The sequence below is a fragment of the Amblyomma maculatum genome, chromosome 11, assembly GCF_055883805.1.
Source record: "Amblyomma maculatum isolate TAMU_Amacu chromosome 11, ASM5588380v1, whole genome shotgun sequence".
NCBI classification, from domain to species: domain Eukaryota; kingdom Metazoa; phylum Arthropoda; class Arachnida; order Ixodida; family Ixodidae; genus Amblyomma; species Amblyomma maculatum.
Window position 1 is genome coordinate 114,617,983 of NC_139354.1, and position 72,089 is coordinate 114,690,071.

The 72,089-nt window shown below is 46.4% G+C and overlaps 1 protein-coding gene and 2 pseudogenes across 1 annotated transcript; 1 reads left to right on the forward strand and 2 right to left on the reverse strand.

Moving 5' to 3' along the window:
• The first annotated feature begins 32,143 nt into the window (after positions 1 to 32,143).
• LOC146174722 (complement C1q tumor necrosis factor-related protein 4-like) lies at positions 32,144 to 33,997 on the forward strand. Its single transcript, XM_084585619.1, has 2 exons — positions 32,144 to 32,356; positions 33,367 to 33,997. Exons 1-2 carry the CDS (start codon positions 32,154 to 32,156, stop codon positions 33,770 to 33,772), a joined length of 609 nt encoding a protein of 202 aa, XP_084441745.1. The 5' UTR covers positions 32,144 to 32,153; the 3' UTR covers positions 33,773 to 33,997.
• A 10,257-nt stretch (positions 33,998 to 44,254) lies between these two features.
• Positions 44,255 to 46,077, reverse strand: LOC146174723 (uncharacterized; annotated as a pseudogene).
• Positions 46,078 to 57,228: 11,151 nt separating this feature from the next.
• On the reverse strand, positions 57,229 to 59,181 carry LOC146174724 (uncharacterized; annotated as a pseudogene).
• Between the last annotated feature and the right edge of the window lie 12,908 nt (positions 59,182 to 72,089).

Below are 72,089 nucleotides of genomic sequence, written 5' to 3' on the forward strand. Positions count from 1 at the left end.
GATGACTCCATTGGCGTCTTCATCTGTAACACATAAGACACTAGTCCCGAACAGGAAGTCAGCACAGCCTCTAACCATCGTGAGCCTTCTCTAGAGTTTCTGACAAACACTTTGTCACCCTCGGCGAAGGTTCTCCGAAATTTCCTTCGCCTACGCGTCTGTTGGAACTGCTTTTGCGCGACTACTGAACGAGCGTTAGGCTTCAGTAAATCGAGCCGAGTTCGAGGGGGTCACACTAATAAAAGCGAAGCAGGAGATTGCTGAGTGGTTGCGTTTGGAGTGTTCCTGTACACTAGGAGGAAACTGGCCAGTCTCTGTTCAATGAATCTGCATTTCAAATCTTTGCGGAGGGCTTCTTTTATTGTGCGCACAAATCGTTCAGCCGGACCGTTAGTGGATGAATGGTATGGAGCTGAACGAACATGTTTTATTCCATTGATCTTGAGGAATAGCTCAAATTCTTCGCTGCAAAACTGCGGCCCGTTATCGGATACGATGACTTCTGGTAACCCAAAACGGCTGAAGAGGTCAGTCAGCTTACTGATAGTAGCTTCTGCCGAAGACGAGGGCATAAAAAAACATCTGGCCACTTTCAATGGGCGTCTACTACCACCAAAAAAGGGCGCTGGAGAAACTGGCCAGCAAAGTCGAGGGGGAGCCGGGCCCACGGCCTTGTAGGCCAAAACCACGGATGAAGGGGAGCTTAGGTAGGCAGCGCTCGTTGCTGCTGGCACGCTGCGCACGTTCGGGCGGTGCTCTCCAGGTCGGGGTCAATTCCTGGCCACCAGGCGTAGCTTCTGGCTACCTCCTTCATCCGCACCACGCCTGGATGCCCCTCGTCTAGTTCGTCCATGATGGTCTTCTGTAACGAGCGAGGAATCGCAATGCGCATACCCCAGAATAAACATCCGCAGTTCACTGACATGCCCCGCCGGGGTGGTGCAGTGGTAAGACGCCCGACTACTGTGCCGGAGTTCCCGGGATCGAATCCCGACTATGGCGGCTGCGTTTCGATGGAGGCGAAACGAAGTGGCGTCCGTGTGCTGTGCGATGTCAGCGCACGTTAAAGAACCCCAGGTGGTCGAAATTTCCGGAGTCCTCCACTACGGCGTCTCTCATAGCCTGAGTTGCTTTGGGACGTTAAACCCCACAAACCAAACCAAACCAAAGCAGTTCACTGACAGCTTCAGCTTTTCCAGACAAATGGTTTTATGTCTTCATCTGTCTCCGGCTTGAACCATTGCCGCGTAACCGCGTGAAGCACTCGGCGTAGGGTAGGGTCTCGCGACGTTTCTCGCGCAACGTCCGAGCTTATGGTCGGAAAAGTTTCCCATCGAAGTGCATAGCAAGCGGTTACTTCATCGTCGTCTTCTTTCTCTCCGCTATCGGGCAGTGGTAGACGTGACAAACAGTCTGCATCTATGTTACTTTCTCCTGAGCGATACTCTAGGTCGTAACAATAAGCAGACAGCGTGGTGGCCCACCTCTGCAAACGGGCAGACGCAATGCTCGGTATTCCATTCTTTGGGCCAAGGATCGCCTGTAAAGGCTTGCGATCAGTTACCAAGCTGAATTGTCTGCCATAAATGCAATAGTCAAACTTTTTTATGCCGAAGACTAAAGCCAAGGCTTCGCGCTTTAGCTGGCTGTAGTTCCACTCACTTGGAGATAACGTGCGTGACGCAAACATGATCGGCTGTCTGGAACCCTCTTGTTCCACCTTGTGCTAAAAGAGCGCCTAGTCCATAGGATGAAGCGTCACACACTACCTGAAGCTGGGGCCAGATCCCGCGACGGTTCCGTTCGGGAACTGGTTCCTTTCGCCGCTCCTAATTGGTTGCTGCGTCACGTCCGGCGTGACCTCCAAAACTTCCGGAGGCGGCTCCACGTTTTTCGCCTACGTCACGGAGCGGCACGGGGCGGGGCCACCGCTCCGAAAGGAACCGTTTTGCCGGCCGGCGCAGGAACCGCGACGAGTTGGTCTGCTTCGAGATGGAACCGCTCTGCGCTCGCTGTGGCGCCTCATGGCCGTAGTCGAGCGACGGCGCGCGCCGCGCAGCTGCTTGAGTACGGCCGTGGTATCCTTTTTTTTTGTGTGTTTTTTTTTTGGGCAGCGCTTTGCGGGTTTAGTAAACTGACGCAGTAAAAAAAAAAAAGAAGAACGAGACAACGCCTTTTACATGTTTCAGGAGGTTTTGCGGCAACACTGGCTAAGGCTGCGTGCCGATCGCGAAGCGAAGTGGGGACGAAGGGGTATGCCGGGCTGCCGTCAGAAGCAAAGGTGCTCTACGCGCTTCGATCGCTACTTTGCGATCGGGAGCTCTCGGCCAACAGCAGTGCGACCATTTGAATCCGGCAGTCGTAGAGACAAATAATTCGCGTCCGTAAGTGCGGGCTGAGTTTTCCCTCCTTCTACATCAGCGGAAGGGGAGCAGACGGTGGCTGACTGGGTCGAGTGCAGTCGGATTCCAAGTGTCATCGGCTGCGTCCTACATTGACAGCTATTCACGGAAAGGTCTCGCATACTCACGACGCTTGAGCGGCCGATAAGGCTACGGACGCTGTCCCGCTACATAGGCAGGCGCGGACGCGCCGGCGCGGTGCCGGTATCAAGCAGCTCGTTCGTACTCGCAACGGCGGCAGCAACTCCTCCGTCAAAGAGCTAGCGTGATTCGGACTGCATACTACGGGCGTTGTAGACATCGTTATTAGGATATTTGCCACTCTGTGCGAAAGGCAGAACTTACAAAAACTTCACAGCGAGCGAGAAAGCAGACGACGCCGCCGCGCGCGCAACACCATCTAGCGGCGAAGAAAGGTACTCATGAGCCAAGATAATTGCTTGGCAGTTGTTAACAGGATGCTTCTAAGAATATTTCAGTCTATTATTCACTAGTTTGCATTACTATGTAATTATTAGGTTTGTTTCGTGCTTAACACCACTTTGGTACAAGTATTTGGTACCAGAAAAAGCCACATGCTCGTGGACACGCCTACGATCTGTGGCCATCGCTGATTGGCCGCTGTCTTTCCCGTCTTCGCCGTGAGGTGGCGCCCGCTGTCTTGCTGACGTCAAATTGACGTCATCTTGAAAGAGAACGGTTCCCGAAAGGAACCTCCGCTGGATACGGCCCCTGGGCTTCTGGATCGTAGTGTGCTAACAGCGGTGCTTTTGCTAGTAACGCTTTTACATTTTTGAATGCAATGTCACACTGTTCACGCCATACCCACGGCGCATTCTTACAGAGCAGCTGATTCAAGGGAAATATAACTGTTGACAACTCTGGCAGAAATTTTCCGTAGTCTTTACCATACCGGTTAACGTTCTCAGTTGCTTTTCATCAGCGGGGATAGGAATTCTATGATAGTCTTCACTTTCTGCGGTGTTGCAGAAATTCCCGCTTTAGTGATCACGTGGCCCAGAAACTGCAATTGTGGTTTCAAAAATTCGCACTTCTCTGCCTTAATCCGCACTCCCCTTTCTTGTAACCAGGATAGGAGTAATTCTATGTCCTCAAGGTGTTCGTTTTAGTTTCGGCCCATCACGAGAATATCATCCAGGTAGCATATTACCCTTTCAGTCCTTTTAACATCTTGTACCTCATCTTTTGAAAATGGCCGGCACCGATGCAACGCCGAACGCTAGGCGATTTAATGCGAACAACGTTTTGTGCGTATTCAGGGTGAGGTACTCGCGGGAGTCCTTGTCCATTACAACTTGCTGGTACGCTCGATTCAAGTCAATATTTGAGAAAACGTGACCTCCCGCAAGAGTGGCGAAGATGTCTTCAATCCTTGGTAACAGATAGTTGTCGATGTTGAAGCATGGGTTCAACAATGCCTTGTAATCTCCGCATATGCGTACGCTGCGATCGTTCTTTACCACTTGCACAATTGGTGAGGCGAAATGACCGTCAGAAATTTGCTCAATTACGCCAAGGCCCACCAACTTTTTCAGTTCTTTCTCCACTGCTGCTTTCAGTGCGACCAGAATGCTCCTAGCTTTACAAAACTTTGGCTGTACATCTGGCTTGATGGAGAGTTGAGTTTGCTCACCTGATTTCTCCAAGTTCATCGACGAATAACGGGGGGTGCTGTTCCAAGACTTCCGTCAGGGCGCAGCGATCTTGCGCATCATGCGATTGACGCTATTCCAGTCGAGGCTGAGCTGATGCATCCAGTCCCTTCATATGAGAGCAGGTCCCTCCTGGCGTAGAATGTGCAGATGCAGCTGGAGGCTGACTCTGACGCTTTACATTCACTGTTACCTCTGGACGCACGCACTCTCCTGTGTACGTACGCAGCACTATCGAAGCCAGACGTAACTTCATCAGCGGGAAACAGGAGCGAAAAAGCCGATACGGAATCACCGATACTGCTACCCATGTCTAGTTCCATTTTGAGCGTCACCCCTTGAACAAACATTGTAAAGCATATTCGGTTCTTGCCGCGGTCTGTCCACCATTGCCTGAACTAGTGGTTCTACATCCTCCTCTGTCTCGAACACGCTGAAGCTGTGCCTCCTGCAGTTTTTCGTAGCGCATTTTGTCCGGTCGTTCGGAAATGGCCTACACGGTGGCATTGGAAACACGTCGCTGTTCGGAAATGGCAGTTACGATTGCGATGACGCGAGCCCCATCGAGAGCATTGCGAGTCTTCTCGTGCGTGGCTGCCCTCTGCAGCAAAATTTTGGAGGCCCTCTTGGGATCTTTCAGTCGGCCGGCACTCAGCTACAATCTTCAAAGCCGCCTCTACTGATAACGCAATCTCGACTGCCTTTTTGAACGTCATTGATGCATCCTCAACAAAAAGCCTTTTTTTTGTATATCGGCCCGGGCCAAGCCACACACGAACCTGTCCCTGAGAGTTTCTTCTAGGTTCGCTCCGAAGTCGCATATGTCTGCAGATTCCTTGAGGTCTGCCACGAACTTCGCAATGCTGACAGTCTCTAATTGTGTTTTCCAGAGAAACTTCGCTCTTTCTGCAATAACTGACAGCCTGGGTTAAAGATGCCCTCGTAAAGCTTTCTGAAGTTCGCAAAAAGATAGACTAGCTGGCGTATTAGGTGCGATTAAACTCTTCAATAATTTATGCGTCTTCGGACCCACAATACTCTGAAAGGTGTCTAGCTTGCTGCTGTCTGGAATGTTATTCACACGCGGGAATGCATTAATCCTCTCTTCGTATGTTTCCCAATCTGACTGAGATGCATCGAATGGTTCCACTTGCCCGATTGCCGCCATCCTGAATGCGTCCGGGTCGCTCAGCGGTGGCTTCTTTACGCTGGCTGGAACTTCGATTTTCACGGCCCCTGCGGAGGCAGTCATTCGTCCGCTGGGGATCCCATCCTCGTCGCCAGGAAGATTCTGTGTCTTGGAAGAAGCACGCCACGGCAGCCAAGCAGTAACCGATAGAGGTTTGTTGGAATCCGGCCAATCGTCCCGCTGGCCATCGATTGCTTGCGGCATACACAGTGCAGTGCGCTTTTATCGAGATACAAAGCGGTGACAAGGGGGCGGATACAAGGGTGCGGCACCCCAGCACCGACACGTGCCCGTGAGCTGGCTGTTTTCTTATCAGCCAAACACTACAAACAGACACCCCAATTTGTGTCTGCACAGCAAATATTCCTGACAGCGACCCGTATAATTTCCGCTATGCAAGGGCCTGCCTGAAAACACAGGTAGCTCCGATAAATATTGCACTAACACCGGAGGAGTGGGAAGCTGAGCTGTCCTGCTCGACGCGTGGGGACCAACGGATCGCCAGAGCGTTATAGACGGCAATGGCCACTGGGCCCTGGACTAAATGCCCCAACCATCTGAGAGAATCCTTTTGCCGAAATAGTGTATTATACTTCTGTCACACGAGCAAGTCTTAACGCCTTCGAACTTCTTTTCCGTAAAGTACCACACAGGGAGTTCAGCCCCCAAATGAGTTGTCGCCGTGTAACGCGGCTAAGAACGAGTTTCTCAGCGACTCCGTCGGGTTCCCATTAGGCGCTGTTCGTTTTGTGTATGCACATAAAACATCAAGTTAAAAACGTAAAATAATTTTTAGCTGTTTTCTGTTCAACAGTTAGAATTGAATTTAAAATATAAATATACCTTCAATCATATGAAAGGAATGCGCTGTTACTTTTACTAACATAGCGGGTTTGTCCTTTCTGCTGGCCACAGTGTGCTTGCAAAATTTTTGTCTGTATGGTTGGATATGTGCGCATGTACTTTTTCCATGCTTTACGTTGTGCTACAGTATTTGAATTAGTTACAAATGTAAAATAATGCATAAGTGTCTCTTTTAAAAACTGCACTGAAGCTCATGGGGAACCAGAGTAATCCCTTTACCTGCTCGAGGGAAATGATTGGGACTCCTTACGCTAGGAACTTCGTTAAACTTCATTTCCTAAAGGACTGCCGTGCGACATGGTGCGTATATTCATTGAGATAAAGGCTACCTTGGTTGAAGGGAGTTAAAAGGAGTTCCGCCGTGCCCGTGTGACAGCAGTATCACACACTCAAGCGACCGAAAGAGCTTTAAACTCGCCTCGTAATAATATGGTACGAATTGACGTGTGCATTTTCTCCGACACTTCCTCTATTTCCACTTACGGCGACGCCATTCGCACCGTATCTTTCACGCCATATTTAGAAAGAAGCCCTCGGCAAAATGATCACTAAGTTCAAGACCATACATAAGGCCATCGCATATTGCGTACACTTCATAACTTCAAATTTAATTCAATTCAATTTATTTTCAACTCGAGGTTGAAGGCCCTAAGGCGAAAAAAGCTGTTCTAGAACAGCTTTTTTCGCCTGAGGGCCCATACATGGCAGCAGTTGTCCCACAGTAAATTACAGTGTAGACTCACATCAATTTAACATCAGTTCAAACAAAATCTACCAAAAATTCAAAGTAAAGTAGTTAACAAAACAGTAGTTATTCACGGAAATTATAAGAAATTTGCGTTATGCCTCAATTCACAATGAAACTTATAAAGTCCTACGGAATTCTAACATGTCAGTACAACTCTAATCACAAAGTGAGCATGGTTATTGAAACATAAGTAGTTCATTTGGTTACAAAATAATGTCGCAATCTTTTTTTATTGAATGTCTCGAAATGTATTGCCCTCTTTTCATAGTCATTGAGAAGAAGTGGAAGTTGGTATTGTAAGGACTGACAGAGATATTAGGTACGCCGATGCGGAACAAACCACTTGTCACAGCTGCGGGTGCGGTCGTCGCTTTTTTTGTTTGCTTAAACTTGCGGAGCTCTTTAAAAGCGTTTGAAGATCATTGTTTGCAAAAAAGAAAGTATATATTAAGCGATATTGTAGGTAATATTGTGCTTTTATTACATGATACTTGAGAAACAGTGCTTCTGTCGGATGGTAATACGATACATTAGCAATATTACGAAGAGGTTTTTTCTGTAAAAGAAAAATTGCGTTAATGTTGCCGATCGTTGTTGTTCCCCAAACAAGCGAACAATAGTTTAAATGTGATGTGAATAATGCGTGGTAAATGTGAACTTTTATTTTTTCAGGCAGATAATAACGACATCTGGCAAGTGCTCCCACAGCTGATGACAGTGTTTTGCTCAAACAATCAATGTGGTGCGACCATGTCAGGTCAGCCGAAAATGTCACTCCTAAAATCCTATGTTGGTTAACAACTTCAATAGTAGCTGTACCGTGCGCTAAAGGACGATCTATTGCAGCCTATTTGTTTCTCGGTTTAAAAATTATGGCTTTAGATTTATTTGCGTTGATCTTAAGACCATTAGCGTTGGACCAATTGATTATCTTAGACATGTCACTTTCCGCTTTTGCAACTACTTCCTGTATATCATGACCAGAAACAAACATACTGGTATCATCGGCATAAAGAACATAACAGGCATCAGAATTTGGTTGAACAATATCGTTTACATATACATTGAAAAGCAGTGGCCCTAGTAGACTGCCTTGTGGCACACCAGAAGAAATACTCTTAAAAAATGAGGAGTGGTCGCCAATACTCACACACTGCTTCCGATCACTCAAGTACGATTCAAACAACACAAGCGATGCACCGCGGATACCGTAAGCACTCAGCTTTTTCAACAAAAGCTTGTGGTTCAGGAAATCAAAGGCCTTGCTAAAATCCACAAAAATACCCAAAGTAAGCATTTTGCATTCAATGTTTTTTATGATAAGTTCTTTCATCGTTAACAGTGCTGTTCCAGTCGATTTTCCTCGACGGAAACCATGCTGATGCTCTCGTAGTATATTATGTTTAGTGAAGAATTTTTCTATGCGTACCAACAAGATTTTTTCTAAGCCCTTTGAAAATACTGGCAGTATAGACACCGGCCTGTAGTTCGTAACGTCATTTTCTTTGCCGCCTTTAAAGACGACTGATACTTTTGCTTCTTTCATGCGACTTGGGAAGCAGCCAGTTGTGAGGACCAGGTTGAAAATATATACTATAGGTGAGGCGAGATAACGTCAATTACGAACTTGACATCATCATCATCATCATCATCATCATCAGCCTGATTATACCCACTGCAGGGCGAAGGCCTCTCCCATATCTCTCCACTTAACCCGGTTCTGTGCTAGCTGCATCCACTTGACCCCTGCGAACTTCTTAATCTCATCCGCCCACCTAACTTTCTGCCGCCCCCTGCTACGCTTTCCTTCCCTTGGAATCCAGTTTGTTACCCTCAGCGACCATCGGTTATCCTCTCTTCTCACTACATGTCCTGCCCATGTCCATTTCTTCTTCTTAATTTCCACTAGAATGTCGTTAACTTGAGTTATTTCTCTGACCCACTCTGCACGCTTTCTATCTCTTAATGTTACCCCTACCATTTTTCGTTCCATAGCCCTCTGGGTTGTCCTCAACTTAAGTAGAACTCTCTTGGTTAGCCTCCACGTTTCAGCCCCATAGGTGAGTACAGGCAAGATGCAACTGTTGTATACTTTCCTCTTGAGCGATACCGGTAAGCTGCTAGTCATAATCTGCGAGTGCTTGCCAAATGCGCTCCATCCCAATCTTATTCTTACGAACTTGACAGGCTTGATCTGAATATTGTCGACATCAGTTGAGCTGGTATTTTTCAGGTTAAGGAAAGTGCTACAAATTTTCTTTTCGTTCGTTGGCTCGATGAATACGGTTAGATTTAGTTTGTACCTAGTCGATTATCCTGTTACATCGCAGGTTGGTCTCATCATGTTTACAAAATGGGGATTGAAATGTTCGGCTAAATCGACACCCGAAATACATTTGCCATCTTTTGACATTTCAAGAGGGCTGCACTTGCGATGTTGTCTTTGAAGAATTTCGTTAATGACCTTCCACACTTTCTGAGGACCATTTCTTGACGCATCAGATAGGATGTTATTATAGTAAGCAAACTTTGCTTTTCTTAACTCTGCAGTCAATTTATTTCGATACTTCTTGAAGTTTGTTAGTGCTGTCGTTTCTCTGGTACGCAAGAAGTCTTGGAACAGTTTTTGTTTCTCCTTAATCATCTTCAAATGATCGGGTGTTATCCACGGCTTTCTTATTTTATTCTTTAGTTTTGCTTTCCTATATGGAAAACTTCGCTAGTGGTTCCGTTTATACTATATTTCTTAGCTTCCAGCGCTAAAACAAAGATAGGAAAAAATCCTGAGAAACCGATCATTCTAAGCTTTTACTTCGGTTATGCTGCAAGGTACTCAGCAGTATTTCGCAATGCATTACCAAGACATATGAAGAATTCTGATATCATGCCTTTAATTATGATTGGACTGCTTCTGTGCACAGAGCGACGACTTAAGAGAAAACATGAGGACGTGCGAGTGCTTTATGAGGACCTCTGTCATGATTACGCCCTCGCCATCACTTCAGCAGCCGAAGCAAGACATTCGACACAGGTTAGATAAAAACAGACGAGAGATTCGAGTAAAGCCGTTTTATAACAAGTGGCCCTGACGTGTTGCCTGATGACATGAAAGACATGCGATACCGAAAAGATGCAACTTGGGAGCCTTAATGGAGCTGAGGCAGAATTAAACAATTCCGCCGCAGTAGTGTAGTGGTTACTGGACCCCAGGAATGCGGAATCAAATTCCGGCCGCAGTGGCCGCTTTTCAATGGAGGTGAAAAGCAAGGCTGTGCAATGTAGGTGCATTTTAAAGACCCGTAGATGGTCTCAATGCCGACGTCGCTTTGGTACGTTAAACCCAATACACCAGAACTTGAGATTGCCCTACACCAAAATTTTCTTCCATGCTTAGCGTATATTAAACTACTGCGGCGAGAAAACACAAGAGGGCTTGCATCTGTCGGCCCGAAATGAGGCCATCGAACACGGTAAGGTGAGTCCAAACCATGATAAAGCTCTCCGGTGGCCACGGTAGCTGCAATAAGAGATACCGCGGCAGTTATCAGACTGAGACCCAGTTTAGACTTGCGCAAATACAGATTGAAAATATGGAAAGCTGCTCCGTTCTATGCACAAGTTGCATCGCGGCTTCAGATAAGAAACGAGGTCAATATCCCGTCCAGCTTCGAACATAATATCATCGTAATACGAAAAAAACAAAAAACTGCGAGGCAATAGGATTATTCTTCGGCGTGCTGGCGACACTGTTGGACGGTGGCTGGTATGAGAACTGTGCGTGTATCAGAATACTGAATAACACCTGTAGAGAAGTTCTCTTCCGTATCAATGTGCACGATAGGAAAAAGAGGAAATCTGGATAAATATATAAGAAAGTGGGCAAGAAAACCTGGCTGTAAGAAATTCGGAAACAAAATTTGACGATCGATTTCTCGGGTTACAATGTTAGCCTTGACGTCTACTGCAGCAGAGAGGAAACGCCGTGCCCCCTTTAAAATAAAAGGACAAATGCCTTTTAAGAGTGTGGTGAGGTTGGCCAAAGGAAAGACGTTTGCCCCAACCACACAGCCCGAGATGAGATGTGAACTGCGCCAGGCATGGAATCCTGAATAGCGAAACGATTCCGTTGTGCCATGTTCAGTGCGTTGTGAAGAACCCGAAATAAACTCGAAGCTTTGTGAACGGGCGGTCAAGACTCCATATATTATAAAAAATAGGGAGGGGAAAAAGGCATGACCTCGAAGCTGCACCAGACGTTTAAGCTAGGCCAGGACAAGGTTTGAGGAAGGAACGGATTGTAGCCAACGACCGAGCCACCCAATCGCGGTCGTTCATCTGGGAGTCAGGGAATAGAAGCAGAGGGGGACCAACGAACCGATGGAAAAGCGGGAATAAAATAGCGCAAAGGTAAGCTGTGCAGTAAAAGGTTCCTCAGGTCACAAGCTGTTCAGAGGTAATAATAAAAATGAATGGCTGAAAAACGAACTTGGGTTTAAGAAAGCAAGTGGTAAATTTAAGGAAAGTGCAGTATAACCCCCGACAAAGAGCGATGCTGCAAATAAATTTTGCCTTCAATAGTATGTCTCCAAATTTCCCGTCAGTTCAGCTTAGGAAGTAATGGAACAAATTTCTCGCCAAAGCGAACCATTTTTTGAGGCTCGTTTCCTTTTCAACGAGATTTCTGTTTTACAAATGTATCTTACTCTCCCGTTCACAAGCGCGCACGCACGCACGCACGCACGCACGCACGCACACACACACACACACACACACACACACACACACACACACACACACACACACACACACACACACACACACACACACACACACACACACACACACACACACACACACACACACACACGCACGCACGCACGCACGCACGCACGCACGCACGCACGCACGCACGCACGCACGCACGCACGCACGCACGCACGCACGCACGCACGCACGCACGCACGCACACACACACACACACACACACACACACACACACACACACACACACACACACACACACACACACACACACACACACACACACACACACACACACACACACACACACACACACAAGCTTGCGCGCACGTGCATGAAGGTCGCCAGGGGTTGGTGGTGATTATAACTGGGCTGGCTATGTTAAGCTAGAGCGCATATATAGGTATATGTTCCTGTTTTCTTCTGAGGCAGAACCGCAATCAGTTCGTATGACAAACTTTCACTGGCATCCACATACCCACCCATTCCCACAAATGAAGACCGCCATTGCTTGACAATTGATGGAGACTGGGCTTGCTGTGTTGACACGAGGAGCCCGTGCAGTTCCCGTTTTCTTAAAAGCCACAGCCGCAATCAGTACGTATCTTTTAACACCAGCACCTGCAGTAGCACTGCCATCTGCACTAACTGTGCTGGAAATTTCATGCGGTCCAAAGTTTCATTTGTGTCCGCAACGAAGGCATTCCGATGTAGCTGCTCACTGAGTGGGTAATTGTACCGCGCCACTCATGCCAAATTAATAAGGGCAGAAGCAGTTGACTGACCTCCTTATAAATAATTGTTTTAGGTTGTGCTGTCCAATGTTTCCTCAATATCTTGAGGCCTATTTCGGCAGAATTAAATTTTGCGTGAATGACAAAGTTTACGCACCCGACAACTTCGTTTTAACGACTTTCAACTGTAAAGGAATTAACCTGCATCATGGAATTCGATAGTGCTGAGGCTGCCTCCAATAAGCTAGATATCCGAAAATATCTTGGAAAAGGATTAGATGACCGCAAGGCACTCCTTCTCGGTGGTCGAGTAATTCACTTCGGCTTTCGAGAGGGACCTGCTAGCGTAGGCGATTACTTTCTCCTGTCCTGCATTCTTCTCAATGAGAACTGTGCCTAGGCCTAGACTGCTCGCGTCGGTTTGTATCTCAGTCTCGTCGTTCTCATCGAAGTGGCCTAGCACAGAAGGTGACTATAGGCGGCGCTTAGGTTCCTCGAAGGCTTCCGCTTGCGGTGCTTCCCATTGAAATGGCACGTCTGCCTTTGTAAGCTGCGTCAAAGGTTCGGCGAGGCGCGAAAAGTTCTTGACGAATCGTCGGTAATATGCGCACAGTCCAGGAATCGGCGCACAGCTTTCTTGTCACCTGGATTTGGAAACTGCGCGATCGCAGCTGTTTTCTGTGGGTCGGGGCGAACTCCTTCTATGCTGGCAATATGACCAAGAAACAACATCTCGTTGTAAGCGAAGTGACATTTCTCTGCTTTAAACGTTAAACTTGAGGACTTCATTGCGTCAAGTACTGTTCGAAGCCTTCTAAGATGGTCTTCAAAGTTTGACGAGAACACAACAACGTGGTCCAAGTATACCAAACAAATCTGCTATTTTAAGCCCGCCAGGACAGTGTCCATTACCCTTTGAAATGTGGCTGGTGCGGAGCACAAGCCAAATGCATTGCCTTGAATTCGAAAAAGCCATCCGGTGTTATGAGTGCCGTCTTCTCGCGGTCTCTTTCGTCGACCTCAATTTGCCAGTATCTGCTCTTCAGGTCCATCGACGAGAAGTACTTAGCGTTACAGAGCCGGCCTAGAGTGTCGTCAGTGCGGGGAAGCGGGCAGACATCCTTCTTAGTTATGCCATTCAAGTGGCGGTAATCAATACAGAAACGAAGTATGCCGTCTTTCTTCTTCACCAAAACGACTTGTGCCGCCCACGGACTGTTGGATGGCTGGATCACGTCATCACGCAGCATTTTCTCAACTTGATCCCGTATGGCCTGGCGTTCTCGCGGCGATTCATGGTAGGGGCTTTGATGTAGCGGTCGAGCGTTTTCGTCCCTTATGATGCGATGCTTTGCCGACGGAGGTTGCTGCACCTTCGTTGCCGAAGAAAAGCACTCGCTGTAGTTTTCAAGAAGAGTGCGAATCCGGTCTTGTCTGTTTCGGGGGAGCGCTGGGTTAATGTCGAAATTGGGCTGCTTGGCTCGGTTGGGTGAATCGTCTTCAAGTTGGCTGGGGAGGACGAAGACTTCTCGGGTGTCCGCTAGCTCGTCAAGGAAAGTAATCGTCATGCTCTTGTTCAGGTGTCGGTATTCGTCGGTGAAGTTTGTGACGAGCACATCAGCTTGTCCATGACAGAAAGAGACGATGCCTCTGCGATGCCTAGTCCTCTATCCAGAAACAACTGAGTGTTTCCTTCGACAACCCCTTCCGTGATTTCGACTTCTGTTGTAATCACAGGGACGATTACACTTGATCGGGGCGGTACGGTCAATTCTCCGTCGAGGACGTTGAGAGCGACGTCATGCGTCAAAGTTCTCGCGTTGCAGCCGGTATGGCTGTGTCTGTCGAGAGCTTGATGAGTTTGGATCGGAGGTCGATGATAGCTGGAGATTCGTTCCGAAAATCTATGCCCAGAATCACATCGCGGGAACAGTGCTGTAGGACAACGAAGCTGGTAGGGTATGTACGTCCATTTACCGTAACCCTTGCGGTGCATCGTCCCGACGACGTAACAAGGTTACCACCAGCGGTGCGCATTAGCGGGCCGTCCCAAGTGGTCTTCACTTTCTTGAGCTGGGCGGCGAAAGCTCCATTTCTGATGACAGAGTAGTCGGCACCGGTGTCCACTAGGGCGATAACCATGCTTCCGTCGACAGCAACCTCAAGGTCGTTTGTTCGCTTCCTAATATTACATGTTGGCTTCGGTGTTCGATTTCTGCTTCGTCTTGTGCTGAGGTCGCGGCCGGGGTACACCGTCGTAACGTCGCTGGGCGGCGATGTCAACTTGAAGTCTGGTCGTGATCTCGTCGACGTTGTCGTCTTGTGGATCGGCGATATAATGGCTGCGTCGTCGTCACTGATCGTCAACGATGCAGGATCTTCATGATTTAGCCTTCAATCAACCTCACCTCCAAATGTTTCCCTGTTTAGTTTCCCCTGCGCGGGCTTGGGGACCTTCCGCGCACTCTCATTGTAGTTACGGCTTGGCTACGCAAAGCGGGCCCAAATACGGCAATAGAGATTTGAACCGACGGCTTAGTGGCGCAATCTCACAGCTACGCAGATAGTGGTCGATTTCTTGCGGTCATTCACCTGGGCGTGGTCGTGGAGCGTCGACTGTAAATCCGCGGAGACCGATTCGTCGGTACGGGCAGTTGCGCAGAATGCGGCCGGCTTCACCGCAGGGAAAGCATAATTTATTTATTTATTTACAGGATACTGCCGGCCTCAGTTTGAGGCCTTAGGCAGGAGTGGGCATATCAATAATACATCAAGAAAACAAACATAGAGAAAAACATCGCATGAATTTAAGTGAGAAGAAGAGACGAAATCCCGCAATAATAATAGTAACGAAAAGTAAAGCGCGACAAAAACAACAAGGCGCGTACACAGCAGCATGACACAACCACGCATGCTCAGTCACTTGAGCAAGAAACTAAATGTACAAACAATGAAAACAATAATGCATATTGGCCGGTTGTTCGCTGTCCTCCAGGTGTCGCAGTTCCTGGGGCTTGGGGGTTGTTGGTAGGCTTGGCGGGTGGGGGCCAAGAGGCGGCTTTGAGGAACAGGACGGTAGTGGCGAGGGCTTGGAAAGTCATCACGTCAGGGCGCAGGGCGACGTAATGCAGCAGCGTAGTTCATGGCTGTTGCCTCTTGTGCTGGAACAGTCGCAGCCGTCGCTTGAGGAACGCCCAGCGCTGCTGGACGTCTTCACGGACGACATCCGCGAGCGTCGCCACTTGGGGTTCTTGCGATGAAGGCATCAGTCGCTGGAGCTCCTCTCGCACGGTCTCCCGGATGAGGTCCCGAAGGTTCTCTCCGCTTGCAGATGCGCTGGAGTAGTGGTTTGAGTAGTCTGGTTGAAGTGGTCTCTCGTAGTGGCGCATCCGGGTGTACAACTTCTTCTCGGTGGTCGATGCTTCACTTTAAAATTCGTCCACCGTTTTCGGCGGTTTCCGGACAAGCCCTGCAAGAAGCGACTCTTTAACGCCTAGCATTAAAAACGTCACTCTCTCCCCTTCGGTCATGTTAGGGTCGGCGCGGCGAAACAGGCGCTTCATCTCCTCTACGTAGACCAGGACGACTCATTTCGGAGTTGAATTCTTGATTGGAGGAGGGCCTGAGCTCTTTCTTTTAGGACATAACTTGCAAAGGCCATCAAAAACTGTGCTTTGATTATCTCCCAATCCTTTAAAGAAGTCTCGTGATTTTCGAACCAAACTCAGGCATGTCCTTGAGGAACAAAGTAGACTTGCCTGAGTTTCGCAGCGTCGTTCCAGCCGTTGAATTCTGCCACACGGTCTAAAAGGTCCATCCATCCCAGTCGCAAAAAACTACAGAAACTTTTCTGATGTTACAACAGAATTTCTGTGCGGTTTTTGACGGGAAACCTGTTGTGACAACAGAACATTCTGTAGTAACATCAGAAATATCTGTAGTTACAACAGAAAAGTGCCAAAGAACTACAGACAACAGAAATATACTACAGAAAAACTACAGAACTACAGAAAAGTACTACAGAACTACAGAAAAATCTGATGGTTACGACAGAACTACAGGATATTTTGTCGTATTTTTGACACAGTTCTGTAGTTTTTTTCGACTGGGATTCTTCCGCATTTCCATCCGGTCGTCCATGAAAGCAGTGCGGCTCAAGGGTTGGACGAAAACAACCGGTGCTGTAGGCTGGGCTGTTGCCAGCGTCGATGCCTTCCGAGATCGGATGGGGTCCGGCAGCAGGCCCTTTTCAGTTTGGAGCCCTTGAAGCCGGCAACTGGTTCGGTGGCCTATTGGCTGGTCCTTCAGGGTAACAGGAACAAGGCTGGGGTCTTCGCTTGAAGGATCAAAGGCAGCACCTCCACGAGATGTCACGTAGTGGTGACAAGGCCGTAGACACCAGAAGAAGACACAGGCTTAATGCTAATGAAATTAACTCTTTATTGGGTTGACTTGCACCGGCAAAAAAAACTAAGTAACTCGGCGGCGGCGATAGCAACAAAGAAAAATTTATTTAAAACAGATTGTACACGAACAACATATTAACGGAGACAAGCTTGTCTGTAAAATACATACTGTTGAAATCCATACTGCACAAACAGGGATGCTCTTCAACACATAATAAAAACCAGAAATAATATATACTTCAGCCAATTGCTATGCAAGTCTATTTTCCTCCGAACACTTTTCTCTTTGTAAAATTATGGGGCACGGCGCGTTGTTAGGGCTCAGTGCTACGCTTATATGCGCATACTAAGTTTTAAAGGGTGTTTCGGCTAGCCCATGTAGCACCCCAGGTATCTCCAGCTATTCTGCAATAACAAAGCCTGCTGGGAGGTGCTTCGCTGGCCCATTACGCCGTATGAACAATGACAATCGCAGTCACTTCTGCGAAGGAAAGAAAAAAACGGGGGAGGGGGGATGTTGGTGAGAAGGGGCTCAAGAAAAGGTTCAAGTGCGCTTCTGCGCGCATGTTGTCATGAGAATACAACTTCAAATACCACCGTCCCATTGAATACATGTATGTGGCGAGAGGACCATTTCAGCAGGAAAGCCTGTTCACCCAGCATGAAAAGCTCAGTATCTAAAGCGTTCCCCAGCAACACTGTCAGTCGTTTAAAATGGGGTATATTTGTCGATGCGGTCACCTAAAGTAGGTGGCCGCGTTTCGGTTTTTCCAGAGTATGAAGCCAATTGACTTCACAACTAGTCACTAAAAAGCTCGGCGTGGTCATCTTGTGCGCGAGACTGGGATAGAAAATGCCCGAGTCGCTAACCGGAGAAATGTGCGCCCCACTACGCAGTCGTTTAATGCATGCTGCTGGGACCACAATTGACACACTTGTCTGGCACAATCCCAAACCGGAGAAGCCGTTCCTTCGTCGGTAAGACTCCCCAGTCGACTCGCCAGCGGAAATCCTTTACGATATCGGGTAGGTCGGGGCTGTGAGCGTCCTTCCATTTAGTGTCGCGCATTGTGCTTGCAGTACCCGGTGGCAGCCCTGCAAGACACAGTGTCTCACACAATTGCGAGGGGGCCATTTCAGTACAGTCCTCACCGGCAAACGCTTCCTCAAGGTGTATGCACATGAGCGCTGCCGCTGCGTAGTATGGGAAAGGTGTGGCTGCTGATGGCGCACTGTTTCCAAGGGCGCGGGCACCAAGGAACGGCGATGGCTTCCAAGCCAGTACAGGAACAAAGGCCTTCCTACATAATCTGCCTCGCCTACAAGACTCTTCACCTATTTAGCGCATATTGCTCTGCAGAACGTTACCAAGCATGGCACGCGCCATCCACCGCAGTCGCGCGCAAGACGAAGCTGGACTCGCGAGATTAGTTCAGTTTTGCCCTCCTAGAACCAACCAAACAACAAAGTGTGTAGTTAGCGCACTACAGGAGAATGAGGAAGCGTGACGCGTGCAGCAAACCATAGCTTACTGCACAAAACGCTTTCACAAATTATGCCCTCTCTCTCATGGGCAAGGAGTAAGCTACGACGGTAGCCACTTGCTTCTGTATTGCTGTGACAATTTTCTGCCAAATGCGTGAAGAGACTTCGCTTGCCCTAAATGTGACTCCTAAAATTGGGACATGCTCGGAGCGCGTTAGCATGTCCGGAAGAGCATCAGCAGAACGTCCCAGACATAGCACCTGACTTTTACTTTCATTCAACGTTCCGCCAGAGAGAGAGGCGTACTCAGTGTACAGCCGAGAAAAGCTCTCCAGGCTGTCTGAGTCATGTAAGAGCAACGTTACGTCATCCGCGTATGCCGTAACCTTCACCCTTGAGACGCCAGGCAGGGCCAGGCCACACACCGAAGCCGAACCCTCCACAGGTCGCACCAGAGGGTCTATAGCGAGCACAAAGAGCACTGGCGATAGCGGGCAACCCTGCCTAACCCGCTGGTTACAGCAAAGGGCGGTGTAGCAACTCCATTCAAAAGTACATCAGAAGTCATGTTGCTGTACAGCAGTCGAATGAGTGCAGTGAAGGCTTCCAGAAGATTGTAACAGCGTAGGGTCCCATTTAGGCACGAGGGTTCCAGACGAGCGAACGCCTTTTCCTGATCCAGGCTAACTACAATCCCGCTAGCTTCACGAGAATGAGTAAACTCAATGATGTCCCGAAGTAGTGTTAATGACGTGAAAATACTACGTCCGGGAATCGAGCAAGACTGCTGGGGGCTAATTAGCGGAGGAAGAAGAGGGTTAATGCTCTTAACATTGATAGCTGTCAAGATTTTGTAATCAGTATTTAGCAGCGTAATGGGGCGTCAGCTAGATGGCTGTTGCCTGTCCCTGTCGGGTTTAGGGAGCAACACCATCCGACCTTTTCGGAATGAACGCGGAACGAAGTCCCGAGAAAGTGCATCGTTTAGATTCTTGATTATAATAGGGATCTTTTCTGCCCAGAACGTGAGGTAAAAATCAATTGGTATGCCTTCAGTGCCGGGAGATGTGCCCGTGTTCCTGCCCTGCAGAACGAATAGCACCTCGGCTGTAGTGGTCGGACGCATGAGAGAGGCCGAGTCTTCCTTATTAAGTCGCGGAAGGATGGAGCCAAACTCGTTGACACGCGTGTTGTATTCCTGGTTCGTAGTGTGTAGCTGGGAAGTGAACAGATCAGAAAAGTAATTCCAAAACATGCGCTCAATGTCACGTCGTTGAGTACTCTCTTAGTCATTCTCTACGTACATGCTGGCAACGTATGTCGGCAACTTTCCGGTCGCGTTCGCGTCCCGTGCTAGGCGCAATACTTCAGGATTTGAGATGGGTCGCTTTTGAGCTGCCATGCGTTCTGCGGTGCGTGTATGTAGACACAGCAGACGCCAGTACCGATTACGCTGGAACTGCAAGTAGGCCTGGGCCTCTGGAGTCCTAGAGCCGCCTAGCTTAACCATGCGGATGCGCCTTAAAAAGTCCTTAAGAACGACCGCTTCGCATTCGCGTTTGCGGCGGCCCGCCCTAACGCATGCGTCACGCCATTCCTCCTTGAGCGTGTCCCAGTCACGCGGTCCTAGTCCAGGCTTTGCCAGCGACGCCGTGATCTCGTCTATAACCTCATGTGAAGCCTCCAGATCTCGCAGAACTGAAACATCAGTCGCTACGTGCTCCCGGTCGACCGGGTAGGTAAAGCGCCACAGAAACTGGGCGGTGGTCTGAAACGTAACCGGCATCTACTCGAATGTCTAGTACGCGACATTGGACCACTGCAGTCAAAAGCTCGCTAGGAACATAGACCCGATTAAGTCTGCTGCAACTTTGCCTGCCTTTCCAAGTAAAGCCAAAAGAATCTCCATGTAAATGACACCACGCGTCATGCAAGTCAAACAGTTAGAAAATGCGCGGCAACTCTACAGCGTGCGTCATTGTCCGTTGGACTTCTCTTAGTGAGCGTATGTCTCTGTTCAGATCCAGATCACAATTAAAATCTCCGATAAGCAAGAATGGGTGACTCTCCAAAAGAAAAGGTGAAAGAGATGCGTAGAAGTCGTTCGATTGTGAGCGGTCTACAGGCGCGTACAGGTTTGTGACACGAATCTTCCGCTTGCCGTAGAAAAAAATCAAATGCGATGACTGCACTCTGTATCGAAGACACAATGACTACCATGCAGCAGCCTGCGCCTGAAAATGACCACCCTCACACCCCGACTTTGGGAATAACTAAATGAAAAGAAACTCTTAACAGATAATCGGTTATTAAACTCATGCACTTCACGCTGGTTACGCAAATTAAACTCCTGTAGGAAGAGTAAGTCAATCTTCTGGGATCATGCAAAGTGAAGAACCTCACGCCGTTTGTCTCGGTTCCGAAAACCTTGGACGTTCAGCGTGAGTATGTAAAGGAACGTGAATTTAAGGAGGATGAGCGTAGCCATCATGCCCACCGAAAATTCAAAAATGCATTTCGTCGGAGAACTCACCCTCAGCAGTGACCCGCTCGGGCGAGTTTACACGAGCTTTTTTTTGGAGTCCGAAATGTCCCAGACGCACCATTATCGCTTGCAGATGAGTGGTGTGGCCGCTGGCGTTGGCTGTAAGTAGACTGGCTGTCCGTGAAAGTTGAAGAGGATGGACTGTCCATCTCTGCAGACCCTGTATTGTAGGACGCGCTGCTTCGTGAGTTTGGACAAGAGTCTTCGCTATCCACCTGATCCGCCCACTTTCCCGGAGTCGGTATGCTCGCAGGACACGTTGACCCGTTTTCCGCAGCTGCAGACGCAGCCGACGAAGCAGGTATGAAATCTGAAGAGCGTGAAACGTTATCAGTTATTTCGGCCTGTATGGAATCGTTGCCGGGGCTAGTTGCGATGCTTTCATCGGTGCGTGCCTTGCCCATTCTCGCCGGCAAAACAATGACTTTTCTTGTCGCTGCTCTTTTGCTTCGGATTGTGATGCGCGCTCGGGGGCTCACACCGCCGCCAGCTTTTCCGGGGGTGAATCTTCGGCCGGTTCATTGATTTCAGGAACCACTGGTGGGTTGTAGCAATTAATACTGGGTGCTTCGGCTCTCTGTAGTGTCTGGCTCATTTATAATGGTGCGTTCGTCCCGAACCGCTCATAGTTCTTGTACCGCCGCTAAATATGTCCTACGCTGGGTGCTGTCGACGGTAACATGTCGCCCATCGCACCGTTGGCATGGCGCTCTGTAGCCTTCAGTCATGTGTCCGAAGACGGCACAGCGCTCACATCTCGGTGTCTTGCAAGCCGCCGCCATGTGGCCCTCCAAGTTGCACTTCGCACAAACCCGCTTCATACCAAGGCACTCGAGCATAACTTTGTGGCCTTGGATAGTCATGAAGTTTGGTACCGGGGTAAGCATTTCTAACCGAACCCCCATTGTGCCCGTGATCTTGCTTGGGTTGTCCCTTTAACTGGCAAGACCAGATAGAGCGACGCTATAATTTGTTTCTTGGTTTGTATTCGTTTTTATTAGTCTAAATGTACATCCAAAAAATGGGAATGTGCACAAGAATTTCAAAAAATACAGTACATCAATAATTTTGTTCATCTGCCAAGATAGGGAGCACTAAGCTGGCAAACTGACATGCGTCCGTCATTTCCTATTTGAGGTGGAATTGAAGAAAACAGTTGTTGCCGCTTTTAAGACACAAAAAAAGACGTCACATTTGGTGCACTTGAAGCCTGACACACCTTTATGGCATAGAGCACAGCGCCCTCTGACCTCCTGTGTTGACTACGACTTCCATAAAAGAGCGTTGTTTCCATGGCTACAAGAAGATAAGTACGTTACTTGTGAGCAAAAGAAAACAAAAATATGAAGTGATGAAAAGCTAACATTCCGCGGTGCTCTTTTCACCTTTATATGAACACGAGTACTCAGATTCCCGCCATAAACTCTTCCCTACAAACAAAAAAAGGTGACCTTGAGCCGCTCACATACAAGCGGCAACGCAAAGCTAGTTCTAAACAAAGTTTTCTGTGTACATTTACGTGTCCTGTATCACTTTCAAACCAATTGTGAATATAAAAACAAATAGCAGACTGCACATCATTGACGGTACATTTTTACCTTATTCTGGCAGCTCAACAATTTTGTAGACTATGTATTTTGTCTTGCACTGCTGCTTCTGTTGCGAAATAGGTGCTTCTATTATGCAAGGGCCACGTTAAGAGACGCCTCTACAAAGAATTAAAATTGTCGCCACCCTTAACTTCGAATGTCGGCTCCTGCTGAGGCCAGAACTCTGCCAACGTGTCGCGCGCGCGAAGAAGACGACGACTGCACATTGAGGTTGAACACGGTCATTACGGCCATGTATTGACGACTCATACATCTTTATTTCAGAGGCTTCTTCATAAAAAGGCTAAATTTAGATGAACACGTTTTAAACTTTATGGAGAGGAGTTTTGTGGCTGCCTATAGTGGGTCAACAGCTTCTCGCAGCTTCTCCTTGCACATCTCCCACGATGTGATATCGTCTTCATGCGTCTCGAACCAGACGCGCGCCGTACCTACCAGATAGAAGATTACGTTGGCGAGCATGAGGGTCGTATCCCAACGGTAGTGCTTGCCGACCCGCTCGTACACGGCGAGCCAGTCTTCTACGTCGATGTGGTCGGTGCCGCAAAAGGTGCCTGGATCGCGAGGCTGCGTCATGACGATGGTTAGAGCTGATGGTGCCGCTGAAGAAGGTGTCGCGTCGGATTGCATAGGGATTGTACCAATCTGGCGGCCACTACGGAGATCCAGGTTTGCCGACTTACGTACTTCCAGCAATCCTCCACCAAATGTTAAGGAAAGAACACAGTGGTAAACGCTAGTTGACTCTTAGACGCACACCACACACCGCACACCACCGAACGAAGTTAGCTAGGCCTGAGCGTAGTCTTCTTCACTACTTCACATCAGCACGTCGTCGTCGTCTCGATATACTGTGCTCCGTAACAATATAGTTGATCTGCTGGTTAAAGGGTTAAAATGCACATTTTGAACACCACGGGGTTTTCCGTACGGCGCCAGAGCTACAATCAGGACATCGTCGGACACATAAGGATGCAGTCGATAGACTGTGACGAAGACAACCGGTGGGCCCACAGGTTCTACCCGCACGCGTTAACTACCGAGGTGTACAGCTCCAGATGCAGACAACTTCGTGGCGTGTGCTGAGGACCGCACACACACGAGGTACTTGAAGCCGCCGAGGTGCTGCAGATACAGCACGCCGTCAGCACGTTACTTCCTCGACGGCGTCAATGACCTTCAATGACGACGTCGTGACTCGAAGCTCCTTCCGGAGCCGCTACAAAGAAACAGTGCGTCTTGGGAGGCGTCGGTGGGGCAGTTGGGGGGGCTCGAGTGCCCATCGCTAGCCACTCCCGGTACCCGATGGCGAACGGCTCGGGCCCAGGACAAGCTGGCTGACGGGCAGGCGGTAGCTCGCTAGCGACAGCAGAAAGAAAGAACGGGATCATCGATCGTCGAACAAAGAATGCCCGTCACACTCATCAACGCTCAATTTAAAGGCTCCTCAGAACCATCTAGATAACGTTGCAAACTGCTACTAGCACAGCCTGGAACATTGTAGAAATATACGCAAGGGATCGGAATCCTCGAGACAGGTCTCGGCGCATCGTTCGCGACAAAGAAAATGATAACGCGTCGTATAGCGACAACGAGCATGAACAAACACGGGATACAGAATTGATACGAGTGCCAGATTCACAGTGATAAGGTCGCATGCCGGCGACTGTTAAAAAACAACAAATACAGTTTTGAAGATTTCGTGGCAATATTGTCACATTTCAGGCATTTTTTTTTCTCGGTGTACGTAATGTACAGCTTTCTGCCAACCGATTCGGACAGAATTCTATTTTATAATTTCATAGTAGGGACGTCTTCTCAAGCTTGTCATGTTTTTTTTTTTTTATGTTTATTGCCTCAGGGCATAAAATGGTATGAAGGATGAAGGGTGTGTTCAAATTAATGAATAAAGGTTGGCTGATTTCATATGGTGTGTTTTGTGTCTCTTTGTGACTCCATTTGTTTTATATGCGCGATACTTTCAATGCAGTTTTTTTTTTTCTCATTTCATTGACGACTTTAGTAACCGCTTTATAACTTCTTTTCTAGGCTGTAGTGTGCTTAGCATATTGTATTTAAAGTTATTTTTTGTGTATTAGCTAATCCTTAATGTAAAATTTTTGTGTTTTTGTTCTCTCGTCTCGAAGTTTCTGGCTACTCACGGGCGTTTCCTTCTGTGCCTCCTTCTTTTCTGGACCTCTTCATCTTTTGTGCGTTTCTGCTCTCGTTTTTCTTTGTTTCTTTTGTCCTTTTTGCATTTCATAGAACTGCTTGTTGCAAATAGGTAGTTGTGTTCGTTGTTTACTTTTGTACCTTTATAGTTTTGTATGTATATATATTTTTACATCCATGTTTTTTTTTCCTCTAAATAAAGTTTTTTTTTTTTTTTATTCTGGGCGTTTAGCTCCTTTTCTTTTTAATCTTAAATTGGATTCAGCCCGGCAGAGCTTTGCTGGTCCGGGTTCCCTCTCTCGTTATTGTACTTTTTTTTGGTCATATACTGAGAGGATTAATAAAAGGTCAAAAAGGTATGATATGTGGAGTTTAACGCTCTGAACTGACGCACTAGCAATGAGAGACGACGAACTACGTGTATGTAGGGCAAGTCACCATATTAATTTATGCCACTTAGGGTCCTCTAACGCAAACTGACATTCTTGCACTCTCTGAAGTTAAAAACAGGGTAGATACGTATTGTTAAAGCAATATGTGCCAAATATGAGTTACAATCGGCATTTTTTAGCTTTCAGCGAAACTTAATCACCGCTGCTGATGAGATTGGGCGTAGCCATATGGTAGAGGGGTCATTTCGGCGTGAGCACCCACTCTACCCTCGTAGAAATTTCCTCGCCGCAGCGTCCCCCTTTTATCGCCAATTACTTTCAACCGGCGGCGTATAAAAGCACCCCCACCCCTCCTCGCCCCCCTTCAGGAATAAATGTTTGGTTTCGCCACTAGCGATCAACATAGAAAAGGATCGTGCAAGCTTATTAACATCAGAGTCGAATACGTAATGAAGGCTGACATTTTGGCGATACGGCGGTCAAGCGTTTTGGCTTGCGTTATGATGCGGTGTTTGAAGCGCACCCTTCATCAAGTCAGGAATATCGCTAATACGGTGAACAATAAAGAGCGCTGTTGGTCGGAGTTACGAAAAGCAATGCTTAAAACCAAAGCGAGGTGGGGCTGTTAGCACGTGAGTCTCAGAAGTCACCCGGGTCTCCTCGGCTTGAGCCGAAGCTCTGTGCTGGGTCAATGCATTCAGCAGCTGAACTAAGGATGTTACCTGGCTCACGGAATAATAAAAGCAAGACACCGGGTGAGGCACATAAGATGAAAACTAGCTAAACCTTGGGCGCATGCTCACGCCAAGCCCAAGTTCCATGCGTATTCTGCAGCGTATAAATGAAAAAGGAAATACATACAACGGAAAAGTTGCTCTGCCATAGCCTAGTTATATAAAACATCCCTGACTGCACTGAGATTATTTTTCCTATCTTTTTCTCTCGTCTGATTATGCTATTCTTGTTTTATCTACCCTTTATACTGATGCAACGAGGCCAATTTCCTGGTTTTATCATCGAAGAAACCATGAATCGCGATAGGGTCAATGTCACGCGAATAAGATTCCGTGCTTTTCTAAAAAAACAATATTTCCGGCGGTCGCACTGTAGCCTGTGTCACCGATATGGAAGTCATGAATCACGATAACCGAGACCAGACGCCAAGCCCTGCTCATTGAGGCAGATAAGGCGGTCACCGCACGCAGTCCAGGCTTCAGGCCAAACGCATACTTGGCAGCCTTCGTCCCTTTCATCTTACCGAGGCCGTGGTACCTCGTCATTCTTTGCTTTCATGGCTTCTTTCGTCCCTAAGATTGCTGATATCTGTTATTTTTGGTACAGTTGTCCGGAGCTTCCGGAAAAGGGTAACGTAGGGCTATGCATGCTATTAGTCGAAGTTGCTTGATTGAACGAACCGCAAAAGAACCATCTTTGGGTTCATTCTGGCAAACCACTTGGCTAGCAGCGTATCTCTACCGTTACTCTTCTCTGCGCACGGTTCGTTGCTGTGGCTCCAAAAAAAAACATACGTGCAAGAACCTGGCTGTGCAATGTGCATGCAAAAGTATACCGGGTGTCAAAGCTAACTTGGACCAAGGTTTTTTTTTCTTACGAAAAGTTTGCCATAAGGCATAAGTGGACCAAGATTTAAAAAAACGCAGTGGGCCTAGAGAGACATATTCAGAGCTTTTCAGAACCCCCTATGCTAACCTACAGTATTTTTGATCACCGAAGTTAACTATTTAGTAAGGACACATTAGCTATTTTAATTTATTGCCTTGACAAAAAAAGTGTCCATACTAATGTTGTAGATCTCATCCAAAACGGCTAGCTACGTTGTATCCATCACGCTATGACTTACGCCGCCTTTTTATAGGCCTCGAAAAAAAGGCTATCTTGTGACCAGCTGTTATCATTCGCCAAGTGCGTACGACAAGCTTCATCGTGACGAGTCCGTCCCAAAAAAGCAAAAGCGGATTTTGTTATCTCGGATGTGTCTTGAGGCTTTAAGCCACGTAATTCGAAGTGACGCCGCAGTCACGAGGAAGTTTTTTTATTATTATTATTGCGCAAGGCATAGTTTTCGAATTTAAAAATATCCCTTTACGCAAACGCTAGATTTATGAAAAAAAAACGTAGCTAGGCGTTTTTCGAAAGTTACAACTTATGCTTTGACACTTTTTCTCTAAAGCCAATAATTAAATATTCGTTGATTAGTCTATACTAATTCATCAACTTTAGTGAACGAGAAAACTAGTGCAGATAAGCATATACGACTCTTAACATCTCTGAATTTGTTTCACGATGCTAGGGCGAATCACACTTTTTAAAACCTAGGTCCAAGTTAGCTGCGATGCACGGAATAAATACATTAATGTTCCTGCAATAGTAATTACCAATTTAATTAGTCTTACTGCTTGGGTAACACTCCTATAGTGCGTGATCATTTACAGTTTCATAGGTAATATAGAAAATAAATTTGAGCACTTGATATGAATTGCGAGTATCTAAGATTCACTTCCTGTATAACAACACACTAGCAAATGAAATCACAATAAGACCGCATAACTGCAAAATCTATCCACTTCACAAGTTATACCGTTAGTTTGCCGCATCAGTTAAGGATTCCTTTAGGGACTTGGTTCTACAAGAAAAATACCCCAGTGCACTTTGTGAGCACAATTTCCTTATTCCTTAATATATCCTCAAGGCAGCATTTTCTAAACAAATGGAAAATTATTTAAACTAAAAATAAGCCAGCAGCATGCTGCCTAAATGCAAGAAATAATGCTCAACTTGCTCGCGCGAACTGCGCATAGAAGAAATTCAAAGCATATTTTAAAATATTCTGAGAATCTAAAAAGCGTGTGTGGAAATCGCTCTAGTAATTACATGGCTCTTTCCCTTAATACACAATTGGACCGTGTGGAATAATAAAGTCTGTTAAATTTCAAGGTCCATAATGAGTCACCCAGAATAGAGAATATAAAGTCACTAGGTAAGGAGGCAAGTGTTGCATGGTGAAGCTATATTGTTATTACGACCGTGTGAACGCTTTTACCAAAGCTCTGTGCATGCCTACCTAACCCCTATTTCTGTTACATCTTTATTTACTAAAAGCCACTGATAATTTTCATGGTATAGTCAGTATCATTCATCGCAAGCCAATCTATGTTTCCGTTTCGAGGTAAGTGAAACCTACAGAAATGGGAGGTAAAAGAGAGAGCGGAGTCGACGGAATTCAAATGCGGATACACTAACGTTTTTATTTCTTTTCTGGTGCCGAATATGAAAAGAGGGCACATGTGGCAATAAAAACGCAAGTAGTGCTGTAATGGTGGCTAGTTGGTTTTTCATCTTCAGGAAGGCTCGCTATACTTTTCTAACCAGAAAATAAAAACGCCTTTCTGGCGCAAAATATAAGTACCCCAAAAGCTCGAAATGTCCCGTGCTTCTCTGTGTCATGTTCACAGGCAGGGGTGGAAGTCAATGCGGCACCCACAGGCCAGAAGCAAGGCTTTCTTCACAACTCATTGAGACTTTCAAGACAATATTCTGTGGGATGTTGCTGTGATGGACCGCCCAATATGTGATAGACTGTCTGCTTTATAGTATGAGCAGCGTTCACAGTTTGACATTCAAGTCAATAAACGTTGCATCGTAAACGATCAATTCTTCTTAATCGCAGACTAGTTTCCACGTTGCCGTTTCTTTGGGCCTTGCACGATCCCCTATTTTCGCCTCTTCATATACAGCTTCCTTGGCTATGTCTTCGGGCTGAACGAAACGTCGCGAGAAGCCTTTTCAACACGTCTAAACTGCTTCTTTTATCACGTCAGTTCAAAAAGAAAACAATCTCGTGCAACTATGCTCGATAAAATGAAACAATCTCCAACACCAGAAGTCTGGGTGTTGTCTGGGCTTGTCACCCGATCTTCCTTTTAAAAAAGGCATGTTTACAGATAGGGCTCCAGATACAAGTTAACTTACATACCTGATATGCTATACAAGCTCCGTGTCTCGCCAGAAAGCGTTCAGCCGTGCGACGAAAGCTGTAGAGAAAAAACAGTTATTGTTTTTTTCCATCCAAATTAGGTCAACTGGGGAGTAGTATCAGTGATGTCAGTCAGTTTTATCGCGTAGCTTCATATTGTTCAGAAAAAACGATAAATGCTAAATTATTACCGTCTAATCCCTTAACATTTCGTATTTAAACTTGGAAGGCACAGAGGTTTAGTGGGGCACAGAGCGTCCGTTTTCTGCCCACTGCTCCGCCATAACGAGGCTGTACGTTCAAGTCACGGGCTCCAGCAAAAGGTGAGCTTTGCTTCTGTTGTTAGGAAAATACTAAAAGTATTAATAAAAATAATGAAGTTTTTTTGTTTTAATTTGCCATATGCTTCGCGTGAATTATCCTCAACGACGAAACATCAGAAATCGAGGTCTTCTTTATTGTTTTTGTTCATAATGTTTTCTTCTGTGCCTTGAGGCTAATGAACATCTCTTTACGACCCTTTCAGTTTTGAGTTCGCTTTATATAGTCGTGTCTTTCAGTCGTGTCTAGTCGTGTGTACATGCTACATGCTACATGTACATGTATGTAATGCTATATAAATGTATACCATGAAACCACTGTTTTTTTTTTTGTTATTGATTTACTTGTTATTTGTGCCTCACTCGCCTCAAGAGCTGTGGGTTAGGCTACACAGGAACTTAAAAGAATTTGCACAAATTAAACGGGACGCTAACGAGATATGCATTTTTTTTCACGAGCTTTGAGCGTAGAATGGATTTGTATTGATATGGCCATGGTGGGGCTGTGTATCACCGATTGTGAAGGTGGTAGCAAGAGCCATTGAACTTATATTCCTATGGCTGTGTGTACCCTTCATTGTGGAGGTTGTAGCAAAACGCATACTTTTTTGTGCGTAAATCAAGTATGCAATAGATATTAGGTACGTCAGACATTCCTAGTTCTAGTCTCTTCGTTAAACCTCGATAACAGAATGCATGCCCGTCCTTTAGTACAGTATGCGCCTCATTTGGCCCCAAGGCCTTAGTCAGCCCACTATATTCGATTTCATGCTTGCTAGTTCCTCTAACCATACCGCCAAACTAACCTCACTAAGAAGGGTTGTAGAGTCAGGGCTATTTTCCAAAGGGAGCCAGTGTGGAGCCATAGTTTTACATCACCCTCCGCGGCGCAGTTACCCCGCCGCCGCTGGGGACTGAGTGCCAGGTGATTATTGGAGGAGGTTGCGGCCAATCGCTACACTCGGATGACCAAATCATGTTATAGTGGAGACATGCGTTTCCAGAGGTGCTCACTGGCAACATATCATTGCCCAACTTGTTTATGTAATTCCTTCGATACTCAGGCTTCTTTTTTTACCCGGTAGAAAATTTCGCGGCACCGAGATTCGAACCGCTTTACTCGTGCACCGAGGCGATTTTTCTACCTCTGCACAACCGCTGCGTGAAGATATTTATATTGTGGCCGCACAGCAACCATACTTTTTTATAAAGCAGGTAATAAAACTTCAATAAAGAAAGGTGTTCGGCAAGGAGACGCTATCTCCCCAGTGCTATTCACAACTTTCTTAAGGAAGTATTCAAAGATATGGAATGAGAGCAGTTAGGGATCAAGTCTGATGGAGAATATCTTAAACTTCGATTCACTGATGACATTACATCGCTGAATACCTCAAGCGACGAATTAAAAAGAATGACTAATGACCTAGACAAGAAAATGAGAAAGTTAGAATAAAAATGAATATGCAGGAGTCTGAAATAATACTCAACAGCCCGGGAAAAGAACAAAATTTCACCAGAGGTAGCGAAGCCCTGGATGTGATAGGCGAATATGTCTACTTAGGACAGGTAGTACCAGCAGATGCGGACCACGAAAGTAAAATGACTAAGAGGATAAGATTAGAAGGGAGCGCATTTGTAAAGTTTCATATTGGAAGGGCACAGCGCAAAAAAGACACGGTACGAAAGGAAGAAGACGTCCCGTGTCTTTTTGCGCTGTGCCCTTCTAATATAAATCGATACCAACTCGCCCAATTGTCTATCTTCTTCAATGCATTTGGCAAGTACTCGCAGGTTATGACTAGCAGCTTACCGGTATCGTTTCAGTGGAAAGTATGTAACAGTTGCATCTTAGCGGTACTCATTTATGGGCTGAAACGTGGAAGCTAACGAAAGGGATTTGAGTTGAGATTAATGCAGAGAGCTATGGAACGGAAAATGATAAGGGTAAAGTTAAGTGACAGGAAGCGCAGAGTGTGCCAGAGAAAAACCTCGAGTTAACGATATTCTATTCGAAATTAAGAAAAAAATGGGCATGGGCGAAGAGCGGATAACCGATGGTTGCTAAGAGTTACAAATTGGATTCCAAGGGCGACAGAAAGTTCGGTAAACGGACAATGTTATGAAGTTTGCAGGGGTCAAGTGGAGGCAGCTGTCACAGCACCAAGTTAATTAGACCGTTATTGAAGAGCGCATCGCCCCGCAGTGGGCATAGTACTGCAGTGCTGATTATTATGATAATGTGATGACGAATGAGACATTCCGTTAAGCGGTCAAAGTTTCGTGTGTCTGTGTGCGACTTAGCTGATTCGGACTTTCCGTTTTCCTGAAGACAGCTGGATAACTGGTTCCAGCAGAGGAGGAAGAATATTTGGTTTAATTTTGAGTCCTTAGTTTATGCTTCTATGAAGGGGGTGACATAAAATTTATGTCGTGGAATGCCGTCCTGCATGCGAACCTAGCGTTTGACCATTTGATGAAGGAGGCTGTCCAAAATATTTTCAACAGAAAACCTGTGAAGCGAGAGAGAATTCCTACAAATAATAAATACTGAGGGTGATCAGAAGGGGTAGAGGAAGGAGTAGTCTGGCGGAAACAGCAGATACGTAGTGCAGCTGCAGCGTTAAAGTGTAACTAATGTAGCAGTCGCATACATTTTCGTGTTACGCTCTTCTGTCATTGAATTCTGCATTGCTGTGCCTCGGACCACGTTAAATTCCGCACCTTCAGCCCCAAACAAACTTTGCTTCAGTTTTTGACACCAACTCTATACCCCCCCCTCTCCCTCTCAGATAATAAAGGACACCGCAAACAGTCTGAATGTCACAAATATACTTCTTTTCCGCAGGTGTCGACTTGCGATGTCTCCAATTCACGAAATCGCTGCCTCGGCCTGCTGGCTGCTGCTCTCTCCTCTGCTGCTTGCTCCTTTCGTGCTGCAAGGAGCCAGCGCCGCAGCAGGCTTCACCATGACTCAGGGATACGCGGATGGCAAATACATCCGCTTCAACCAGGTTCCCACCAACGTGCAAGCGGACATCACCAAGGACCTCGGCGCTTTCCGGTCAGTGGTGCAGTCGTGTCGCATTCGCTTTTTACGCAGCTGATAGCTCTCTCTTATGTGCAAGTCGAAAGGAGGAGGCAGCAGCACGTCTGGTTGGTCCGCGTCGACACCTGCGATGAGCGCATTCAACGAGTATCCGAATGCTTGGTGCAAATATATAGCTCGCCTAGATTCGCAACCAAGCTACTTATGCGGCTGCCGGCTGTGCCACGAGCTGCGATGCGCGAACTTTGTCGTTGCTTCGTTGTGTACTGTGGGACGGCCGGCTTTTAGATGACCGGACTAGCATATGAAGCCGCATTTTGGTATTCAGGCACCGACACTTCCGAGAGGAAACAAAATGAAAATGTTTACAGATACGCTGAGGCTTCATAATTTTAATGACCGAAAAGAGAGCCCCGCTACTGACATTTCTAAGCACGGATTATCGCCCCTAATAGCGTTCCGCTCATCTGTGCAGCGTTATTTACGAGATACTTTGTCAGAATAATTCCAGCAACAGTTTTCTAACTTTCATCGCACATATATTAGCGCGCGCTTGTCGCACACGCAAAGTTAGACATTTTTGGCTCAACAAAAAGTATTCCCTCTCTCGTACAGCCGAGTGGAAATCACTGAAACTACATTCGTTCAACTGTAGCCTCGATAAGAAGCTTCGCACAGTAATAAAATGCACATCTTAATGTGCACGACGGTATTCATTGCGCACTTATTTTTGTTGCTTCTTGCTGTTCAACTTACTTTCGTTCAAAGGTCAAACGTTACTACCAAGGTAGTTTTACTCGACCCAGAGGTGACCCGGGGAGGGGAACAGTTCGATACGTAGAATTCGTAACGGTTAACACATCGGACAGAATGCTCATAAGCTCTCGTTCAATTGAGATTAAGCTAACGCGACCACGTGAGCATAATATTCGTTTGTGTAGTATACCAGGCAGTTTAAGTGATGGCAGAGGGCTTCTCTCACGGAAGGGTAAATTGTCATGTCACCCGCCTCATCTATTCTGCAGTTGCTCGCTACCCGGACTGTACTACTTCTCCTTCACCGCCATGGCACCCAGACGTGAATCCTGCCGCATCTCCCTGCGCCGAAACCGCGTGCCTGTGGTGACGGCCTTCGCCAGCGACAACGGCTTCAGCTGGGCTTCGAGCGGGGCAGTGCTGTACCTGGCACACAACGACCTCGTCTACCTGTACCTGGAGGACGGAACGCTGCATGAGTCTACAGCCTCCCGCAGGGCGTTCACTTCGTTCTCTGGATTCCTCGTCGAGGGTGAGATGCTCATGGGCCGCAATCCCCAAGACGCCACAGAGGGGCTGTTCCCGCCGCCGGACCCGAATGACGACATCTTCGTACGCATGTCTCGCATTGAGGTCCCCAAGAATACCACAGACATTGGTGAATCATCGCCATAGGTGTCCTTCAAAGCACCACATCAGCTGACATTGAACTAACACCGAGTTTCATATCTTCTACGCATAAGCAGAGCCTGCAAGAATTATGGCAGGGTATTTCTCGTGTCCACTTCGACAGCACCATTGCCTGGGGCGGTTAATATGTATACTATTGTATGCATCTGGCTATCCTACTTAGCGAAATAAAAATTGTTGCTGTTTTCTTTAAATTGTATAGGTTTTTTGAAAATAAGAGACTGTCCTGGGAGACATAAATCAGAGCAGGCCCACTAAAAGATGTATTTGCCTTTGTTTACGTCTAGTTCACTCAAAATTAAACGATGATCTGTCAAACCGACTTGACCGATTGCGAGCTGTAGGGAGAATTACGGCGTAGAGTTGGTATTTGAGTGAATGAACAAATTTTCATGACTTGTGAATTTTTGCAGTTGCATGAAATGACTACACACACAAAAAAATTTAATAGCACGCGTACATGGTTAACTGTTACATACGTAATCAGCCTAGAGTGTGGTGAGCAAGTCCTACATAATCCTCGTTCTGCCACAATGCAAGACTGCTCGTGAAGCTGGTATGTCCAATAAAGCAGGTCAATTGAGGAGCTTTGCATTTAATCATAAAAGAAAAATTAGCTGGTGGTTTAAGGTTGGTTAACCCTGGAGAGTTATACATGACTACGCTCATTGTTAAGCTTGGAATAAACACTGTGCGTTTCACTAAATGTAAAGCCCGTTCTTCATAGGTTTCTAATTCGGCATGCCGCCTTTTAAGGGCCTCATTGCGACGTACCTTTTTCGCATTCCGACGCACTACTGTTGCAGGGTGCTCGTCCTCCTCCACGCAGTGTTGTAACCTAGGCAGGAGCCCGGGGCTCGTATTTATACACCTATTGGCCCTCTACTTCCACGTCACACTGATGTCACATCACGTGACCTTGACCTTGACAGTGGTCACGGGCCATTTGGTGGCCTACGTGACTATGCCCAAATTCTCCTGGCGACCACCAGGCTTAACCCAAGTTTGACCTCTAAATCTCGTGACCTTGACAAAGGTCACGTGCCACTTGGCCTATGTGACAATGCCGCAAAGTCGCATGGCGACCACCAGGCATAACACAGAAGTTTGACCTCTAAATCTCATTATCTTGACCGTGACCCTGACAGTGGTCACGGGCCCCTTAGTGGCATACATGACTATGCCCCAAAGTCACATGACGACGACCAGGCTTAAGGCAGAAGTTTGAACTCTACATATTCCTCAAGGTGAAAACCGTGCATGCCCGACGGCTCGATGTACCTGCGTAGTGAAGCTTTCGCTTCAAACGCGAACACAACACAGCACCCACGCCGTTTCCATGTTCAGCCTTGCGCGAGCATTCAACGTTGCCGCACAGGTGCTACGTCCAGTTCGTCCGCGTCGTACAAGAATGGCTGACCAGAAATTCTTTCACAACATCATTTCTCTGCAGTCAGTTAATTCATGAACAAGAATTTCTCGCATATGGTAAGACTGCCTCGTAATCAATATATCCGCCGATTAACTCTTGTATTTGGCTTGTAATAGCCGCAGTTGCTTATGCGACCATAGAACTCCCTATAAATACCTAACTCGTAGTTTTCTGCTGTTGTTAAAACTAATTACACAGCTTTTTTGTGGCAGTCTCAACATTACTGGTGCAGACGCAGAACACACATTAAAAGTAAAATTTCGCTGCTCATCGTATGATTACAGCTTTCTCATTTATATGTTGATTGCAGCATTTTGCCCTCTGCACTTGTCTCTCAATACAAAAGGGATGTCTAAGAAATCCCACCTTGAGACAGGCGAGCACAAATTGCTGTGGCCAGAGTTGGGCTCGTGTGCTTCCCAGGCAATTTTCGCCTGTGTTCACTGCTTCCAAGTGGCTTCATCAAGACAAAAGCGAGAACCGTCACGCGCGGTCCTTGTCGAAAATGCTCAGGCCCGTAGTTTTAGGAATTATCGTGGGAATTAGAGATGTTGGTACACCAGACTACGTTTATGGTTGGGTTCCTGCACAGAAAGCACATTAGAAATCTAGATGTTGCGTTGATCAAGAAAAAATCATCAGTATCATCGGCGCGCTGCCTATGGTATTCTTTAGTTCTTTCTAAAAAAAATAATAATAATTGGTTGAGAGGAAGGGAAAGGCGCAGTATCTGTCACACATGTCACTGTGGACACCTGAACCGCGCCGTAAGGAAAGGGAGGAAGGTGGGAGCGAAAGGGGAGAGAAAGAGGAGCCGTAGTGGAGGGCTACGCAATAATGTAGACCACCTGGGGACCTTTAACGTGCGCACTGAGTGGCGAATTGTGTGCGTGTATGCGCCCAATGTGGTTTATGACCGTGCCGAGTTCTTTGAAAATACCGAAGAGCGCCTTCGGACGGAGAGAAGACTTATAGCTAAGGTGGATTACAACTGTGTTCTAAACGCGCGTGACAAGACAAGCACCCGCGCTTTCTGTGACAGCAGCACTGTAGTGCTGTTAAGAATAATTGACATCTATAACCTGGAAGGCGTTTCAGAGTGTCCGGAGGGAGAACGCCCAGTAAAGTACACGCGATTCCAGGGCTCAAGCCATGCACGGTTAGATCGCATCTATGCCTCCGTCGATATCGTACCACAATGCAGTAGGTATGAAGTAGTACCGGTGTCGTTTTCAGACCATTGTTTTGTTCAATGCAGCGTAGCTATTGTTAAGCGTGGAATGCTTTTTCATGTGAAATGTAGAAGTTTAACAACAAGTTACTTTACGATGAATTGTACAGCCGAGCAGTAAGAAAAGAAAAAGAAAAAATTTACCCACGAAAAAACATGAAGGTTTGGCAGCAGTGGGGCTCTGTAAAGAAGCCTTTGAATTAAAAGCAATTGAAAGATCTGGTGTTATAAGTCACGAAGAGAAACAACATGAAGTGCAGTTAAGGTCACTGCTTCATAAAATGGTAAAACAGGAATTCCGAGCACCGGGTGAATGGATGGAGGACATAAGGAAAACCAAACAAAAGCTAGAACTAATCGAGAAACAACGTTACCGGGGAGCGCTGGTTAGGGCAAAGGATGAAGACACAGCTGCAGGCGAAGCGGCAACGAGAAGAGCGCTCGGTTTAGAAAAAGCATGTGCTGAAAGGAATAACATCGAAGAAAAAAAATGGGGAGGGGTATTATCAACAGACATGAATCATATCAGAACAGCGTTTTTTGAACATTACCAGGCGCTCTTCGCATCACACCCGGTATATGTTATTACATTTAAGGATGAGTTTCTGGCTGAGCTACCGCGTCTCGACTACGAAACAAAAGTCAGATTAGAACCCGACATAACTAAATCGGAGGTGGAGCACGCAATTGGTAAATTAAACCCCGGCAAATCCACTGGACCGGACAGTTTCAGTGTGACTTTTTTATAAATTACTTAAACACGGAATAGCGCCTCTGTCCTAACTGTAATCTTTAACGAAGCCTTCAAAGAAAAGGCTCTTCGACCGTCATATGGGTCGTGTCACACTGTGCTCAATCCGAAAACAATTGAAATAAGTAATTTAAGACTGGTTACTGCATACCGGCCAATAGCGCTCACAAATGTGGAGTAAAAAGTTTCTGTGAAGGTTCTAGGGCGAAGGTTACAAACAGTGATTAGAGATATAGCTGGGCCTCATCAGACGTGTGGGAATAAAGGGCGCTCTATTTTCACCAATATCCATAAAGCGCGCAGTGTACTAGAATACTGGGATGACAGTAATGGTCGAGTGGCCTTTCTCCAGATTGACTTAGCAAAGGCATTTGAATGTGTCGCTCACGAAATGTTGTTTGCCATTTTAGACCATGTGAATGTCGGTTCTGTTGTCCGTGAAGGCATAGCTTTGGCGTACCGGAGCCGCACGACGAGATTGATTGTTAACAAATGTTTAGGGGCCCCCATCAGTGTAAAGCGTTCCGTACGCCAGGGCTGTCCCCTCAGCCCTCTTTTATTTTGCATCTATATAGAGACCCTTTGTTTGAAAATACTCAAGAATAATTCAGCAATTCAGTGTAAAAGCAGCCGAAGTAAAGCTGTTAGCGAATGCACACGACATCGCTGTTTTTACCGATGATGAGGGGTGCATGGTAGGGGAGTAAACTGCTCGAAATGCCACGGACTTTGTCATGGAAGGTGGCCATCTACGCTTCAACGGTTTGCCAGTGTGCCTTGGACGACGACGCCAGATAGGTACTTGGGAGTTCTGCTTATGGCTTACCGCAACAGTGAGCAGTATTGGAGAAGGCAGGCTAAAGAGATAAAGGACAAAGCTAAAAAGCGGAAAGGGACCAACCTATTTTTGCTAGGACCACAGTCTGCAACTTGTTCTTTATCAGTGTAAGCTCTGGTATGTTATGCAGGTGTTGCACTGTTCACGGTTAAATATTCAGTAAAAGTAAAGTAAATTGGTTCACAGGAAGGGAAAAAGGCGCAGTAACTGTCACACTTGCTCTGTGGACACCCGAACCGCGCCGTAAGGGAAGGGAGGAAGGTGGGAATGAAAGTGGAGAGAAAGAGGAGCCGTAGTGGAGAGCTACGGAGTAATTTCGACTACCTGGGGATCTTTAACGTGCGCTGACATCGCACAGCACACGGACGCCACTTCGTTTCGCCTCCATCGAAACGCAGCCGCCGCGGTCGGGTTCGAACCCGGGAACTCCGGCACAGTAGTCGGGCGTCTTACCACTGCACCACCCCGGCGGGGCTAAATATTCAGAAGCTGCACAGGAATTTGGCATATTTATGTGGGCGTCTGAATGGGAGCGCTGCAGGCGGACTAACTTGTTCAGACGAGTACAAAACTGTGTGCTAGGATTGGGCCACCTGTTTTTGCGGCAGCTGGGCAGTCATTTTTTTTTTTTAAGAACATTACTAATCGTATGCCAAGTCAGACTGAGGCGGCTGCTACTAGAGTACGTTGTTTTAACTGAAGATTTTCCCGCAGGGATTAAGGGCTTTTATATAGAAGTCGTAGCAAATGTTCGGTTCCTTTCAGCACAGTTTTCAAGTGATTATTTGTCAACAATAAAACGAGAGAAATTGTACCGTGCATTGTGTGACATTATGTTCCCTGTGCCTTTGTACAGGGCCTTGTACAATGAAGGCCTAGGTTCATATGTTTTAAAAAGGGTAAGAAGAATGCAGGTGACGCCAGGAGCAAGAACCTTCTTTTTAAATTGTAGACTGGAACCTTGCCGGTAAAGACATGTTTGGAGGAAAAAGGATTATTTATACCCTGGGGACCACACTGTTTAATATGCAGGAAGCCAGAAACAATAGAAGACCATTTTTTTTATCCTTTGGGAAGGTGTATATTATTGGGACGTAAAGAACGCTAATGAAAGATTTCCCGCTAGACCCGCATGGCATTCGGTACTTATGCGTAGAAAGTGAGGATGGGGTACCATTTGATTTAATTATGCTCATGGGCCTCCACTGTACATGGCGCTCAAGAATGGCGGGTTACCACTCGATAAAGATGCACGGACTGCCAGAATTTATTTTCGGGAAAGGGTGGACAGGTTTTCGGCAATCCAGAAAGCTAAAGCAGAACCTCCCGAGTGGCTCTCATAACTAGAGCCTTTGTTGTGGATGCGTGAATTTTAGTATGTCACATGTAAATAGCGCATGTATATAGCATTTATGCGATTTTTATTGATTTTATTTTCGTGCGATGCAATGTGTCAAGACCAGGCAATAAAAAAAAACGTGCGCTGACATCGCACAGCACACGGACGCCAAATCAGTGATGTGGTGCCTAATGTGGTTGTGTACCTCGCGTGTTGTAGTAGATTATGCATGCTGTACCTCTGTAGGTAAACAAAATAAAGCACATAAGGAGAGAAACCACTGCCTGCCTTTGCGCTTGAATGCGTGATATATATATGTACGATCCTGCAGCGACTGCTATTCCAATATTTTCGGCCCATCTTGTGTTCATTCTTTCAAGCTTGGAGTCTTCAAGCTTGAAAGAATGAAAACAAGATTTCTTTTCGCCCCTGTGGAGGAGTTGGACGGGTGCCAGAGGGCGGAAGAGTGACGGTGCAGAAACCGAAATTTGTAAATTTTGCGGCCACGTGGCAACATTAAATCACATAATATGAAGATGCGTTCGTGCTCCAGGGCGTAACGCGATTAAAACTAGCGATAAATGGGAGACCACGCTAAGAAGCGGCGACGAAAAAAGAAAAAACTCAGCTATTCGCCGTCCGCCTGGCGGCCGAGGCTGAAGACCTCTTCTCCTAGACGGGGCCGGGTGTCCTCCGGCCGCGGTGCGACAGACTGCCTCCCGGACGCCTGCGTGCGGACCCGGAGGTGGCTGCCGCGCCATATTGTTGTTGTTGTTGTTGTTGTTCTCCTCTAATGTGATGGCACATACCCACATAGGGGGATCGGCCAAGAATTGGGGTGCAGAGATATTAGATTTTGAGATGTATAACTACATCGGAAAAAAAAAAATAATAATAAATGCTAGGGAATAGAAAAGGAAATGTAGATATGATAAACCAAAATATATAATAGTAAATACTAACGCACGCAGTAAGAGAATAGTAAGATTTATATGTACAGAATAAAACTTCAAAGCATATTAGTCAGGTAGACGTTTTGTTTCTATTAAGAAGTTTTGAATGGCGTTGAAAACATACCTGTGGCTGTACCCAAGCATGGTGGCACCGAACGATAATAAAGTTTGGCTGCTCAAATTAAGACCCAGCTGTTGTAACGGCTTCTCTAAGTACCGTTTTCTCATCACGGTAAAACGGCGGCAAAATATCAAGAAATGGTCTATTGTTTCCGGTTCCCCGCAGAATGCGCAGACAGGAGAAAGCGCCAAACCAGACCTGTGCATATAGAAATTTAGGGGCGGAATACGACAGCGTAGCCTTGTTAGAGAGACCTCAGTCTGCCTTGATTGACATGATTTCCTATTCCACGAATACTTGAGGTGCAGGTAGTCATCCGAGGATAAAATAGATCCAGACTGCGTGCTTAATAAGGCACGCCGCCGAAATCTTGCTGCTGTTATGTACGCTGTTGCCGGGAGGATGGGCAATACAGGGCCGTTCAGAGAATCTTTGGCTAGTTTGTCTGCAATCTCATTGGCTGTCACATTGCTGTGTCCTGGTACCCACACTATATGTATGAGCCTCAAATGTGAGGGGAGCAATGAAAGAAAGGTGTTTAAAATTTGCGAATCCATATTCGAAGAAAGCGACAAGCACAAAGAATAAGAGTCTGTAATTACAGCCACTGTTGAGTATGTTGTGTCTAGTTTGCGCAGAGCAAGCACCACCGCCAGCAACTCCGCCTGGAAAATTGGAGTAAAATCCGGAAGACGGACTGAAAAAGCCCAGTCTAAAAGCGGACAGTATATTCCAACACCGGCTTTTTCATTAAATTGAGAAGCATCCGTTGCTATTGTTATGCTAACTGGAAGACTTTGTAAATGATCTTCTAATAATCCATTTAAAATGTGAGGTGCTAAGTGTTTCGCATTATTTGGGAAAATGTCATCAAAGATAATTTGAACCGACGATGCACTTACTTTTGTTGGAAAGATGTTAGAAAGGACTACGTGCAAAGGTTGTAACAGATTTTGCACTAGAATTACCTGCGGGGTATGAAACCGAGGCCATACGACTCCAAAAAAGGAGTCTGGCTCGCAACAAAAAATTCGGCGGAAATAAATGTTCTTCCTCCTCCTCTTTCAAGCTGAAACCCAGGGATGAGATCTGCAGCGCGTTGTGCACGTGCAAATCAGGCGTTGCTGGCATGCCGCCGCTGTCGTGCTGAGTTTTAATGACGGTAATGAGCCGTCGTCGACAGACAAGCTACAGAGGTGGGGTCGACCTGCTCCAAAAAAGCCTGTCACGTCAAAAAAAAAAGAGAGCATCAGGGATCTATTTGACGGTAAGTGGAACAGTTGGCGTGAAACAGATCGAACGCACAATTTTTACAAGTTTTCTAATTTTGAAATCTTACCGCATTGTTTAGCCTTCTAAATTCACCCTCAGTTAGTGCTTCAGATTTCTTTTGTATCAGTTTCCTTACACACACCAGCCCACATAAGTTTAATCGTGGATAACGGACATCACATTCTTTTTGCTGCTGGATGTGTTTCACTGTCACCGCCCACAGTCAAGATATTGTATGCATATTTGAAACATTTTTGTTTTTTCAGAGTACAGGTCTCTATATGTAGGTGACAAGGCTAAGGAAGCGCCACCATCATATGTCCTTGAGTACTTCGCTGATATTAACAGCAGCATGCATACGGCATTGCGTATTCAGGAAAAAGGGAATGCTGAGCACGAAGCGTGTAGTGTACTTGAACACCTAGTATATCAAGCCACATTGAGCGCTGACATCAGCACAATTAAGGAAGTACTTGGCTGGCATAAAGGCCTGCCAGTGTACACATCAAACACAGCACAACCTGTTGGTGATGGAGGAGCATGTAGCTTAATATTTCAGGCTGAGTCCTCAAGAGCAGCTATTTTTAAATCAAGAGCCACTTGTATAGAATCTGAAGCCGCGGTTCTTGCAGCACTGACCATAACACAAGCAAAATGTGCACGGTTTTTGGCAAAGCACTTCTGTGTTTTGTTTTCCTGTTATGCTTGCTGCCGTGGCACACCTGTCCTGTTTTGTGGATGCCCTTATTTCATCAGATCTTGGCACTGGTAAGTAAATGTGGTCACCTACAGACAATAGCAGAGTGGTGGCATTTAATGTTAGTTGCAATGCTTCGTTTTTACTTTATTGCTCTTCATCTGTACCTTCACGAATCAGCACAGTAAAGAACTGTGGCATGTATTTGAGGCATGACAGCTTATTCTGGTGTACTTTGACAAGCAAACATGCACCACCTTAACACTCATGGTTCATGCAAATGTTTTTTAAATCTGTTTTAATGCCTTGATTGCTATCCTTGAAATCACAGGTGCCATGCAGAACGGGCAGAAAGAATTTCAAATTCCATTGCACATCGAGTTGTCACTAGGCAACAGAGTTTTGAATCACTCGTCAAACAGCAGCGGCCCTCAAAGACACCACAACGCAGTTGTCACGTATGATGAGCACAGAATAATTTATTTGGTTCAAACAAACATACCAAAATGAACTTATTCTAATATTTCTCATAAAGTAGGTAAAAAAATGAGAAGGGTTCAATGCTGATGAACCGAATATGGCGCGAAAGCATTAACTGCGGGTTACCGAGCGTTCTTCTTTTCCTTTTTATTTTTATTTTTCTTTTCCTTTTTCTTATTCATCTTCTTCTCCTTTTTTTTCTTTTTCTTTGTTTCCTTTCTCTTTATTACTTTTCTTTTTCTTAAATAGGGACACGGACACGGCACGCAGCGACGAGCGGCTAGACCTGCTCAGAAATGTTATCTCATTGCTCATGTCTATTTCTTAGTGGAAGCATTTGCTGACATGGCTGTCTTTTCTTCACAGCAAGTTAATGTGCAGACCTAATCAATGTGAATTCCGTAGTAGCGCTACATGCATTGTCGATTCCAGTGTAATATTCAGAAATGTTTGGTTATGTAGTTAAAAGCCTAAGCTGAGTTTCATCTTACCGTTTTCCCAGGCACTGACATGGAGCCTGAAACAAGGCAAGAATTTGAAAGGACATACTGTGCTCGAGTAGTGCAGGTATGTTGGTACTCACATCTCCTTTGTGCGTGCTTTGCTCGTTGACAGTATGCCTCACTGTAGTTAACTGCAAAACAGACTTTTTAAAAGGTAGTTTACTGTATAAGTGCAATAACTTTTGTTTAACTTAATAAGTTTATTAAATGAATATACAAATAATAATTGAATATAGAACAGGCTGTTCTTGGCAAAATATTTTTAATTTAATTTAGTAAATAAGCTTAATATGCTTATTTAATAAATTACTGAATATGAAAACAAGCAGCCAGTTTTTCAGGATTTTTACTGAAACTAGATAGTGTGATAAAAGAACAGAGTATTTAATGTGTACCTCTGCTCGCATTCACACTACACAAACAGGAACACACATATGGTTGCCTTCTAAGGATAATTCTTCCTGTATAGGTATAAAATCATGAAGGTTTTGTGCAAGTTAGACTAGCCATCAACTACATGCAGCCTTGGCTCGTGCAGTACTGATGGGATCTTCGAAACGAGTGAGGGCATCACTGCTGGAAATAGTGTCCATACGTTCGAAAAGAAGAAAACATCATCGGTCGTGAAGAGTGTCAGAGCTTTGTGACGTATCTCAAGTTTGAAGACGGCCATCTGAAGTTGCGCCACAGCCATCCATTCTTCTGTCAGGTACAGGTGGCCATCTACGTCACCAAAACTGCATGCTTATTTTTTGTGTACAGTAGGAAGCAAATCGTAACTGCTGTTGTGGAAAGGAATGAAACTTTCCTTTCAAAATACATTCCTCAACTGGAAGACTTTTACCGTTGTTTCTTTATTAAAGAAATTGTACTGTGAGCTGACGCTCACACAAGATGTCTTGCTCAATATGTGTTCACTGTATGCCGTTATGCAACCATGTTCCTCTCGCCGTACAGTAACCAAATCTACATAGGGCCTTTCTATAAAGCAATTGCTTGTACAAGCTTCGACAACAATTTTGGCATTAAAGACTGTTCTGAGCATGAGCATGACTTTGTAATCAAAAGTACAGCTTGTTCATCAAAAATCTATGCAGTGGTTTTTGGTTGTACAGTCCAAGTTTTCACTATTGAATCCCAGATATAGAAGCCTAATTTGACGGTGCAAAATGCAAAAACTGTATACTATGTGATTTGAGCATTTCATGCAGTTTTTGGAGTACAACACTCCTGTGTTAATTAACCGTAGATGGTCAGAATTATTATCGGGCCCTCTACTACGACGTCTCTTAGCCAAGTGCACCTTTGAGATGTTCATCTTCACAGACTGTCTTTGCCAAAACTAAACAGTCAGCATGGTGTGTTTCTATTCGTACAGTGGAGGCCTAACGGTATCTGTAATGGTGAAAACATCTCCAAGGATGCAGAAAAGGGTTCTGTTTACCCTAAAGAGATGGGAACCTCAGGGATGAGCTAATACTCCCCTATATGACTGAGAAGCAAGACATGGATCCTGGCTGTTTGGACGATGAATCATCTAGGTATGTACACAAAATTAAATCATGTTGAATAAATGGTAAGCCAAAATTTTGTGCTGTCCTGGAAAATAGTTTCAATGCGCTTTTCTCTGAAATACGGGACTTTGGAGTTTAGCCAGTACACAACACGTATGAAAAATATCAGTCATGGATGAGATGAGGAAGATGGGAATGCGGTTCTGCAATATTTCATGTGTTTTGATGCGCTGAATTACACCCTCTACGTGTATTCTTACTTGTGCAATTTTATACGTTGCTTTAAGTTAATGTTCTGAGAAAAGTTACTTTCCCCACAGAAAGTGGCGGCAGGATCAGAACTCCACTTTTTACAGCCACACCTACTCTAATTTCAGGAAAACCCTTGTGGGCTAGAATTGTGTATACCCTTCTTCAATTAATTTCAGAAACCCACTGTCAAGAACAAATTCAGTGTCTGAGCAGCGCCCCTAGTGTGACTTTCATTTGAAAACAATGAGTCCTGATGGGGCAGTCGCTACTAGAAACTTGACAGTAAATCCATTCTTGTAGGAGAACAACACATGCTGTTGTATTACTTCTGTGGGCATTTCGGTGCGCCTTCTGTACAGTCGACTACTAGAGCGCACTGGGGATAATTTGCTTTGAAACAATCAGGCAGTGTTTCACGCATTAGATAAGTCTCTAGTTTATATATCCATTTCGTGTGGACGGCATGAATAATTCTCGAAGCTGTTGTCTCATGAATATCAAGCACTATGGCAATGGCACTAAATGGCAGCCCGTGCTTAAACTTTAAAAGAAAAACTAAAAGCTTATTTGGGAGGTTCACCTAACTGCCCTTTTCCCTCATTTGAGGCATTAAGCTTAGCAGCAAAGAGATGACATTTTCGTCAACCCCGCACAATTCATATATTGCCCCAGGTGTTAGCTACACTGTCTCGTAGCACCCCAAAAAGCAGGACCTAGTATTCAGGCCCAAAGCTTAATCAACAAGCAGCATACAAAAACAGCTCCAAGAGCTTCTTGCAGGCCTTTTCCGGTTCGTGCCCCTTGACAAGAAGAAGCTATACTACCATCTGTTGTGCACCAATGGCTCGGCTCCGGCACTTTACGGACTACCCAAGGTCCACAAACCTGGCGTTCCCTTGTGACCCATAGCAGACTTCACCAGGTCACCGCTGCATAAACGTTCAGGATACCTGCACAAAGTACTGAGCCTCTTAGCAGGAAAATCTAGGACACACGTAAAAAATTTTTTGGATTTTGTTGAAAAACTCCGTAGCTTGAAGTTGGACGCAGCTGAAGTGATAGTGTCCTTTCACGTAGGGTCCCTGTTCACCAGTGCGCCTATCGCTCTAGCCGTCAGTACGTGCGAAGAAGTGCTCCGAAGGGACAGTGCTTTCGCTGAACGCACACTCTTTGATGTCGCCGACCTGTGTACATTGTTGCGATTCTGCCTAAGCAAAACTTTTTTTACCTACCACTCGAAGTTCTACAAGCAGACAGAGGGTTCGGCAATGGGCGCTTCAATATCGGTCATCACCGCTAACATTGTTATGGAGGCTCTGGAAGAAAAAGTTCTCGGCAGTTTTACGCCAGCCCCAAAAGTATTTTACCCTTATGCGGATGACTATTTTTGTATCTTGCAAAGAGAAGACACCTCTCCTTTTTTGCATGCTCTAAATTCAGTGGAACCGAATCTGTAGTTCACTGTCGAATTCGAAAAGCAAAACTGCCTGCCATTTCTCGACTTGCTTGTGAACCGGAAAAACCACGATCTTCCGTTCACCGTGTACCGCAAGCCCACACACACTGCCCGTTATCTGGATATTAACTCGAACCATCCAATGGCTTACAAGAAGTCGGTCGTTTCTTCACTTGTAACTCGTGCCAGAACGATCTGCAACGACCAAAACAGGCAGTGCGAGCTTAAGAAGGTACGGCACGAGCTTTGCAAGAATGGATATCCCACGCATTTTATTTCGAAGATATAGAAAACTGTTTCGCAACCTAGGATAACCATTTCCAAAAGTTTTCCGGCCAGCGCAAGGATCCCTTATTTGCGTGGTGTTAGCGAAGCTCCTTCCCGCGTATTTTCAAAATATGACTTGTGCATTGGACACGTGCCGGCCTGCAAGCTTCGCAATATGCTTATTAAAGTTAGGGACCCTCTGCCCTCTGTTCGATTCCCTGAAGTGGTCTATAAGATACCCTGTGGCGACTGCAGTGAAGTTTATATCGGTGAAACTGGGAAATTCACACGAAGTTTGAAAGAACACCAGCGTGACGTCCGAAACAATAAGATTGCTGCAGGAACACTGGTAGAGCACGCGCACATGACGGGGCACCAAATTGCCTGGGACGATGCTACAATCTAAGCTAAAGAAAAGAATCTAGCAACGCGGCTGCTGCTTCAGTCGTCGTCAGCTTCGCCTTTAAATTTCAATTCCCTCGCCTTGTCCGCCTGGTTGTGATAAAGGAACCCGTAGGGGTTCCGAAACGTCTTCTTTTTTCATGATAACTTGGTGAGCGACTGAAATTCTTTTTACTCAACTACCATGCCTGACCAGACGAACCTTCGTTGAAACCTTGCCTACTATTATTATAACGTCCCGTCTGCCCAACATATTACGCTCAGAAGAAAACGAAATTTTGTACACCGCAGCGCACACGTGGGGAACAAACCATGACTTCTGATTTACATGGCAGACAAATGAGCTAAGAATAGACGTCTTTTCAATTTTTGCAGCTCACGTGAACATAAACGGTCAATTTTTAAGGGCGCATAAAGCACAATTTTGAGCCCCATAACATTCCGTAGCATTTTTTAAATTGTGGGCCACATTGTGCCGGCAAGGTATCACAATCAATTTCTTTCGATTCCTGTCAAAGTCTTGAGGAAATGCATTTAAACTACGTTTACCCTTTTTAATCAATTTCTCGCAGGCTGCCGCAATCACAGAGCTCAGGTAACCAGTACTATTCAGTCTAGTTACTTTATGTCCAGCGCTCTCCACCACTGCGTTGTCGCAAGAGTTTTGTAGGGCAGCACCAATGTTGGAAAGAACAATGCCTATTTTCACTGTTTTTGAATGCCATGAAGAAAAATTCAAGGGTGCTTTATAGATCTAGGGCAAAAAAACCACGCCTTCGAAGCGCTAGGGAATATCCAAGAACTGCAATCAATTTTCTTGGGGCAACTCAGCTGTGAATTTTAAACCTCAACCGCATTCCTTAGCCTTAGATTTTTTGGCATCACGAACTAGGTATATCAGCCCTCCTTTGTTAACAAAAAAAATTATGAGGAAGCTTAAGCTTTGCCTTTAACAATGAAACGCGATAGCACAAGAAACATTGTAGTGCGCCCGGCATTGGCAGACGCAACCGCTTTCATTACACGTCTCTCAAGAGCGAGCTCGTTGGACGCTTCATGCCCTAGCGGTGACGTCATCGCTTCCCCTAGCGGCCTCTGCGAGAGAACCTTTCGGCTCCAGTTCGCGCGTACAGGCGTTTCTTCGCTTACAATGCGGCTGAGGCGTGCACTGAGAAGGGAGGCTCTGTTTCGAATTCCTACATAGAGCAACTTGCTATACTCATTTTTATTTATTAATCCTTCCAGACGTAGAAGCGCTGCCAGCCACCTTGCCGAAACGCGCGGGCCTCAAGTTGCAGTCGTAGTTCGTCGGCAACATCGTTGCCGATCCGAGCCGGCGCGATGAAGATCTCGGAGGCCATTCCCTGTGCATGCATGCGCCATCATGCGTGCGCCGCACGCATGATGGCGCTACGTGCACGCCAAGCGAAGAGGAAGTACAGCGGAAAAGAAATTTGCCACTCGCTTAACTGCGTGTTCTGTAATTCTGTAATTTACATGCTCATAATTATTATTATACGCCACGATACACCTCTCTAAGGCACATTTCTGAGACAACACCGCAATCAATAGACGCGCCTTTGTCCATTCGAACCATCTAGTTCGGTGGTGGAGTGAAGAAGGGCGTTCTGGGCGGCTGAGGCTGAAAATGTCGCTTGCTGGAAACAGCGCATCGGCCGTTGGCCGAGGTCTTTCGACTCCTCAGGAAACTACCGAAACGTACAAAGTTGTCCTTCCACGCCTGCCCACCGGTAATGTTGTCCTTAATACCGTTTTCCTGCATGCCGACCTTAAGGGTCGCCCGTACCGAGCACCTGACTTTCGAGACGCACTTGCACAGATTTTGGACCTCCGGGAAATTTTGTGCATTGGTCAATACCAAATGAGCCACGTGTGGATGGTTACCTGCGAGAGTAGTTCTTCAAAGCAGAAGCTAATTAACAAAGCAGAGTTCCCTGTGAAAGGACTTCGGTGCATGGTGTTCGACCCGGATACTAATGTCAAGGTTAAGCTCCTTTGGCTTCCACGCTATATGGAGCACCGGAGGATTGTGGAAGCTTTCGAGCCTTATGGACCGATTCAATCTGTGGAACGTGAAAAGTGGCGGTGCGCAGGGATGGAGCACATGGAAACGGCGAACCATGAAATCTCCCTCACGCTCAAGGACGGAGTGTCAGCAAGTACAATTCCTCACACTCTTAATGTTTATGGGGTGCAGGCATTAGTGCTTATCTCAGGGAGACCTCCACTGTGTCTTAGATGCAGCCGGGTAGGTCATGTACGGCGACAGTGCCGAACGCCTCGATGCACCCAGTGCCGGCGCTTTGGCCATAGAGTGGAGAACTGTGTATTAAGTTATGCCGATAGACTGCGTCAAGGCCAGTGGTCACGAGAAGATGACGTGGCGTCCGAACATATCATGGATGTGTCAGAGGTTGTTGATGTAACTGGTGAGTTAGGTCGTGAACCTCAAATTGATGGGGACCAGAAGCCTTCTGCACTTCACACCAACTCAGAAGAATCTGCAGTGACTGGCCATCAAGAACCAGCGTCTCCAGAGCCAAAACCGCCGGACCCGGGCCCGCCTGTGAGTGCCACTCAGAGTGTTGCGCTTGCTGCCCAAGAACCACCTGTCATTGAAGGACGTCTGGATATGCCTCCTATGGAATCAATGGAGAAGATACTGCCAGTGGATGCTCGCCTATCCTCCTTCGTCACTGATTCTCCTTCGTCGTTGGAGGGTAACAGTGAGCCGTCTGTGGCGCCGATCTCTGGTGCGTCCGGTTCTCTGTCGGCTGTCAGTGTGGCAGCGAGCGATGTGCTCCAATCAGGTTCGTGGGCCGAAGCCTTGAGTGTCTCAGAGGAGGACATGGACAACACAGTGCCTTTGAAGCGTCCCGCAGATGATGAGGTGTGTATCGATGGTGCTGGCCAGAAGGCACACTGTGTAGAGGCCACAGGAAGGGTGACTTTAAAGAGGAGGGCGATGTCTGCCCGAAAGGCCGCCAATTTGCAGGCGGGCCACCCGATTCCAGGGGATGATGTTCAAAAGGACTAGTACTAAAAATGGCTAGAATCGCAGCATATCAAGTCGCTACCCTTAACGTCAGGGGTATGCGTAATCGTCGGAGACAGCAGCAGTTAAGACATCTGTTAAAGAAATTGAGTGTGTCTGTAGCAGCAATTCAGGAAACAAAGTTGTCCTCCGACGAAGAGACGGAAGCTGCTCTTCAGCCGTTTTTGCCGGAATATAACATTATTGTTAGCCACGCTAGAGGCTTGTCCGGAGGGTGTATGCTATTCCTGGCCAAAACACTAGAGATGACAGCCATGTCTTATTGCATAGATGGCGAGGGACGACTTATATGCTGTGACCTCACAATCTCAGGTGTGCAGTGGCGAATTATTTGTGTTTACGCCCCTGTAAAACAGCGAGACAGAAGGAATTTTTTTCTTTCATTAGTTAATCATTTGTGCACAGATCGCAAAATTATGTTGTTGGGAGATTTTAATTGTGTTTGTAGGGATGAGGACCGATCAGCATTATGTAAGAGATATGACCCTAGTGCTGCATTACTTAACGATTTGGCTTGTGAATACAACCTTGTGGATGTGGGGCAGGAAAAAGGCGAGAGTATTCATTTCACTCATTTTCAGTTCTCCTCTAATGCCCGCCTTGACAGAATTTATGTTTCTGCAGACATGTTAGCAAATTTGTTTGGTTACTGGGTGCGGCCCATCTTCTTCAGTGACCATTGTATGGTGTCTCTTCAGGTAGGGAGGTACAGTCGGCAGATACTTCACCCTCGGTGGGAACTGTGGAAAATGAATAACTGTCTGCTCTCAGATGAAATCTTTAAGCGTGCTGTACCTACTTGTTTGAAAGACATATGGTCACGCCATGATCTGTCAGTTTTTCAAAAATGGGACTTGTTCAAACAGGAAACCAAAAACTTAGCAATTGAAGCCTCTGCAAGAATCGCGTTCCTAAAGAGACACCACCTTCGTGAGCTTGGGCGCACTCTAACTGAGCTACATGAGCTAGAGAGGGTTAGCCCGGGTGCCTATGTTGAAGAAATTAATAACGCAAAGGCAGAGCTTCAACAAATTGCGGCGGAAAGATACAAGGGGGCCCTAATAAGATCTAGGACTCGAAGGTTTCTTGACGAGCAACCTTCACGTCGGGCCCTCAGTGATGAAAGAGAGAATGCTCTTACGAAGGAAATATTGGAAATTCAGTATGGTGGTTGCACATATAGTGATGCTCCTAGTATTCTTGCTGCTTTCTATGATTATTATCGAAAGCTGTTCGGCAGTTGTAAAGATCCAAATCAGGGTTTCGATTATAATTCCTTACTTGAGAACTTTCCTCGACTAGACGATGAGAAATGTTCTGTAGTAGAGGGACCCATCACTTTGGAAGAAATTAAATCAGCCATTTCAGACCTTCAGAACCAGAAATCTCCTGGCCCAGATGGTATTATTAGCGAATTTTATAAAACATTTTCGCCTTGCCTAACGCCTGTTTTGATGAAAGTATTCCAAGCATCTTATGATGTGGGTTTCCTGCCTCCCACTTTCTATTCAGGCCACACAATATTAATACCCAAAAGCAAAGATACTAATCGATTGAAAACTGTTGAAGGATATCGTCCAATTTCCCTCTGTAATGTTGATTACAAAATTTTTGCCAAGGTCCTTTGTTCTCGTTTGCAGCTGGTTATCATGGACTTGATAGGTTCGCATCAGGTATGCGGTATCAGAGGGCGCAGTATTCAAACACACATCCATATTGCACGTTCAGTAATCAAGACAGTATCAGATGAGACAGGCCAAGTAGCTCTGATTCAAATTGACCTGGCGAAGGCGTTTGATAAAGTTCGGCACAATTTCTTGTTCGCGGTCTTGGAGAATGCAAACATTGGTGACGTTTTGCTCAAAGGCATAAGGCTGTGCTATATGAACTTGTATACAAGACTAATTGTTAATCAGAAGCTAACGAAACCAATACCACTGGAATCATCTGTTCGTCAAGGATGTCCACTGTCTCCACTGTTGTTTGGCTTATATCTGGAACCCCTCTGTCTCAGTGTAATTAACAGTGCAGCCATCCGTGGTTTCCCTCTGGCTCAATGTGAAGTTAAGATTTTAGCTTACGCGGGCGATATCGCCCTCTTTTGTTCTGACAAAAAGAGTGTACTTGAGGCTTTACACTTGACTGAACAGTTCTGCGATGTATCAGGCGCGGCCCTTAATTTAGATAAATCCAAAGGTTTTTGGTTGGGACACTGGGGCACTAGACCAAGCCAGTTTGGAGGCATATGCTGGGACTGTAGTCCTCTTCAGTACCTAGGGGTTCCGCTGCACCAAGTTCGTAACAGCGCAGCCTACTGGGATTCACAAATCGTACCTATGCGGCGACAAACGCAGGCTTGGATGGGTAGGGAACTCTCAGTGTTTGCTAGGGCACAGGTCTGTAACATATTTTTGTTTGCAAAGCTTGCGTATGTCCTTCAAGTCCTGCATTGTGCGAGGAGCAAAGCACAAGTTATACACAGAATATTTGCAACATTTGTGTGGCGCTCTCAATTGGAGCCCATGCGGCGTGACAACTTGTTTCTTCCCTTAGAGCCTGGTGGAGTGGGCCTTGTTCACTTGTTTGTGCATCAACTTGTCTCCCGTTTTTTCTTTTTTAAATCGGCAAACCATCCGTTTCTTGTAACTGTGCTCATTAGGCGCCTTAGTCCACATTTGCATTACTTATTCGCACCAACTGGGCAGGCTCGTGAGGGGCGTTTATGGGGATTCCTTAAGGAGGTTGCTGACACTTTCAATTTTCTCACTGTGCGTTTCTCTGTAGATTACCTGTATAGCCTCTCGAGAAAGCAGATGAACCAGGCTCTCACTGAGTCTTTGTTCCCTACACCGTTGTATCGGCAGCCTTATCTGGGGTTTTTGGACACCACTGTTCTAAAGCGTGTTAGGCAAATGTGCATTCAGGCAGCTGCAAAAACGTTCTTTTTCAAATTACATACAGCGACGTTGCCTGTCAAGACATTTCTTCACAATAAGGAGATGTTTGTGCCCTGGTCGGTAAATTGTCGTCTCTGTAACGTGCCTGAGACAATTGATCATTGCTTTATTCTGTGCCGTGATGCTATGTTCTTTTGGGACATACTACAAAGAACTCTTAAAAAGGACATTGAAATTACGTCTTATACAATTAGATTTTTGCCTCCTGACAAAAACTCTGTCGTGCCTTACGATCTATTTGTGTTGATGGGGCTGTTCAGCCTGTGGAAAATCCGCATGATCGACAGGCATGCAGAGCCACCAAGATCGTCGAAATCCGTGTTTCGGGAGCAGTGTGCTTTGGTGAGAAGTGTATATGCTGCACGTGAAGAACCTCCAAACTTGATGCCGTATCTAGACGCATGTTTATGTCTCCCAGACTTTTGATGTTCTGATGATTGTGCATTGTCGGGCTGAGGATATGACGGGCTCGTATTAAGCAGCCCGGTAACTTTAGACATGGACATGTTTAAGTAAGTGGAGTTGTTCCTTTTTACGGAAGTTTTTCCATGCAATAAAGAAAAAAAAAAAGTTCGCGTGGTGGAGTGGTTAGCGTGCTCGTCTCGGACCCCGAAGGCCCGCGTTCGATTCCTCAGGTCGACAACTTTTCTTGCTCGTTTTTATTTATTAATGCTTCTGGGATTTTTCGCTCACGGCCAACGCCGGACGACGCGGGACGGCGGCCGCCGACGAAGATACCGACTTTTCTGCGACACGGAGCCCTTAACGCTACCGCGTTAAAACAGGTAGTCGTCCACATAGCGAAACGCGGTTTCCGTCTATAGGCTGTCATAGATGGCCCGATTTATTTATCTGTCTATTAATTTGTTTATTTATTTATTTATGACACCTTTGACAGAAAGATGTTGCTAAGGGCCGGTGCTACCTTGGAACCATTACAGACTTGGATGAATGGCTGACCTCACCAGAAACGTGTAGAACAAATAGAAAGCCAACAGTTTTAAAAAGCTTCTACAAAAATACCGCACCGGAGAATAAACTTCTTCTCGTCATTAAGTTCAGTAATACACTCCTTTACAGTAATCATAAGTTCTGGTTGGGGTATTGCATAAACCAAGTTTCAATATCGATACTGAACTCATGGCAACCGCCTGGGTTACCGTCCTTAAGGTATTGTACGACAGTTGCGGAATTAGACACCAATGGATCTTCGAGGTCTAACGTGGAGAGGTGCTCCTGCAAAAACCCAGAAACAGTATATTGCCATGTTCCCTTTCTGAAACCATTCAGCACAACGGTAGGTGCTGCTTATATGTTTTTTGAGAGGAAAAAAGCGGACGTTTCAAGCCTGCAGCGTTTTTTTGCACTGACAAGTCCTCTCCTCCGGTGATCCTCTAGGAAGGCTAAGGCACGTTTTTTAAATTCTTATCACTCTTTACTGTAGCAGTGTTAAAGTTCTTCTCCAGGGTTGGACGAGGCTTGTCCACATACACAGGTTCCGGAATCACCACAAAGGAATCTTATTTATCAGACTGTATAAGAGACAATTCAGACGACACTAGGAAGTCGACGACAGGCTTTAGGCTCCTTGAGTTGCGTGGCCTACCTGAGCAACACTCCACAACTTGGGCACATTCCTGCGTACATCGTAGTCGCATGTCCTACACCGCTAGGCAGATGTTCTTAACCACGGCAAGCTTTTCGATGGGGGATATCGCCGGTTCTAGGCAAAACTTTGGACCACGTAGTAGAAGTTCGCTCACATGCCAGCGAAGGTAAGCATTAATCAGAGACACGGCTTTTTCCTGGTGTGCAGATATTTTTCTTCTTCTGCCTAGGCAGCAGTGGAAAATTAGAAGCCCACAGGAAATCTGTAGCTCTCACCGTGTTTGCCTTCCAGTTAATGAAGTTTCTTATTTGTTGACGGTAGTCTTACCCGGGTGAGCAAATACAACATGCAGGTAATTTTGAAAAAACCGGGCTTGCCTCCATCATTCTGACCGTAGGTGCGGTTCACCCTCCGTGCATGCCCAGCCGACCGTTGCAGAAATCTGAACCAGGCTTGCGTATTCGTAGCAATCGTTCCTTGCTTGAACTGCCAGGCCGTACCTCTGACTTTGAAGACGCACGGCGCCACAATGGATGCCAGACAAGCAGGATTGCAGAAGAAACTCGGAGGAAAAATTGAATCCGATGCACAAGAAACGTACTGTAGTAGAGCGGTAAGCAAGGCTATATGGTTAACGTTCATCTTTTCCACGAAGGGGAGTACTGCGCTAAAAAACACACGGACAAATGAAAAAGTGGTGGACAGGACGTGCGCAGACTCGCAACAGAGTTTTAATGGCCGAAAGATGACAAATATACAGTGAAGAAAAAGAGAACATTATGCCCCGAGGCCATCGAAATGCATATATAAGCGTTTCGGTCACATGTTTGCGTCCAAATACTTCACCTCACAATCTGCTAGTGCAACAGTAGGATAACTAATACAACCACGTGCTTTCTTCTTGGTAATATACGCCTCGAAAGGCTCTCGTGTGTGGCGGGCCCAACACTGTAAAGAAATGTGTGTGAAATTACAGGCATTTTTAAAGAACATTTCTGTCCCCGTATAGAGAATATCTTTTCTACTTAATTTACCGGAACACGTTATAAAAAGCACCAGTAATTTTCTGTTTTCAAGCCGAAACTGCCCCGCCGGGGTGGCGCAGTGGTAAGACGCCCGACTACTGTGCCAGAGTTCCCGGGTTTGAACCCGACCTCGGCTGCTGCGTTTCGATGGAGGCGAAACTAAGTGGCGTCCGTGTGCTGTGCGATGTCAGCGCACGTTAAAGATCCCCAGGTGGCCGAAATTACTCCGTAGCCCTCCACTATGGCTCCCCTTTCTCTCTTTCCACTTTCCTCCCACCTTCCTCCCTTCCCGTACGGCGCGGTTCAGGTGTCCACAGAAACAAGTGTGACAGATACTGCGCCTTTCCCTTCCTGTGAACCAACCAACAACAACAACAACATCCAGCCGAAACCTAAATTGGAAGGCGAAGCATGCGATATATTTTTGCCGTCTGTTCCATTTTCTACCGCAAACTCATTTTTACTTGAATAGTAGGTGAATGCTGAATGGAAAGGGAAATGTTATTACAACCTTGAAGAGGCTGTTCGACGAACGGGTGCGTAACGATTTCGATTGTAAAGAATCTAAATAGTGGCGCCACATTGAGGTCCGTTGTTGGTTTGCTCCCTACTACACTAGACAAGTCCACTTGTCAAAACATTGTGTCGACTTGCGAACTGAGACTCCCCCGCTCTCTTGTACAGTGCTCTTTTATATTGCACTTAGGGTAGTAACATAATATTTTTCAGTACCATGCAAAGTAAGATATCTGCAGCATCTACACTTGTCATCTAGAAATATGGCTATTGTTCAAAAAGCTACTTCTGAAATCTGAAAAAAAAAAACTGTGCATGCTACAGGATATGCAATGACATAAAATGTGCCCAGAAAAAAACATGACTTATTGAACACAGCCCAGAATAGGAACAAGTGAAAGCAGGTTGCCTAAGCTTTCTGAGTGGTTAGCCACAATACACTATATTCCTGGAAAGCTTTTTGTGTCTCTGGAGGAAAGGGAAAGAAATGCATGGCCTCTGTCCTTGTGATGAGGGTAGCGGTTGTTCATTGTACGGTTTATGGATAAACGGGTAAAGTGGGAAGCTGGATGGGATGAGGATTCGCTAATGCTGAGCAAGGCAACATGCCATGGCACAGGAACAAAATACTATATCCTTCCCTTTCTTGCACACCCTTTACTGTAGAGCCACAGAAAGTTCTCCAAGAGTATAGCGTGCTGCTGTTTGGTAAAGCTGAAAAAATGTGCGCTGATGTATTTTATATTTCTATCAAAAAGGCAGAGTACCTGCACTCCGCCACTCCCTTGGTTCAATGTCTTCATGCAGGCAGAATAGAAACAGCTCATCTTCGTGGCTGTGAATGTCTCTTATATGATTTAGAAGAGACTTCCACTTTGGAACACTGAGTTCTTTGTGGCCCTCGCTAGAGGCAGCTGACCAGTAGAGGTGGTTGCTAACAGCCTGTGTCCATGCCATGAGCTTTTTGCAGTCGCTCCTTTTGGCCGCAGCAAGTAAGTTCTTGCGAACACTTGACAGCAATATTAAAAAAAAAAGTGATGCACAATTGCTTGCAAGAATGCATAACAGAAGCAAGAATATTCTGATCCACCAAGAAATAACCTGCACAATACCTTTCACGACATGCCACACATCGAATTTTATTTGGGCATGTCAGTCAGTCACAGCAAATGCTGTTTGAACCTGGTTATCATGGAGAAAGTCAAGGCCACGTTTCAGACATTCAAGTTCTATGTGGCTGCTTCCACCAACTTCGTTGGACTGTAAAATGTGAAAAAAAATTGAGTGCTTGTATTGACACAATGTAATTGTATGTCCCTTGGAGACAGAAGGAAAGTGAAGTGACCGTTTGCCGCTAAGAATTGTCTTCTTGCACTGCTAGTTACATCAACAGCATGCTACAAAAAACATGCTGAAGTTGAAACAAAACTGCACAAGTTCAAAATGTAATATTTTGTTGTGCTCAAGATCCAGGAAGGAATATGTGCCGAACATTGCGCTGAATCCAGGCGAATCAGCCCAGCCATCACCAGCAAGTTTCACATCTTGCTCAGTAACACCAGCAAGCAAGACTTGCTTTTCTTTTTTCCACGCCTTAAGAAAAATTCTAGGAGCAATGAGCAGTTGCAGTCAATTGCTTAAAACAATTTTATAAGAAGTTTGCTTACTGTCTCAACGGCAGGCCAGACGTGAGAACGTTGGATGTTAAAAAACGTCCTCTCTCCAAAAACTTGCACACCGATGAGAGAAAGCATTCTAAATGTAGCGGTGGGGTTGCACCCACTGAATAGTACGGCTGAGGAGAGCCGTAGGTTTATGACAGGCAGCTGTTGGATGCAATCTTGGTATTGCCATGAACAAATGTGGCCTGACTTACAGACTGTATGCGCACGGAAGAGTGCCTTTGCAGCCGACATGACATTTGCAAGGTGCAAAACAGTAGCGGCACAAACTCAAGAGCTCCTCAAGGCGCTTCTCCTCGACTAAGATAATTCTCTCCTTCTCGCTGTTGTCATTGCTGTCCTTATTACAGTCCTCACTGCAGTTTTCTTGATCAGAGTCGATACTGCTGGAAGAAATAGCAACCGTTCAGCTAAGTTGCACAACATAAAGAAACAAAAGACATGAAAACTTACTGCACCTACTTTGATTTCTGGCTTTTTAAGATTAGTAATCTTCATCAACAGTAATATAACATACCCATGATCGCAGTCGTCCAAGGGGGAGTAGTCATTATCACGACTGAATGTGCTATCACTGTCATTGCCGTAGTCACTCAGCTCATCATCGTGGTCACCACAGTCTTCTTCACGCAAGGTGGTGCACAGCTGAACCTGGGTGGCTGTGCTGATCATGAAGGCACCAACCGGAATACCTGGAAAACATTTGAGGTACATGCAGCAATTATTAATACTGAATGGCATTTGTTTCATTCAAGCAGTAGTGTCCTCAAGCTCAGTTTTTACTGAAATTAAAATTATTGTGTATGATATGAGCCCAACAGTTCTCTCAACAATGTGCATATTTATTCACTTTACTGAAAGAAAGCACATGTCTGGGACATAATGGAAAAGGCATCCTGAAATAACGAGGCCATACCTATAGAAGCACCACAAGGCTTTTTCTGTGCTGCCTTTGATGCCACTCTTCTTTTTTCACATTTGCTCGGAATGCTTTAGAACCCTTTACTGGTATTTGCTGCATTAGAACTTGAAGAGACTTGTCAGTACTGTTACAAAAATTCGGTGCAGGGTCCTTAGCAGCATCTGTCAGTGCTTGACTTGCTGCACAATTACTCCTGATCTGTACTGCTGTTTGGTGTGCATTCTTAACTGTCTGGTATGCAGCATCCAGCTGCAATGTCATTTTTCATGCATTCTTCATTTGCACTCTCATCTGGTGTGCAGTCTTGATCTGGCAGCAGTTCAGTAAGAATCTGAAAGCCATAAGCCATATGTTGCTATTGTTGTAAACAGAACAAAGTGTGCTTCGGTATGAGTAAAATCTTGTGGTTAGTTTCATAAACCCATTTTGTTGACTGGTGAGCTCTATGCAAAGTGAGATTATTTCTTATATACTGGGTGTTTTTAGAAGGTCTAAAATTTATAAAGAACGTTAACTAACCTTATATTAATTTTAGCCCTGAGGCTAAATTGGGGTATATGGTGGACACCAGTAAGAGGCAGAAGGCTTGCATTAATTCATTAAATTACTACAGGTTAATTCACCTTTTATGATTACATTACGTTGTATTTGCAGATTTGAAGCTCCTCCTGCTAAGAAAACGATCTCTCTAAAAATTTACACCCTGAGAGGCTACTTCACGCACTAAAGCAGGAATTATGCAAATACAACATATCCCCAAGAGACAACTGAAAAAAAAATACGTATATTTTTAATTACCAAAAAATAGAAGCACTATGCCTGTTTCCTAATCTCTGCCGCAGTCACTGATATAGCCCAAGGTCTAAAATAAGCTTAAAGCAAGTTACCTTTCTCTCAAAAGCTTCTACTTGCTAGAAAAAACGCAGTACGCATATTACATGTGATCTTTATCTGCATTCACTAATACAACAGTACACGAATAGACGTTAACCATTGGGATAGCTGTATAGCCCGCCAGCACTCCTCTATGTCATCGCTCTGGGAGGTTAGAAACATTGAAGGGAAACAGGCAAAGCAGACTATTGCACACCTCGTGTTTATGAAGGTCTTCTGCATTGTGTTTTTTTTATTTTGATTTGTAACTGCGCAATGGATGCGGCAAGTTATGGTGCAGTTTGCTGCCGTTCTGGTTCCAGCGCCGTCCATTTCACTACTATCGAAAGTATTGCATCCTCGAAATTACGCGCCATATTCTACACAGAGCGCCGGTTCGCGCAGTCAAATTCTCATAGAGTTAATACACAAATTCTTACCTCAAGCTTCCTCCTTTTGACGAAGGCTGACCTCGATGGCGGTGACGAGCTCGTGTGCGCGAAGACAGACGATACTGCGACCGGTTTCAGTCGAGCTGACTTTGTTGGCAGGCCCAATGAACGCATTATCGACAGGCTCTGGTGATAGTATTCATCACGAAAAAGATGAATGTTATTTTTTGGGCGAATTTTATTCATTTTGTCATAGGAGGTCCCCCGGACAGTTTTTACTTCGGGACCTCCTTCTGTAATACTCATAACCATGTGCAAACATCTAACAATGAGAATAAATGCGATGATGATGCTCAGAGCATAGCACTGTTGTCTTTGACGGATTGGAATCCTTTCGCTTAACAGCAGTCATCCACATCGCGAAAAGCTTCTTATTTTGCGGGAAATAATGAAAGAACACATCGTCACGGCCGCCGGTGTTCGTGCAGCTGCGCAGAACGCCGGCATGATGGGTCTATCGCGTAATTCGATACTGTACACGTTTATGTACCTTACAACAAACAAAAACGCACAAATACAGGAACACCGGGCAGCTCCAGGTAGCTTATGCAGGTACGCACACAAAAAGAAGTAGGGCCGAGGAGGCTGTTGTGGTTGTTGTGGCTGTACGAAGAAGGAGAAGAAAATGCACGGGCCTGCTACTGGCTCTGTAGCTGTTGTTGTTGTTGTTGTGGCTGTAGGAAGAAGGAAAAGGAAATGCACGCGCCTGCTACTGGCTCTGTGGCTGAGCCACCTCCGCTGCCTCGGGCAGATATAAGAGAATATAAAGAAGAAAGAAAAGGAAGAGGGAAAAAAATTGGTCTGGCTTAGCTTATGGTTAATCCTAGGATGCGAAGCATATTAGCCAAAGAATTAAACATTACCTGGCTATACCTGGTTAGCCATTCAATAGACAAGAACTCATGTGTTACTCTGCTTCTTCCTTTATTTTTCTCAAACCAATAAATACACTATGATGATCAGTCTTCAGCACGCATTTTCCGTTTGGTAGCATGTCGCCGTTCGAGCCGAGTAGAAGTACGCGAAGCTTCATCCTTCACCTCGGCATCGGTTGTCGAACGCTGCCGTCTAGCTGCATACTGTGCACGTCGCTTGGCAAGCCGTACTTCTCGTTCTTCTCCCATTTCTGTGGCTGTTTGTAACTTGCGCTTTGCGGTCTGGCGAGCCGCCCTCTCCCTGGCCGACATCTCGCTGCTCAACTGACTCAACGAGTGCGTCGCCTTTTATACAATTGTGTGACGTCAGTATCTCCTAGCGGTAGGAGCGGGAGTTAGGCCGCCGGTGGAGGCTGCGCATCCGCAAGCGAGCGCACGAGTTGAGCCCCAGCTTTCACAGCTGTTGTGACGTCATATCACGTGGTGCGCCGATGTAGGTCAAGTGGTAGCTACGCGGCCGCGCTCGGCGCAGCAAAGAAGAGCTCGGCTGTGCGGCTAGTATGCATCGCATAAAAGACGCGCGCCGCAACAACAGCCATCGTCCACCACCAGATAAAATTCGGTGCCAGGCTAGCCCTTGCCGCAGGCGACGGTGACCCACCTGTACCAGCCCCATCCACTCTGTAGCTGAGCCACCTCCTCTGCCTGATTTCCAGTTCCAGTTCAGGCGTTCAGTCGTGTCCGACTCTTCGTGACCCTATGGACCATGTCACGCCACGCTTTCCGGTCTCTCACTATCTTCTTAACATCACATAGCTTCATCTGCAATGCCTCGAGAATGCCATCTAACCATCGCGTTCGCTGCCTACCCCTTCTCCGGCGACCCTCAACCTTTCCCAACATCAAATCTTTCTCCAGCGACTCCTCTCTTCTCATCAGATGACCAAAGCAGCTGAGCTTTAATTTTAGAATTTGACCCTCCAATGAGCAGTCAGGGTTTATGGTCGACAATATCGACTGATTTGATCTTCTGGCAGTCCAAGGAACTCTTAAGAGTCTTCGCCAGCACCACAATTCAAACGCGTCAATTCTTCGGCGGTCAGACTTTTTCACAGTCCAACTCTCGCATCCATACATCACAACTGGAAAGACCATAGCACGGGTTATACGGATCTTGGTTGGCAGACTAATGTCTCTGCTCTTTACTAGGCGATCAAGGCTAACCATTGCTCTCTTTCCCAGAAGCAGGCGTCTCCTAATTTCATGGCTGCAGTCTCCTTCCGAGGTAATCTTGGCGCCCAAGAACAGAAAATCTGTCACAGCTTCCACTTCTTGTCCATTGATGCTCCAGGACTTGATAGGGCAAGACGCCATGATCTTCGTCTTTTTAATGTTCAGTTTAAGCCCAAACTTCTCACTCTCTTCTTGTACGCGCATCAGAAGTCTCTTGAGATCCAATTCACTTTCTGCCATTAAAGTGGTATCATCCGCATATCTAAGGTTGTTGATGCGTTTTCCAGCGAACTTCACTCCAGCTGAAGACTCGTCCAGACCGGCCTTCCTCATGATGCACTCTGCATATAGGTTAAATAGGCAGGGCGACAGTATGCAGCCTTGCCTCACCCCTTGCCTCACCCCTTGCCTCACCTTTTTATTTATATAAAAAAAACTGATTTATTTATAGGAAGGGAAAGGCGCGGTAACTGTCTCACTTGTTTTTCTGTGGACACCGCAACCGCGCCGTAAGGAAAGGGAGGAAGATGGGAGTGAAAGAGAGAATGAGGAGCTGTAGTGGAGAGCTACGGAGTAATTTCGACCACCTGGGGATCTTTAACGTGCGCTGACGTCGCACAGCACACGACACCTCTTCGTTTCGCCCCCATCGAAACGCAGCCGCTCTTCGTTTCGCCCCCATCGAAACGCCGCCACCGAGGTCGGGTTCGAACCCGGGTACTCCGGCACGGCAGTCGGGCGTCTTACCACTGCACCACCCCGGCGGAGCAGCTAGTATGCTTCGCATAAAAGACGCGCGCCGCAATAACAGCCGTCGTCCACCACCAGATAAAATTCGGTGCCAGGCTAGCCCCCGCCGCAAGCGGCGGTGACCCCCTGTACCAGCCCCATCCACTCTGTAGCTGAGCCACCTCCTCTGCCTCATGCAGACAGAAGAGAAAATAGAGAAGAAAGAAAAGAAAGAGGGAGAGAAAGACGCGCGCCGCAACAACAGCCGTCCTACACCATCGAAGCGGTGGCGGGTGCAATGACGGCCTACAACAGATAAAAATTCGGTGGCAGGGTAGACCCCGCTGCAAGCGGCGGTGACCTACCTGTCCAGCAAGTGACGATCCCCAGTTTTGACGTCACCACTCTGCAGTTTCCGGTTTCGGCTCGCATCGTCAGGGTCATCAGCAGCGCTCGGCGGACGGCAGAGCTACCGCGCAAATTTAAACGGCGATTACGTCGCCCCTAAGTAATGAATCTGCAAAAAAATTTGACCAACATAAAAGCTTCCGACATCCACACGTGAAATAATGATTATAAATCTCTTCACTTTTCCTTCAAATTCTCAGACAATCGCCGTAATCTGCGCCTATTCTGAAATATCATAATAAAGAACGGGCTTAGGTGCCCCGGATAATTTGAAGCTTCAGTTAATGCAAATGCAATTCATGTTTTGATATTAGTGCTCACAGTAAATACGCACTGCTTTCAATTAAGGGTACAGGAGTGTTATTCTGGAAAACGTACACTGCAGTCTAAGAAATCCTAATGGGAAGCCGCAGAGTATTTTCCTATGGTTGGTTTTATGGAAGGAGAGGGAAAGCTGTCTTTACTCGGTGCAAATATTGAGAGCATCGATATTTGAGCCCCGCCCTGATGGTGCAGTGGTTAAGATGCTGGACTATTATGCCAGGTTCTCGGGTTCAGTCCTGAGCGCCGGCGGCTGCGTTTCGATGGAGGCGAAACGGAGAGGCGTTCGTGTGTTGTGCGATGTTGTTGTTGTGGCTGTAGGAAGAAGGAAAAGCAAATGCACGGGCCTGCTACTGGCTAAGTAGCTGAACCACTTCCGCTGCCTAAATTAAAATTGGTTCACAGGAAAGGAAAGGCGCAGTAACTGTCACACTTGCTCTGTGGACACCCGAACCGCGCCGTAAGGGAAGGGAGGAAGGTGGGAGTGAAAGTGGAAAGAGAGAAAGAGGAGCCGTAGTGGAGGGCTACGGAGTAATTTCGACCACCTGGGGATCTTTAACGTGCGCTGACATCGCACAGCACACGACGCCTCTTCCGCTGCCTCCTGCGGACAAAAGAGAGAAAGTAGAGAAGGAAAGAAAAGAAGAGGGAGAGAAGGACGCGCGCCGCAACAGCCGTCGTCCACCACCTAAGCGGTGGCAGGGTGCAATGACGGCCTACAACAGAAAAAAAATTTTGTGGATGGCTAGCCCCCGCCGCAAGCGGCGTTGACCTACCGTTCCAGCCCCGTAGGGCCAGGAACAGCCACCCTTCACCACCTCACCCCCCGGAGCCCATTGTGCGATGTCAGTGCAGGTCCCCAGGTGGTCGAAGTATTCCGTAGCCCTGCACATAGGCCCCTCTTTCTCTCTTTGCACTTTCACTCCTACCTTCCTGCCTTCCCTTGCGGCCTGTTCAGGTGCCCACAGGCAAGTGTACCAGATACTGTGTCTTGCCAATCCAGTGAACGCCCGACTACTGTGTCGGAGTTCCTGAATTCGAACCCGACCACAGCGGCAGCGTTTCGATGAAGGCAAAATGAAGTGGCATCCGTGTGCTGTGCGATGTCAGCGCTGCTGTTGTTGTGGCTGTAGGAAGAAGGAAAAGAAAATGCACGACGATGGCTGGTGCAATGACGGCCTACAACAGATAAAAATTCTGTGGCAGGCTGGCCCCCACCGCAAGCTGCGGTGACCTACCTGTCCAAGACCCATCAGGGGAGTACCTGGACCCTATTGAGGGACCCCCGATGTCAGCGCACGTTAATGATCCCCAGGCGGTCGAAATTACTCCGTAGTCCTCCCCTGGGCTCCCTTTTCTCTATTTCCACTTTCACTCCCACCTTCCTGTCTACCCTTACGGCGCGGGTCAGGTGTTCACAGAGCAAATGTGACAGATACGGCGGCTTTCCCTGCCTGTGATCCAATAATTATTATTATTCGGTGAACGAATTACTGTTAATATTATATCGATATTTAGGAACAGGATGGAGAACGCTTAAGCTTAGCCCAAAGGATAGACGTAAAAGCGCGGTTCAAGTGCCAAAAATTGATAACCTTCTCATTGAACTTGTGCCGCGACATGGTCGTGCAAAAAGTGTTTTCAGACGTATTCAGTCACCCTGAGTGCCATAAAACAACTATAAACGGCTATTTACACCTGCTCGAAACAATCTTATGGCGCGGTTCAGGTTTGTACAGAACAAGTTGACAATACTGCGGCTTTACTGTCCAGTGAACCAAATAATATTAATATTATTTGCGAAGCGCGTTGGGGGGGCTAACAAGTGTCGCTTACTTGTCATTGGAGATTTTTACGTCCCGCATACATACAGCCTGTTCCCCGTACGACTTACCGAAAGGACGTCAGGTGTGGTTAGCCGGCAACATGCTAGTCTCCCTCCTCACCGAGCCTATCCTTCCAACCCGCACGGAACCAGTGTCTGCAGACATTATAACCAGACCTTAGTTTCACACATCATCTCTCGCTCACGCGTGTCGGTGCAATACACAAGATAATTAAGGGGGTGATCATGTCATCATGAAAATTCTTCTAAACATCCAGCTGCCCTGTGGGCCTCCAAGAGGTTCAATTTTCACGGCGTGGGATTCTTTCCGATCGTGTGGAGCAGCCCGCGCCTACGCCCCCATCAATGACACCCCGGAATGATCCAAACAACTACAAAGCGATGTCCAATTCCGATCGTGTGGAGCAGCCCGCGCCTACGCCCCCATCAATGACACCACGGAATGATAAAAACAACTACAAAGCGATGTCCAATCAGTAACGTATGCTCTACGAGATGACTACCAAAGCGACACAATTACTCTCGCTTACTACATTTATGGGAGGATATACAGGCGGCCTGGAACGACGCTGGCAACGGGAGCGCTGGATTCGGGCTCAGACGCCGCCTCGCCCATCATAACTGCGAGGTAGATACCTACAGCGACGCTTTCACGACAGAACTGGGAATCACTATGCAGCAAGTCAGATGGAAATATGTCTATCTCAGACTTTGAAACTTTTTAGGCAATTAATGGACTCTACTAAAACTAAAGAGACAACCTCACTAAACTGATACATACTTGCAATACACCTCCATCAGAACTTCTTCAAGAACTACGAAATTAGTCCTTTCCCACATACCCTTCTGTAATACACCCCGACTATGTAAAGCCACCTAACGACATCCTCGACCAACCCATCACAATATCAGAGGGGTAGGCGGACCTCCATAGGCCTAAAATATCTTCAACCTCGCGATCCAGATGGGGTACATCCCTATTGCAAAACATTACGGAAGACACATCGTCAAGGCTTAAGTGTGAAACCATTGCCAATGGCGATGTGTTGCGTCGGAAACGGCACGGAAGCACACAACTCGTAGACGGTTATGTGGATGTAAGTATGATCCTTCCGACACGATAACACAAAACAAATTGCCGCCAGCGCATCCAATCAGATGCGTGCGCCGTTGCAATAATTCATCCCACGCAGCGCTGAACACACGCGCCCAAAGATAGTGACGTCATGCGCGCAGCTGAATCAGGAGGCGCAAACCTGCGCCTTGCGACAATGACGTCACGACACGGAGAAGACCAATCAAGATGCCGGCAGGCTCTGACAGTTTCTGCTAATGGCAGATGAGCTTGACAATAAGCCATTAAAGGCTTCCACCTTAAAAACCAGCGCCGCTGGGTCCAAGCGCCCTACCGCCATACCTGAATATGAACCCAGTATCACGCTGGAGACTAGGCGTACTGGGACGCGTCATACTGGCACACTCTGCACTGGTGGCACTGGTCGCCCGGCGAAAAAAGTCCTTGGATGAAAAGTAACGCAGAACCGAAAGTATACATTGAAAAAGCTAAAGGAAGTGAAAAATTATCAATTAGTCGGAGAAACAAAAGAGCACAGCGCGATTCGAACTGAGCACCTCCTGTTCCTTCTACACTAAGCCCTCGGCGAGGCCGAGATTTTTCTCTATTGCATGAAAATATGTCAAGGTCGATTTAACTAGGTCGCATCCCGCGACCTGTCATACACAGTCACACCGGTTTTGAGCCCTCACTTTGCCCACACATAAAATTCCGGGAGACATACACATGTATCGAGTAAAGGTAACCAGGCAGGAGGTCGATCCTGCGCAGCATATAACCCCCGCACCATAGCACACTGTTCTCTGAAGAGAAACTTCGATGAGCGTTGTGGCTCTGCGTGGCGATCTGTCATCCGGCTCGCCCACAAGCTAAACAGTCCCATGAGCTCAAAAAACAACACAGAACCTCAGAAGTTTCCATTGTAGGCAAATATAGTACAGGGCGCAATATCAACGTCCTTTTTCAGAGTCCACTGGAGAAAACTCCAAAGAGACACTGCATCACAGCAATGCTCTAAGCAATGGTCTATAGTTTCTGGCTGCTGATACAGGCAACGGTCTACTGATCATGACACAAAAGTCTCTTTTGCACGAAGCCACGTTCTGACAAGTAAGGTTGGCCCTCCCCCATTCCAGGGCGAAGGCAGTGGCCTTCAAGTTTAAATAAATAAAATATTTGCGGCTGATTGTACATACATCCGTTGCACCAGCTTCAATACACTATTGTCTAGAAAGGGAGTATGCTGTCAATATACTGGTACAGGAAATAACGTCTCAATAAGATCTTTTGCCATCTGTCTTCTGGACAGAATGTGTAAGTATTCTAAGGAAAACCGTACGGAGAGGAAATGGAATGTGTCGGGAACTTCCTTAAGAAAACCCCGCGAAGAACCCTCACTCCTATGACAAGTGGGCGCAAACAAGTTAGGCAAATGGACCCCTAATTGTCTATTAAACACAGGTGGGAAGAAGGAATGGCTTGCTCTTTTATATAAAATTTCTTTTTCTGTTGCATGGGAAAACTTCCGTAAGAAATGATTTGACGGCGTCGCAGTATCGGGTTAGGGATAAGGCTCGTATTAAGCAGCCCGGTAACTTGACACATGAACAAGTTTGAGTAATGAGGTTGGTCTCGGCCCCGCTGAGAACTGAAAGCTTTGGGAATATTTTTGCTTGTTATGTCATGGCTGCATTATAATGTTAGGACTTCATGTTTCGAAGTGTACAGGTCATTTCTGCCGCTCAATTAATTACAACTTTTTGATCATTGGAGCTTGTTGCCTGCTCTCACGACTTGCTACGAATGTTCTGGATGCCTGTGCACACTGTATTGTGTACTGGCACGGCCGCTCGATGCAAGTGCACTAGGTGCGGCCTGCTACGTCGCCCGAAACCAGCGGGAGGCGCCTACTTCCAGTCGCCACCGCCGCGGCGCCACCGTTCGGGGTTCTCCTCGTTCCCTTTCTCCCGCCTGAGGCGGCGGAGAGGGGCTCGGACGACTTGTCACTGTCGTTCGGGCCACAGCTCCGCCCTGGCGTCCCAGTGGCTGTTCTCATTGGCGCCTTTTGGCGGGAACACGGCACCGCTTCGAGGGCCGCGCTCGCGCGACCCTCCGAGCGGGGCCCAGGGGGAGACTCCTCCGAGACATCGTAAGGTGCGTACGCTACTGTTCTTGTCTGCCGGCCTTTGTCCGCGCAGACCAGTGTGTACTCGAGTTCGTCTGCTCCGGGTCGTACCTGAGAGCGCAACTCGAGCCTGTCGATCGTGATCCAACGATCCGCGACAGGCGTACCTTGCGGTGGTTGCCCACTTTCTCTCAAGGGAACCCTCTGGTCACTGCGAGAGAGAGATCACAGCACGCCCTTGCGTGCTTGCGGCGCACTCCGTGTCACTTGTGCGTTTTGTATATTTTGTATGTGTGTGCGTGTGTGTGTGTGTGTATGTGCCGCTGGAGGATGGCGTTTCAATAAACGTCTCCTTCGTGAACTTGGAGGTTGGTGTCCTTGCAGCGAAGTGCTCTCCTCCCGGTGGAGGTTGAATGCGCGCTGCGGTGTTTCAGGGTGCGCGTGGTAACGGCTGATCGGGGTTTCGGCTCGCGCGACGCTCGAACCCGCGGTGGTTGGTGGCTTATGTCCACGTAGGAAACCACAACTGGAGTGTACCCCGAAAAATGTATAGTGATGGTTGTTCAAGGCCACTCGATTAGAAAGCTCGCATTACCGTGATCGCATTACAGTTGTTCGTCACATTAAAATGTGACTCGGCTGTGAACAATTCGATGCTGTTCAGCTGCCATGGTAGCCTAATGCATAACCACTTAATTAACTATGTCGCGAATTCCGTGTGTCATTTTCACACTATTTATTCATTCCTGCATACAGCTTTTATGCACAAATTGATGTCAGCCTGTTCTAAGCTGCCAGCGCTATAAAATAAAAAAATGTCCTACTATGAGCAACCTGTGTAAAAATGCGATATGTAACCAACCTATCTATCTCATTGTGACAAATTTTACGGTCGAAATATGAGGATGTTTATTAGGTTAAATCTAGATGATAACCTGTGATCTTCGACTGAGTTGGAGACCTTAAACTTTGTACGCCAGAACGCTATCCGTCATGGCTTCCCGCATTTTGCATGACCGGACGAAATAAGCGTGCTTGATAGAGTCGGTCTGCCTCAAGGTACTACGTATATGCGCCAAAAGTTTTTATTACTATTTTTATTGGCTGCTCGCAAACCCATACAACTTTGCTGATTCGTAATTTTCAATGGAAGAACACGCATCGAGTGTTGCTGTTGTGAAACTCGTAGCTTTGATCACAAGAATGTTCACGCGTGCAGAGCGCAACTACAGCCGAGTACGCTTATTTATTGGCCACACAAAAAAAGGAAGAAGATTACCAATCGCAGACGGACAACCTTTCTTGAGAGAGGTTTATCCCATAGCCATAAACATCGCTCCACTGTTGAGTTGACATTTCCAGCCCAGCCCGCTATCAGTGGGGGCAGCAACTTAACGATATCTAGCATAGCGCCTTAGCATGGGCACGATCATTGTTTTTATAGATTAGCTGCAGGTACTGTGTACAGTGAGAAAACAATGATGAAACCAAAAGTTTACAAAGCTTGCTACTTCGCCGAACCTCTTCAGACTTCAACATTCTGTTAAAGAAGGTGCTCGTAAGCTGACAAAGCTTGATTACTTCCTTAGCGGGCTACATCAAGCCTCCCTTGTCCTTGGTTTTCATTAACCTGTAACTGGTCCAGTTCGCTCATATTTCCTGCAACAGGCTCTTGCTCGACTGACATGCCACCTCAAAACCATTACCAAATATCGCATAAATTAAGCAACAACCTGGCAGTGATAAACAAAACTTGGGGTTCTTAAGTCTCCTTGAGGAGCCTCGTTAGAGTGCGCGCACTTTGCTACCTGCTTATTCACCGTATCCCGTAATTGCTGCCTCTGTCGCATATCATTAGAATGAAGCTTTAAGCCACCGCATTATATGAAATAGCACCCTACACATAGCTATATAAAGCCCCTCTTTACCGAAGCCGTACGAACGTGCCCTATAGGAGTATAGTGTGCCTGACTTGGAATCGAAGGGTCCCACTTTCAATAATTCACATTTCACCCTTACATCTTACTGACTCTCTCTGGTTTGGCAGCTCCTGCCACATTGAACATGTCATGTGTTCTCATTGCGCCAAAGGTGTCTGGCCATATCACCAACTAAAGTGCCTCTTTCCAGAGAGGTTTTTTCCCGACTTTCCGCCGACACAGTGGGCGCCGGATTTTCTGTGGAACGTGGCTTTTCATTTTATCGCATCAGCTCAAACAGTCTCAACAGTATAAACAAATGCTGTATGCTCAGGCTCATTTACTTGCAGGGCCACTCAGTCTAGCACGGCAAAATTTAGAACAAATTGCATGTTTATATAAAAAAAATCCTTCGTAGCTTTTTCTGATATGTTCTCACAACATAACCTGCAAGAAAAGCTCCTGGTGCTACCTGATCGTGTTCATCTGCTTCACAACACATCGTTAATAATCCCAGCTCACTGACCAGTTCCCTGATAACTAAATAGGTTAAACAACGTGACGGGAACACAGGAAAAGAGGACGACACAACTAGCGCGGTTGTACAGTCTTCTTCTCCTGTTCCCGTCACGTTGTTTGCACGGTTAACCTATAATTAATCACCAACAAGTCCAATCTGCTGTCCCTTGTAGCAAATTCAATGGCATCTGATAGGGCATTATGCTTCAGCATCTGGACTTTTTAACCTCAGCGCCGCTTTCATTTCAGACGAAGCGAGTGCATTTCCACTCCTCGCTGCTGTCTTTGCCTGAAGCGATCTCAGCAGATAAAATTAGAGGGTCTCTTAGATGTCTCTTAAGCGGAGGATGGCAAAAACCTACCCTTCTCCTAACAATTGCCTCTCATCGTTTGCCACAGTTCGTCATTTCAAGTCGTCGTTTGATATATTGGTCGTTTCTCAGTCATGATGAGTCTGTCTGCGTAGTCACTGTAGCCCTTATCACTCATAACTAAGCAGGTTACTCATTTAGAATCAGCTGTGATCACTACATGTCGTCGTTTCACATATTGGTCATTTCGTAGTCATTAACAGTAATGATGAGTCATGCCTAGCTATTATAAACATTACCACACATCGCTAAGCACTTTTA

Bases quoted from the DNA above. Each gene is read 5' to 3' on its own strand.
- LOC146174722 (XM_084585619.1), top strand. From the start codon at position 32,154: ATGTCTCCAATTCACGAAATCGCTGCCTCGGCCTGCTGGCTGCTGCTC. The intron at 32,357-33,366 runs GTCAGTGGTGCA...TCTATTCTGCAG, and splicing joins AAGGACCTCGGCGCTTTCCG to TTGCTCGCTACCCGGACTGT.